Below are 72,089 nucleotides of genomic sequence, written 5' to 3'. Positions count from 1 at the left end.
TTTTGTGCATTACTTTGCTAGCTTGTGAAATGAGTGCAATTGTGCGGTACTTTGAGCAATCTTTAGCATTGCCTTTCTTTGGGATTGGAACGAAAACTGACCTTTTCCAGTCCTGTGGCCACTGCTGAGTTTTCCAAATTTGCTGGCATATTGAGTGCAGCACTTTCACAGCATCATCTTTCAGGATTTGAAATAGCTCAACTGGAATTCCATCTCCTCCAACTAGCTTTGTTCGTAGTCATGCTTCCTAAGGCCCACTTGACTTCACATTCCAGGATGTCAGTTCTAGGTGAGTGATCACACCATCGTAATTATCTGGGTCATGAAGATCTTTTTTGTACAGTTCTTCTATGTATTCTTACCACCTCTTCTTAATATCTTCTGCTTTTTTTAGGTCCATAACATTTCTGTCCTTTATTGAGCCCATCTTTGCATGACATGTTCCCTTGGTATCTAATTTTCTTGAAAAGATCTCTAGTCTTTCCCATTCTGTTGCTTCCCTCTATTTCTTTGCATTGATCACTGGAAGGCTTTCTTATCTCTCCTTGCTATTCTTTGGAATTCTGCATCCAAATGGGTATATCTTTCCTTTTTCTTCTTTGCTTTTTGCTTCTCTTCCTTTCACAGCTGAGTAAGGCCTCCTCAGATAGCCATTTTGCTTTCTTGTATTTCTTTTTCTTGGGGATGGTCTTGATCCCTGTCTCCTGTACAATGTCACAAAGCTCCAGCCATAGTTCATCAGACACTCTATCATATCTATTCCCTTAAAACTATTTCTCACTTCCAGAGGGAGGAGCTAAGATGGCAGAGGAGTAGGATGGGGAGAACACTTTCGCCCCCACAAATTCATCAAAAGAACATTTAAACACCGAGTAAATTCCACAAAACAACTTCTGAAGGCCGGCAGAGGACATCAGGCACCCAGAAAAGCAACCCAAGTCTTCGAAAGGAGGTAAGAAAAAATATAAAAGACAAAAAAAGAGACAAAAGAGGGAGGGATGGAGTTCTGTCCCGGGAAGGGAGTCTTAAAAAGAGAGAAGTTTCCAAACACCAGGAAACCTTCTCACTGCCGAATCTGTGCCGAGCCTTGGAAGCACAGAGGGCAACATAACAGGGAGGAAAAATAAATAAACAATTAAAACCCGCAGATTGCGAGCCCTACGGTAACTCCCCCAGCGGAGAAGCAGCGCAGATGCCTGCACACACCACTAGCAAGCGGGGACTGGGCAGGGAGGTGCGGCGCGGGCTGCATTGCTTAGAGTAAGGATCTCGCCTGAATACTCTGAGCACTATCTGAGCAAAAATAATTTGGGCTAGCATACCAGACTGTGGGATATCTACCACGCGAAAAGCCAGCCCTAACCTAAGACATCACCAGACCCGCGCACGGAACAAAAGACTGAACAGAGATAGCCGGCTGCTGACCATCCGCCTCAGGTGACAGGCAGCCAGAGCCGGAAGGGGGCATTCGCAGCCCCAGAGAGACATTATCTGTAAAACTGTAAGCAGGCTTCTTTGCTAACTAAAACTTCTTGGGGGTCTGTACGGTCAACATCTGCCTGAGAAGGTGCGCCGGTTGTACACCTAGATAACCGAGCGGCGGGGAGGCGATAAGTCTCAGCAATCGCGCGCGCCAAACACCTCATCACCTGAGCTGCTCAGGCCTGGGAAGGGCAAAAAACGCAGGCCCAACCAAGTCTGCACCTCTGAGGAGTACCCGAGTGCCTGAACCTGAGCGGCTTGGACCTGGGAGGTGCAGGCCGCCCAGGGCGGGCCACGGATGGTTCCTGGCAGAGCAACCTAGAGCCTGAGCAGTGTGGGCAGGGAGGCTACACACGCAGTGAGCGGGGGCAGACCCAGTGAGGCTGAGGCACTGCGAGCACACGCCAGTGTTATTTGTTTGCAGCATCCCTCCCTCCCCACAGCGCAACTGAACAAGTGAGCCTAAAAAAAAAAAAAAGTGTCCACCACCGTCCCCTTTGTGTCAGGGCAGAAACCAGACACTAAAGAGACCAGCAAACAGAAGAAGCTATAACAGAGGGAGCTGCCTTGGAAGCTACAGGCAATAGATTAAAACCCTGTGGTTAGTACCAAATACATAGGAAGGGGCCTATAGATCTTGAGAAATATAAGTCGGACCAAGGAACTAGCCAAAAATGAACTGAACCCACAATACTCACAACAAAACCAGAGAAAGTCCTAGATATATTTTTACTATTTTTACGATCTTTCTTTCTTTTTCTTTTAATTTTTTTTAAAAATTTTAAGTCCTCTATTATTCCTTTAATTTTCACTTTTATAACCTATTACTTTGCAAAAAAAAAAAAAAAACCTATTTTTTTAAAGCAAACTTCATATATACATTTTTTATAATTTTTTTGACTTTTTTTTTTTTTCTTTTCTTTAACATTGTATTTATGAAATTCCAAACTCTACTCTAGATTTTTAACTTTAGCTTTTTGGTATTTGTTATCAATTTTGTACCTATAGTTTTTTTTATAATTTCTGTGACTTTTTTTCTTTTTTATCTGTTTCTTTCTCTTCTTTTATACAACATTGTATATCTGAAATTCCAAACTCTACTCTAGATTTTTAATTTATGCTTTTTGGTATTTGTTATCAATTTTGTACCTGTATATTCTTTATAATTTTTGCGACTTTGTTTTTGTTTTTTTTTTTTCTCTCTCTTTCTTTTTCTTCTTCTTTTTTTTAACATTGTATTTTTGAAATTCCAAACTCTACTCTAGATTTTTAACTTTTGCTTTTTGGTATTAGTTATCAATTTTGTACCTATATTTTCTTTATAATTTACGCGACCTTGTTTGTTTTTGTTTGTTCGTTATTTCTCTCTTTCTTTTCCTTCTTCTTTTCTTTAACATCGTATTTTTGAAATTCCAAACTCTACTCTAGATTTTTAATTTTTGCTTTTATGTATTTGTTACCAATTTTGTACCTTTAAGAACCCAATCTTCAGGACCCATTTTTCACTAGGGAGCGAGATTACTGGCTTGACTGCTGTCTCTCCCTTTGGACTCTCCTTTTTCTCCACCAGGTCGCCTGTGTCTCCTCCCTAACCCCTTTCTACTCTACCCAACTCTGTGAATTTCTGTGTGTTCCAGACGGTGGAGAACACTTAGGGAACTGATTACTGGCTGGATCTGTCTCCCTCCTTTTCATTCCCCCCTTTTATCCTCCTGGCCACCTCTGTCTCCTTCCTCCTTCTTCTCTTTTCTGTATAACTCCGTGAACATCTCTGAGCGGTCCAGTTGTGGAGTGCACATAAGGAAGTGATTACTGGCTAGCCCACTCTCTCCTCTATTGATTCCACCTCATCTCATTCGGGTCACCTCTAACTCCCTCCTCCCTCTTCTCTTCTCCATGTAATGCTGTGAACCTTTCTGGGTGACCCTCACAGTAGAGAAACTTTTCATCTTTAACGTAGATGTTTTATCAATAGTGCTGTATAGAAGAAGAAGTTTTGAAACTACTGTAAAAATAAGACCGATAACTGGAAGCAGGAGGCTTAAGTCCAAACCCTGACTCCAGGGAACTCCTGACTCCAAGGAACATTAATTGACAGGACCTCATCAAACGCCTCCATACCTACACTGAAACTAAGCACCACACAAGGGCCAACAAGTTCCAGGGCAAGACATACCATGCAAATTTTCCAGCAACAAAGGAACACAGCCCTGAGCTCCAAGATACAGGCTGCCCAAAGTCACCACAAAACCATAGACATCTCATAACTCATTACTGGACACTTCATTGCACTCCAGAGAGAAGAAATACAGCTCCACCCACCAGAACACCGACACAAGTTTCCCTAACCAGGAAACCTTGACAAGCCACCTGTACAAACCCACACACAGCGAGGAAACGCCACAATAAAGAGAACTCCACAAACTGCCAGAATAGAGAAAGGACACCCCAAACTCAGCAATTTAAACAAGATGAAGAGACAGAGGAATACCCAGCAGATAAAGGAACAGGATAAATGCCCACCAAACCAAACAAAAGAGGAAGAGATAGGGAATCTACCTGATAAAGAATTCTGAATAATGATAGTGAAATTGATCCAAAATCTTGAAATCAAAATGGAATCACAGATAAATAGCCTGGAGACAAGGATTGAGAAGATGCAAGAAAGGTTTAACAAGGACTTAGAAGAAATAAAAGAGTCAATATATAATGAATAATGCAATAAATGAAATTAAAAACACTCTGGAGGCAACAAATAGTATAATAACAGAGGCAGAAGATAGGATTAGTGAATTAGAAGATAGAAAGGTAGAAATAAATGAATCAGAGAGGAAAAAAGAAAAACTAATTAAAAGAAATGAGGACAATCTCAGAGACCTCCAGGACAATATAAAACACTACAACATTCGAATCATAGGGGTCCCAGAAGAAGAAGACAAAAAGAAAGACCATGAGAAAATACTTGAGGAGGTAATAGTTGAAAACTTCCCTAAAATGGGGAAGGAAATAATCACCCAAGTCCAAGAAACCCAGAGAGTCCCAAACAGGATAAACCCAAGGCAAAACACCCCAAGACATATATTAATCAAATTCACAAAGATCAAACACAAAGAACAAATATTAAAAGCAGCAAGGGAAAAACAACAAATAACACACAAGGGAATTCCCATAAGGATAACAGCTGATCTTTCAATAGAAACCCTTCAAGCCAGGAGGGAATGGCAAGACATACTTAAAATGATGAAAGAAAATAACCTACAGCCCAGATTATTGTACCCAGCAAGGATCTCATTCAAATATGAAGGAGAAATCAAAAGCTTTTCAGACAAGCAAAAGCTGAGAGAATTCTGCACCACCAAACCAGCTCTCCAACAAATACTAAAGGATATGCTCTAGACAGGAAACACAAAAACGGTGTATAAATTCGAACCCAAAACAATAAAGTAAATGGCAATGGGATCATACTTATCAGTAATTACCTTAAACATAAATGGGTTGAATGCCCCAACCAAAAGACAAAGACTGGCTGAATGGATACAAAAACAAGACCCCTACCTATGTTGTCTACAAGAGACCCACCTCAAAACAGGGGACACATACAGACTGAAAGTGAAGGGCTGGAAAAAGATTTTCCATGCAAATAGGGACCAAAAGAAAGCAGGAGTAGCAATACTCATATCAGATAAAATAGACTTTAAAACAAAGGCTGTGAAAAGAGACAAAGATGGTCACTACATAATGATCAAAGGATCAATCCAAGAGAAGATATAACAATTATAAATATATATGCACCCAACACAGGAGCACCGCAATATGTAAGACAAATTCTAACAAGAATGAAAGGAGAAATTAACAATAACACAATAATAGTGGGAGACTTTAATACCCCACTCACACCTATGGATAGATCAACTAAACATAAAATTAACAAGGAAACACAAACTTTAAATGATACAATAGACCAGTTAGACCTAATTGATGTCTATAGGACATTTCATCCCAAAACAATGAATTTCACCTTTTTCTCAAGCGCACATGGAACCTTCTCCAGGATAGATCACATCCTGGGCCATAAAGCTAGCCTCGGTAAATTCAAAAAAATAGAAATCATTCCAAGCATCTTTTCTGACCACAATGCAGTAACATTAGATCTCAATTACAGGAGAAAAACTATTAAAAATTCCAACATATGGAGGCTGAACAACACGCTGCTGAATAACCAACAAATCACAGATGAAATCAAAAAAGAAATCAAAATTTGCATAGAAACGAATGAAAATGAAAACACAACAACCCAAAACCTGTGGGACACGGTAAAAGCAGTGCTAAGGGGAAAGTTCATAGCAATACAGGCATACCTCAAGAAACAAGAAAAAAGTCAAATAAATAACCTAACTCTACACCTAAAGCAACTAGAAAAGGAAGAAATGAAGAACCCCAGGGTTAGTAGAAGGAAAGAAATCTTAAAACTTAGAGCAGAAATAAATGCAAAAGAAACAAAAGAGACCATAGCAAAAATCAACGAAGCCAAAAGCTGGTTCTTTGAAAGGATAAATAAAATTGACAAACCATTAGCCAGACTCATCAAGAAACAAAGGGAGAAAAATCAAATCAATAAAATTAGAAATGAAAATGGAGAGATCACAACAGACAACACAGAAATACAAAGGATCATAAGAGACTACTATGAACAATTGTATGCCAATAAAATGGACAACGTGGAAGAAATGGACAAATTCTTAGAAAAGTACAACTTTCCAAAACTGGACCAGGAAGAAATAGAAAATCTTAACAGACCAATCACAAGCACGGAAATTGAAATAATCAATTTCAATCAAATATCTTCCAGCAAACAAAAGCCCAGGTCCAGACGGCTTCACAGCTGAATTCTACCAAAAATTTAGAGAAGAGCTAACACCTATCCTGCTCAAACTCTTCCAGAAAATTGCAGAGGAAGGTAAACTTCCAAACTCATTCTATGAGGCCATCATCACCCTAATACCAAAACCTGACAAAGATCCCACAAAAAAAGAAAACTACAGGCCAATATCACTGATGAACACAGATGCAAAAATCCTTAACAAAATTCTAGCAATCAGAATCCAACAACATATTAAAAAGATCATACACCATGACCAAGTGGGCTTTATCCGAGGGATGCAAGGATTCTTCAATATCCACAAATCAATCAATGTAATACACCACATTAACAAATTGAAAAATAAAAACCATATGATTATCTCAATACATGCCGAGAAAGCCTTTGACAAAATTCGACATTCATTTATGATAAAAACTCTCCAGAAAGCAGGAATAGAAGGAACATACCTCAACATAATAAAAGCTATATATGACAAACCTACAGCAAACATTATCCTCAATGGTGAAAAATTGAAAGCATTTCCTCTAAAGTCAGGAACAAGACAAGGGGGCCCACTTTCACCATTACTATTCAACATAGTTTTGGAAGTTTTGGCCACAGCAATCAGAGCAGAAAAAGAAATAAAAGGAATCCAAATTGGAAAAGAAGTAAAACTCTCACTATTTGCAGATGATATGATCCTCTACATATAAAACCCTAAAGACTCCACCAGAAAATTGCTAGAACTAATCAATGATTATAGTAAAGTTGCAGGATATAAAATCAACACACAGAAATCCCTTGCATTCCTATACACTAATAATGAGAAAACAGAAAGAGAAATTAAGGAAACAATTCCATTCACCATTGCAATGGAAAGAATAAAATACTTAGGAATATGTCTACCTAAAGAAACTAAAGACCTATATAGAGAAAACTATAAAACACTGGTGAAAGAAATCAAAGAGGACACTAACAGATGGAGAAATATACCATGTTCATGGATGGGAAGAATCAATATATTGAAAACGAGTATACTACCCAAAGCAATTTATAGATTCAATGCAATCCCTATCAAGCTACCAACGGTATTCTTCACAGAGCTAGAACAAATAATTTCACAATTTGTATGGAAATACAAAAAACCTCGAATAGCCAAAGCGATCTTGAGAAAGAAGAATGCAACTGGAGGAATCAACCTACCTCACTTCAGGCTCTACTACAAAGCCACAGTTATCAAGACGGTATGGTACTGGCACAAAGACAGAAATATAGATCAATGGAACAAAACAGAAAGCCCAGAGATAAACCCACTCACATATGGACACCTTATCTTTGACAAAGGAGGCAAGAATATACAATGGATTAAAGACAATCTCTTTAACAAGTGGTGCTGGGAAAACTGGTCAACCACTTGTAAAAGAATGAAATTAGAACACTTTCTAACACCATACACAAAAATAAACTCAAAATGGATTAAAGATCTAAACGTAAGGCAGAAACTATAAAACTCCTAGAGGAGAACATTGGCAAAACACTCTCCAACATACATCACAGCAGGATCCTCTATGACCCACCTCCCAGAATATTGGAAATAAAAGCAAAAATAAACAAATGGGACCTAATTAAAATTAAAAGCTTCTGCACAACAAAGGAAACTATTAGCAAGGTGAAAAAGCAGCCTTCAGAATGGGAGAAAATAATAGCAAATGAAGCAACTGACAAACAACTAATCTCAAAAATATACAAGCAACTCCTACAACTCAACTCCAGAAAAATAAATGACCCAATAAAAAAATGGGCCAAAGAACTAAATAGATATTTTTCCAAAGAAGACATACAGATGGCTAACAAACACATGAAAAGATGCTCAACATCACTCATTATCAGAGAAATGCAAATCAAAACCACTATGAGGTACCATTTCACGCCAGTCAAAATGACTGCGATCCAAAAGTCTATAAGTAATAAATGCTGGAGAGGGTGTGGAGAAAAGGGAACCCTCTTACACTGTTGGTGGAAATGCAAACTAGTACAGCCACTGTGGAGAACAGTGTGGAGATTCCTTAAAAAACTGAAAATAGAACTGCCTTATGATCCAGCAATCCCACTGCTGGGCATACACACTGAGGAAACCAGAAGGGAAAGAGACACGTGTACCCCAGTGTTCATCGCAGCGCTGTTTATAATAGCCAGGACATGGAAGCAACCTAGATGTCCATCAGCAGATGAATGGATAAGAAAGCTGTGGTACATATACACAATGGAGTATTACTCAGCCATTAAAAAGAATACATTTGAATCAGTTCTAATGAGGTGGATGAAACTGGAGTCTATTATACAGAGTGAAGTAAGCCAGAAAGAAAAACACCGATACAGTATACTAACGCATATATATGGAATTTAGAAAGATGGTAACAATAACCCTGAGTACGAGACAGCAAAAGAGACACTGATGTATAGAACAGTCTTATGGACTCTGTGGGAGAGGGAGAGTGTGGGAAGATTTGGGAGAATGGCATTGAAACATGTATAATATCATGTATGAAACGAGTTGCCAGTCCAGGTTCGATGCACGATACTGGATGCTTGGGGCTGGTGCACTGGGATGACCCAGAGGGATGGTATGGGGAGGGAGGAGGGTTCAGGATGGGGAACACATGTATACCTGTGGCAGATTCATTTCAATATTTGGCAAAACTAATACAATATTGTAAAGTTTAAAAATAAAATAAAATTAAAAAAAAAAACTATTTCTCACTTCCACTGTATAATCGTTAGGGATTTGATTTAGCTCATATCTGAATGGGCTGGTGATTTTCACTACTTTCTTCAATTTAAGTCTGAATTTGGCAACAAGGAGTTTATGATCTGAGGCACAGTCAGCTCCAAGTCTTGTTTTTGCTGACTGCATAGAGCTTCTCCATCTTTGGCTGCAAAGAATATAATTAGTCTGATTTCGGTGTTGACCATCTGGTGATGTCCATGTGTAGAGTCCTCTCTTGTGTTGTTGGAAGAGGGTGTTTGCTATGAACAGTGTATTCTCTTGGCAAAACTCAATTAGTCTTTGCCCTGCTTCATTCTTTACTCCAAGGCCAAATTTGCCTGTTACTCCAGGTGTTTCTTGACTTCCTACTTTTGCTTTCTGGTCTACTATAATGAAAAGGACAGCTTTTTTAGGTGTTAGTTCTAAAAAGTCTTGTAGATCTTAATTCAGCTCAGTCGTGTCTGACTCTTTGTGACCCCATGAATCGTAGCATGTCAGGCCTCCCTGTCCATCACCAAATCCCGGAGTCCACCCAAAACCATGTCCATCGAGTTGGTGATGCCATCCAGCCATCTCATCCTCTGTCGTCCCCTTCTCCTCCTGCCCCCAATCCCTCCCAGCATCAGAGTCTTTTCCAATGAGTCAACTCTCCGCATGAGGTGGCCAAAGTACTGGAGTTTCAGCTTCAGCATCAGTCCTTCCAAAGGACACCCAGGACTGATCTCCTTTAGGATGGACTGATTGGATCTCCTTGCAGCCCAAGGGACTCTCAAAAGTCTTCTCCAACACCACACTTCAAACGCATCAATTCTTCAGCGCTCAGCTTTCTTCACAGTCCAACTCTCACATCCATATACGACCACTGGAAAAACCATAGCCTTGACCATAGCCTTGACTAGACAGACCTTTGTTGGCAAAATAATGTCTCTGCTTTTGAATATGCTGTCTAGGTTGGTCATAAATTTCCTTCCAAGGAGTAAGTGTCTTTTAATTTCATGGCTGCAATCACCATCTTCAGTGATTTTGGAGCCCAAAAAAATAAAGTCTGACACTGTTTCCACTCTTTCCCCCTCTATTTCCCATGAAGTGATGGGACTGGATGCCATGATCTTAGTTTTATGAATGTTGAGCTTTAAGCCAACTTTTTCACTCTTCTCTTTCACTTTCATCAAGAGGCTTTTTAGTTCTTCATCACTTTCTGCCATAAGGGTGGTGTCATCTGCATATCTGAGGTTATTGATATTTCTCCCGGCAATATTGATTCCAGCTTGTGCTTTGTCCAGCCCAGCATTTCTCATGATGTACTCTGCATATAAGTTAAATAAGTAGGGTGACAATATACAGCCTTGACGTACTCCCTTTTCCTGTTTGGAACCATTCTGTTGTTCCATGTCCAGCTCTAACTGTTGCTTCCTGACCTGCATACAGATTTCTCAAGAGGCAGGTCAGGTGGTCTGGTATTCCCATCTCCTTCCTGGATATGGATGTATATTTCTTTCCCCAAGTTAAGGAAATTTTCAGCCATTTTTTCTTTGAATAAGCTTTCTACCCCTCTTTCTCTTTTCTTTCTTTGGCCCCTTTAGGGTAGATATTGGTGCCCCTTAAGTCTCATAAGCTATCTTCACTCTTTTTTGTTTTTCTTTTTCGTTTGTCTGATAGCATGAATTCCATTTCCCTTATTCAAGTTTTCTGTTCCTTTCTTCTATTTTATCTATCCTTTTCTTAACTCCTCTACTGAATTTTTCAGTTGTTATGAGGTCCTTCAACTTTATGATTTCAGGATGATACTTTTAATTTATTTATATATTTATATTTTGATTTATCTACCTCCTTATTTTGTCTAGTACTTATATTTCTCTACATTGAAATTCTTGTTTTATTCATGCATTGTTGTCTTGACTTCAGTGAGGACATCTTTATGCCCATTATTTTGAACTACTAGGTAAATCACTCCTCTCTATTGATATTGGTTTCAGGATATTTATCTTGATCATTTGTTTGAAACATATTCCTTTGTTTCTTCATTTTCCATGACTCTCTGTGTTGGTTTCTGCATATTAGATAAAACAACCACCTCTACAGAAGTCTGTCAAGACTTGACAGACTTCTGTACTTCTATAGAGCTTGAATCTCATCAGTCAGCTTGATTGGAGCTCTGTTTTCCTCTCAGATCTTTGTAATTGCACAAGTTGGCATCTTTGTTCTAAATAGTTCCTAATATTTAAGGATGTGCCGAGACTCAGCAGTGTCCTAAAGGGGAGGATGGCAGTCAGCACCTAGATGCAGGCTGCATAGAATCCAGACCCTCAAGCAACAGCTGGGGAAGTATGCAGTTAAACCCTTCCAGGGAGAAACTGGGAGATGGGCATTTTGGCATGCTCCCCTTAGGCCGAACCCAGGTGTATAGCCAGGGTTGGAATAGAGTGCTTCTGCACCCACTTAAAAACTGCTTTTTTTGTTGGGCTGTAGTCTTGTGGGACTTGTAAATACAAACATTGTTGGCTGTCAAAGCTATATGGTTTGGGGACTTATCCCTTAGGTCCCTGGGATTTTCCAGGCAAGAGTACTGGAGTGGGTTGCCATTTCTTTCTCCAAAGGATCTTCCCGACCCAGGGATCGAACCCAGGTCTCCTGCATTGTAGGCAGACGCTTTACCATCTGAGCCACCAGGGAAGCCTGATCATACCTTAGGAAGTGGCCATAAAATCTGGGACACCGTATATGTGGACAAGGGACAAAACTATGCCATTCCCTTTCCTGTAGGCTCCCACAACAAAATAGCTTCAATATTATACAAGGTAATGTATTCAGAGATTAAAATAGCCTTTTAACACAAATGCAGCATCTTCACTGTATTGGTCTTCTTTTCTAGCTTCATGCATTATGAATTATGAACTTAACCAAAAAAGTGTGGTATCCAAAAAAACCTAAGTTATCAGTTCTGATATATTTCTTAAATAATATCCTTAGTATTTTATGTGCTTAATTTTAACACTTCTGAAATATTCATTAATATTACAATTTATTCATTAATCCTACTGCTCTATAGGTAATTCTAGTTCAATATTCTGGCAGAAACCAATGCTCTGAAGGCAGGGAGAGAGAGGAGAGAGAAGTGTATTCAGTTTGCCTTATAAAATACTCTGAAGAATCTCTTTAAAGCACACTTATACAATGAGATATCCATATTTAGAATTTCAACAGTTTTATGCTTTTAGTGATTGCTTCAATGCTGATGTTATTAAAATAGAGAAATCACATTAAAATTACCATAATAAAGCATCAACATAATTTATTTATTTCACAAAAGATGTTGGCTGCCATCTCCTGGACTATGTCAGTATTATACTTTTAAAAAGAGCAAACAAATTAGGTCTTCAGGCTTTTTTCATTGTTCAGTCACTCATTCAGGTCCAGCTCTTTGTGACACCCTGGACTGCAGCACGCCAGGCTTTCCCATCTTTCACCATCTCCCGGAGCTTGCTCTAACTCATATCCATTGAGTCAGTGATACCATCCAACCATCTGACATCCCCTTCTCCTCCTGCTTTCAATCTTTCCCAGCATCAGGGTCTTTTCACCTTCAGGCTTTACATGGCTAATATTTCTTCAAGAAGGAAATAAGAGGACTTCCCTGGTGGCACAGTGGATAAGAATCCACCTTGCAATACAGGGGACATGGGTTCGATCCCTGGTCCAGGAAGATTCCACATGCCTCAGAGCAACAAAGCCCATGTGCCACAACTATTAAGCCTGTACTCTAGAGCCCTGGAGCTGCAACTGCTGAGCCCATGCTCTGCAGGTACTACAGCCAGCACACCTAAAGCCTGTGCACCACAACAAGAGAAGCCACCAAAACGAGAAGCAGCACACCACAGCGAAGATTAGCCCCTGGTCTCCACAACTAGAGAAAGCTGGTGCAAAGCAATGAAGATCCAGTGCCACTAAAAGGAAATTTTAAAAAAGAAGGAAATAACAAAAATTGTAAAGAGGTGAGCAGCAAAAAATATTATTTGCATATACATATTTCATTAAAAATCTGGCTTCTAAAATATTTATATGTAGTTAAATTTTCCTAGTTGTGTTCAAAGAGATTTATCCAAACAGAGGTGCACATGTGCACACATGCAACACACACACACACACAAAGTATACATTATCCTAACTTTAAGCTTTATGGATTTTTTTTTTAAACAATACTAGTCACATATTTCCATTCAGTGATTCTTTTATATTCTCATATAGTTGTAACTACAACACTGATCATTTCTCTCCTTAAAATATTGGTTATTAAGATGCCAACGGAGAAGGCAATGGCACCCCACTCCAGTACTCTTGCCTGGAAAATCCATGGACAGAGGAGCCTGGTAGGCTGCAGTCCATGGGGTCGCTAAGAGTCGGACACGACTGAGCGACTTCACTTTCACTTTTCACTTTCATGCATTGGAGAAGGAAATGGCAACCCACTCCAGTGTTCTTGCCTGGAGAATCCCAGGGACTGGGGAGCCTGGTGGGCTGCCGTCTATGGGGTCGCACAGAGACGGACACGACTGAAGTGACTTAGTAGCAGCAGCAGCAAGATGCCCAGGCTAATTAGTTTCCTCTGAAGCTAGTTGATAATTGAATCCTCAAGAGATAATTATTCTTTCTCATTAGGATCAAGTTTATTTTTATTTTATGTACATCATATAGCTGGAATTAATAGGACAAAGAGAAGGATTAATTATTGGTATAAAACTAGAGTACATCTAAATTATACTCACTTTATGGAAGTTAGTGATAAAAACACACACTAATCTTTTCGTTACTTAGTACTTCTGTATGATATCTGTATTTTTAATATTTTATAGATTAGTGATTTTCTAAAAGTTAAGGAGAAAATATTTGAGATGCTTCAATCTCTAAATATGTATATTTAGTTTTACATAGGAAATACTTAAAAGTACAAGACTGAAAATTAAAACCACAATATTAAAACAAAAGCAATTTATCCTTAATTTTAATAGAAATCCTAAGACAACCTGCAAATAAGTAAATGAACATTTTAAAATGATTCTGCCTTTCAAAGTAAAAGTGTTAATGAGCTCAAATATAATCTATTTAGTCTTACTGTGTGTGAGAAAAGTAAAAATGATGGCAATAAGTAAATTTCAGTAATAGGTATGAAAATTAAAGCACATTGTGTCACTTAAAAAATTTGGTTTTCTATTTTTAATGTGTTCTAATAAACAATTTGAAAAGGTAAAAAGAACACCATTTAATTGTGCCTGAGGTAGTGAAAATTGCCCAAGTATTTAAAATGATATAACATTAAAATAATTTTTATTATGTTGTTGAGTATTGCAAGTGCATGTAATTATGAATTATTCACCCTATCACTAGGCAGATCATCTCAGGATTACAGAAAAAGTAAGGAATAATGCATCTCACATGCACATCATTTTGAATTCTGACTCATCTGTTTAAGTAGTAAAATCTACTTTGCTTGATTTCTTAACTAGGCAACAAATTCAAGGGAAATTCTGAATACATGAAAAGTCAAACATACATCAATAGAAATAGAATCCTAACAACTGATATCAAGAGAAGAAAAGTTGTTGATGTCACTGTCTTAAAGTAATAAGCTCATTGTGACACCTGGTGGATATTGTTGAAAAGGCAATTAATAGCAGTTTGGTTCCAACACAGCAGCCACTTGCCTTGCGGCCACTGAGCACTTGAAATGTTGCTAGCCCAAACTGAGATGTGGTATTGAAAGACAATGTTTTTAAAAGGCATGATATCTCCCCCATAATGTTCCATATTGATTACATGGTGAAATGATAATATTCTGGGCATAGTGATTAAATAAAACATATCATTAAAATTTATTTTGAAAGTTAAAATGTTAGTCACTCAGTCTTATCCAACTCTGCAACCCCATGGATTGTAGCCTGTGAGGCTCCTCTGTTCATGGAATTCTCCAGGCAACAATACTGGAGTGGGTAGTCATTCCCTTCTCCAGGGGATTTCCCTCTCCCAGAGATCAAACCCAGGTCTCTTGCATTTCAGGCAGATTCTTTACCATCTGAGTCAAAATTAATTTTATTTGTTTCTATTTACTTTTTCTTATGTGGCTACTAAAAATAAGTCTCTTATGTGGTTCACATTTGTGGCTTACATTATATTTCTACTAAACAATGCTGTGATAGCATCTAAGCCTTATTGTATAAGCTTTACAGAATTTCTCAACTTCTTTGTGAAAATAGGAAATATATTTGTAATTTAAGATCGATATATGTGGTGGGCAGAATTTTAGGATGACTCCCAGTGATCCACAGCCTTGTATAATCCCGACCCGTTGAGTAGAAGCAGGGCCTTCAAATATGGTGGGATAGCATCCCTTTTGTTGGTTACACTATACAGCAAAGCTGAAGGCATTTTTCAGATGTAATGATGGTGACTAATTAGTTGACTGTCAGTTCATCAAAACTGTGCTGTGTGGTGATCTGCCCTAATTAGATGAGCCCTTAAAAGAGGCTCAAAGCAACAGCAGACACCATCGCATTGGTCTAGAAGCAAAGTGATCTCATGTTGTGGAGTCAGGGGAAAGATGGCAGGCAGTGCCCAGGAGCAAAGGGCCTTGGTCCTTCCACTCTAAGAAACTGAATTCTCAGCAACTTTGGCAAATTTGAAAGAAAAGCCAAGCCTCAGATGAGTTGCAGCTCCATCTGACAGCTTTACTGCAGCCTTCTGAGACCCTGAGACAGAGGACCCAGCTGAGCTGTGTCTGGACTCCTGACTCATGGAAGGTGCAAGATATAACTGTGTGTCACTTTAAACTACAAAGCTGATGATCATTTGTTATGTAGCAATGGAAAACTAATACATTATGCCTTTGAGTCTTTTTAGTTTATTTGTTTGTTACATTATTATAGTTCATATTTTTTGTTCTTTTTTCACCTGACATATTCATCACAAGAAGTCAAAATCAGCGGTGAAAACCGTAACTGTATTATAACATACACTTTACTGTAACTTCATTCTAGCAGGTACTTTATCATAGTAAGCGCAATAGAAACAGAAATAAATACAAGGAAATAATAGAAAGGCTAATATAAACTTCTCATTAGAGCTGTGCTGCTATATAAATCATGGTAACTCCAACCCAGAGCTCTTTTAAATTTAAGCAGTGATGCATTTTTTTTATTCATCATTTGGTGCTGTTTTGGCATTTAAGGTCCCTTGACTTCTAATGCTGAAGAGACAAAGGGGTGCTGGTACAGGAAAATTTGGATACGTAGAGAGGTGAAACCAATCCCCTAACCTAAGCTGGGACATTTAAACAGAACTCCTAGCTATATAAAAGTTCATCCATTATCAGAGACCTTTCACTCTGCTGCTTTGAATTCCTGAAATTTATAGCTTACTCTTGACCCAAGTTCCTCAAGTTGAAGATTAGCTCAAAGAACAAGAAAGATTAACTCAAAGACTTGTGCCCTGTGACCTCGCCAATGATTCTAAAGGTGACCACTACCTCCTCCAATCAACTTCCTGTTCATCAAACTCACCATAATTTTTCTATGCTCTTGAGCCTTTGCACATACATTTTGCTTTTCCCGGAATAAATTTTCCATTGCTTCCATGCCTGGGAAAGAGCACTTTTCTTGAGAACTTTTCCCACTATCCTCTGTTGACTTCCTGGGTAGCTTTTGCTTTTTTTTCCCAGTCAGAAGTTTCTTCTATTCAGTGAGTCCAACTGGGAAGACAAGAGTGGTAAGACTATGTGACCATTTTGTGATTTATTATCTACACTGATTTCATCAGAGTCAGTGAGTGAGGCTACTTTAGGTTTGTTTAGTACTCAAAAAGTTCTCAGGCATACAAGCTTGAGTGTATATATTTATATACACACACACATACACACACACACACACAAAGAATCTCCTCCTCTTCCCTTTGTTTCCTCTCTTGACCACTCACCCAGGGATTTCATTAGACCCCTGCTTCCTCCTATTTGCATATTCTAATAATACAGGGAGCTACCTGTCCCCTTGTTATTTCTCCCTAAGGCCTGCTGGTATTAAGCCAATGGGATCTGTTTCCTCACTATCCTTGTATTTTTACTTCCGACTTTTGAAAGAGGCCTTTTTTTTTCTTAATTTTTACTATGTCAACACATTTCCAAAATACTATAAAACCTACCCTTACATCACATTACATTTCTTGTCACCCCAAGATACAGCTCATTGTTCTTGGCACTTTGGTTTCAGAACACATTGCAGACTTCTGTTACAGAATTTACAACATTGTATCATAACTACTTCATGTCTATATCCACCTTTACTAACAATAGGGGCCATACCGTATTTAATCTGGCATCTTTAATCTCCAAAAGGCAACAAATAAAATAAAATCTTTATTTATCTTTATTTTTTATTATAAGCCAAATTAAAATAAAAACACTGCTGCTGCTGCTGCTGCTAAGTCGCTTCAGTCGTGTCCGACTCTGTGCGACCCCAGAGACGGCAGCCCACCAGGCTCCCCCGTCCCTGGGATTCTCCAGGCAAGAACACTGGAGTGGGTTGCCATTTCCTTCTCCAATGAATGAAAGTAAAAAAATAAAAACACTAACTTAGCTTAAATGAAACATTTAAGACAAACTTGTGCTATCACTGATAGTAATTTTCCTATCCTTCTGCTAAAGCAATAAGCTGATGTTTCAGCTAGCTGAACCAGTGGGGACGGGGGAGGAAGTTGGAGGAACAACCATGAGATTGCAACTGCGTCCTTCCCCTCCAGCTCCCACAGTGACTAGATAATTCTCATTATCTAAGATTTCAGAGCCAGAACTTCTTTGACAAGTGCTTTTTAACTTGCTTAAAATGTGACTTCCCTATAGGTGAAGTTGATGTTGTAGATTACAAAAGAAGAAAATAAGAAAAGATGGAAAGCAGGACATAGTTCCTAAGGAGGGGTGGGGGGCAGTGGGGGGGATTAAAACTCTGCTCCACTTTTCCACACTGAAGGTCATGAGTACCCCTCAGGTGTTTTGGTTAGCTTCACTTCTCATTACTGGTGATATTTTGATAATTATAATGTAGAAAGGTTTTGTAAATGAACATTTTGTGACTCTATATTTACCTCAGTTATTATCTCTGTATGAACTGAGCTATTGTTTGAGCCTATCTCAGCCAAGTTTATTGGCAATTGCAGTCTATTTGCCAACATCTTAGAAGCACTTATTTTAAACTAAAGTACAGCCCAATCTTTAAATGCAATCTTGCCTCAGGTTCATAAAGCCAAATCAATAGGATCATTCAAATCCAAGGTTAACTCTTATCTTGGAACCAAGTTCATTTCTATTGATTAAACTTTTATTTTTGTCTTATTATGAAGACCAAAAGGACCTTGGGATGGCTGTAGAAAGAATGCATCAAAAACAATCTATTTATGTCCCTTTGTAATTCTAACTAATTCTTACAATTTTTATTTCCAACTTCATTCTAAATATATATATTTCCTCATATATGATTTCTTTCTGTTTGATGCAAGACTTTTCAAATATCAACTATTATTAGTATATCCTAAAAATATTAGGGAAACAGAGGAATGTAAATGAGTCATATGTATAGCACATGAAACAGTCACACAGATTTCTATAAAACAAGAAACATAAAAGTATGTTTGTGGATGCTTATTTCCCAGAATTAATGTTTTTACATATTTTAATTAACACTAGAACTGTAATTAACACTAGAAACGTATTTGATATTTTTATTCTCTCTACTTTTTTCTTATGGACATTTTGGTATCCTTTTTATTTTGTCCATGATGACAAAATCAAATATACAGGTAATTGTAAAGATAAAAGATTTATGAAACAAAACTAAAGTTTCCTAGAAAAGAAGGAATCCCACCTCAAGATAGTAACAAGATTGCAACACGGACACTTCCTGAGTTTCCAGCTGCCAGCCTGCCCTACAAATTTTAGACGTGCTAGCTCCCAAAATTATATGAGCTAACCCCTCATAATAAACAAATACACATGTATGTGTACGTGAACACACACACACATACACAAGTTTCTTGCAGAATTCTAACTGATATAGTGAGTATATGAGGTGCTTCCCAGGTGACTCAAAAGTAAAAAATCCACCTGCCAATGCAGGAGATGCGGGTCCGATCCCTGGGTTGGGAAGATCCCCTGGAGGAGGAAATGAAAACCCACTCCAGTATTCTTGCCAGGATAACCCCATGGACAGAGGAGCCTGGTGGGCTACAGTCTATAGGGTTGAAGAGTTGCACAGGACTGAGCGACTGAGTGTGCACACACACATAGTGAGTATATACTGTATCTTCAACTACAAACAGCTGTGCAAGAAATGTCAAACTCCATTATTTCTTTAAAATCAAATTAATTCCAGGTTTTCATTCCACAGACCAGGAAGAAATTCAATGTAGGTCCTTTAAAGTTCACAAACATCCTCTCAGCTTTATCGTATTCCCCTTTGATATCTTATTTTTCAAGGCCACTTGGCTCCTTAAGGCAGATGGCTCTGCCCATTCCATGTCAAACCTGAGCACTGGAATATCTGTCAAAGCTGGGAGTCCCATTTCCCTGTCCAGTCTCTCTAGGAGCTCCACACAGTAAATCCACTTGATGTCTTGCCAGGGCCTAAAGATATTGCCAGGGGATGGAGTGTGGATCACCATTAGTTTTGAAGCTCATAAACCTCCAATCAGTCTTGGGGAAGTACTCTTTTCTTGTTCACTTCCCTCAAAGGAACTCAACTCTCTTCTTGGCCCTAAATAGTCTTCAGAAACTGGGGTCTCTCTATAAAAAAAAAAAAAAAAAAAACAGCTCTCTGTAAGCAATATCTGCTTTCTAGCAGGTAATACAAATTCCTTATGAGATGAGGAATCTGTAGCTACATCAATAAATTATCATACTGTTACATTATAATGACCCATCCTGTACTTTGAATGGATCTTCTATTAATTCATGCTTTGATCTTTTGAAAAATATCAGTTCAATGAGTTTTATAGATTTACCAAATGTTTATTATAAAATGATTCTTTTAAAAAAATCACATCTGTTGATATCACCACCCTCATCATCAGAAAGGTTTTTAGATATTATGAAGCTGTCAAGTCCATAATGACCAAGTTTTTCAAAATTCTGAATTTTGCTTGAAAGATTAATTTTATCATTGGCAACAAATGATACCAAAGGTTTTTCTTGAAGTGATAGTCTCACCAGTTGTTTTTCAAGAAACCATTTGCCAAATACCCAAGTCTAAATAATCATAGTTCATTCATTACTCTGTCAAGTAAAAATTCTGTTCCATAAGAAAAGCAACCAATTCAGCTTCCAACCCAATTTCACAAATGCTTTTCTTTGAGATTGCCATTATATTTACATGTGCATCAAAAATAATGACTATAGATAATTCTGATTTTTGTCACACAGAATGCTACAAAGATGTATTTAAGGGCCAAATTTTAACAAAATTAATAGTTTACACTACTTTATCAGGACATTCTTAAATGAAGCTTGCCTTTTTCTATATGTTGTAGTGAAGAATAAAATGACTGCTAGTACCCTTGGGTGCCATTGCTTTGAAAAAATAGAGTCAAAAAGTGCTTACCTATAGCATTTGACATAATTCCTCTTAAAAGCTTTCCTCTCATGGCTGTTTCAACACTTCTCTTTCTGCTTGTTTCCTTTCTATCTCTCTGATAACTTCTTTTTTCCTTCAGTATCTTTGTATTAGTTATGTGCTGCTGCTACTGCTAAGTCGCTTCAGTTGTGTCCAACTCTGTGCGACCCCATAGACAGCAGCCCACCAGGCTTCCCCGTCCCTGGGATTCTCCAGGCAAGAACACTGGAGTGGGTTACCATTTCCTTCTCCAATGCAGCAAAGTGAAAAGTGAAAGGGAAGTCGCTCAGTCATGTCCAACTCTTCGCGACCCCATGGACTGCAGCCCACCAGGCTCCTCCATCCATGGGATTTTCCAGGCAAGAGTGCTGGAGTGGGGTGCCATTGCCTTCTCCCATTAGTTATGTATTACTATGTAAAAACTTTACTACTCTAAAACATAGTGCATCTAAATGGCAAGCATTGCTTCTCAAAGTATCTGATAGTCAAGGAATTCAGGTACAGCTTGGGGTGGGGAAACTGGAACATTCTGGATCAAGGTCTCTGATGAGGTTGCAGTGAAGGCATTGACTGGGGCTGCTGCTGCTGCTAAGTCGCCATTTCCTTCTCCAATGCATGAAAGTGAAAAGGGAAAGGGAAGTCGCTCAGTCGTGTCTGACTCTTAGTGACCCCATGGACTACAGCCTACTAGGCTCCTCCATCCATGGGATTTTCCAGGCAAGAGTACTGGAGTGGGGTGCCATTGGGCTGCAACTATTTAAAGACAAATAGGGCAGGAAGATCCACTTCCAGGAAGATTCACTCACATGACTGTTGGCAAAAGGCTTCAGTTCCTAACTTGTTACATGTGTCTCGGTTCCTCACTATATGGGTCTCTCCATGGGCTGCGTGAGTGTCTTCATGGCAGGAAAGATAGGCACCCCCACCCACCCAATCAAGCAAAGACAGACAGGCAGACAGACAGAAAAGCTGCAGTACCTTTTATGCCCTCATCTATGAAATTGTCAGAGAAGGAAATGGCAACCCAGTTCAGTATTCTCACCTAGAGAATCCTGTGGACAGAGGAGCCTGGTGGGCTGCCGTCTATGGGGTCACACAGAGGCAGACATGAGTGAAGTGACTTAGCATGCACCCATGCATTGGAGAAGGAAATGGCAACCCACTCCAGTGTTCTTGCCTGGAGAATCCCAGGGACAGGGGGGCCTGGTGGGCTGCCGTCTATGGGGTAGCACAGAGTCAGACACGACTGAAGCAGCTTAGCAGCAGCAGCAGCTATAAAACTGTACACTGTTGACAGTGAGCACTAAATTCATCCCAGCACTGGAGAAGAGAAGAATTAGGCTCTACCTCTTAAAGAGTATCTGTTAAATTGTGGACATATTTCCTTACTACCACAGAATACTACATTTCATTCCTTAAATGTTACTGCTACTTAGAGATCTTACCAGTAACTTTTACCATCTCACTTTATTCACTTACCCTGGGTGATCTCAACTACTCACCTGGTTCCAAGTGCCATCTATATTGATGAATATATTCATCTATATTGAATCTCAAACCATTATTTCAGGTTCATTATTTTAGTCCTCATTTTTCTTCCAAAACCCATAGTTATGTTTTCAACTGCCTATTACACATCACCTAGAAAGCCATCTTAGCCTAACCAAAACCAAATATTTGTCTTCCTCTCTCTTTGTTCCCATTCAGCTCTTTCTTTTTTATCTTCAACCCAGTTACCCAAAATAGAAAACATAAAATTATCCTCAATACCTACCTCATATCTTTGATGTAGATTTATCCTCATTGTTTATGCCCCCTAAATAACTCTCAATTTATTTCCTCTCTCCATCAGCACTATCTTTGTACAGGTTGTCACCATTTCTAAGACTACTGCACTAGCCTGATAATTGATCTTTATGTCTAGTCTCTCCTTTTTCTAATTTATCTTTTGTCAGATTTATCGTGGCTAAAATATATATCTAAGATCATATATCTCTATAAAAACCTTGAATGACTCACTAATAACTTCAATTTAAAGCCCAAGTCATTTAAAATGATATATAAGACCCTTTAAAATCTGATCCTAATATATTTTTAGCTTCATCTTTTGTCACTGTCTCAACACATCTTCCCCAAATCATTGCCACTCCCCGGAAATATCATGTACTTTCATATATTCATATATTTGCACATGCTGTCTTCTCTGCTTGGCATACCCACTAGCTCTACTCTGCTTGGTAAATTCCTATATTCCCAGTGCAAACAGCATCTCCTCCAAGCTTCTCTTTCTGACTTCTCTAGGTAAGAAGTCATTTTAATCTACTGTGGTTTCACATCATCCTGCATATACTGACGGCATATCTTTGTCACCGATATGTTGTGGACGTTTTTAGAGCTGTTTCGGTTTCAAATATTCTGTCTTTATTTCCATATAAGAATATGAGTAAATTTATCTGAGTATGCTTCCCAGTTTTAATGCAGAAAATACAATTACTAGTGACATCACTTGTCCCCTCTAGGAATTCCAGAATAACCTATTACAGGAAGAGGCTTTGTTGTCTCTTACAGACTTTTTGAAATCTTTTCTGATTTTATGTTGCAAACCTGCATCTCGAATAAGGCAGAGTGTCATTTAAAGCCCAGAGCACAAGTAAATATTTTATCAATGTTTACATCCTTCTCCACATTGCCCGTTCCCCGTTCACCACAATTCCCAGAACACCATTACAAACCCACTTCCACAGTAAGCCCCAGAGTCAGGAGAACCGAAAGAAAGGAAGCCTGCAAGTGTGTCTGTACATCTAATTAAAGATGTTTATCCTCAGAAGTCTCATCTATAGTTTTTTCCTGTTCTTGTAGAATCTTGGCATTCAGTGACACACATCCTCATTATTGCTAGAAAATTCCCCAGCTGGATCTGGATTCTCATATCTCGGCACAGAGGTTTTTATTAAACTCATCCTCAATAGATAAGATAAATACCAAAGCTAAATACACTCTTGCAAAGAAAGTGGGAAAGAACCCCCAGCTCTCACCTTAGTTCTTGGCCATCACTCACTTTTTGACACAGAGATTGAGATCCTTCTAAGAAGCAGGTTGTGTTAGGCACCATCAAATGGAGCAGCAAACAAGAGAGCCAGGGTCCCTAGTCCCACGAAGCTTACATGCTGGGGTACTACTACTACTACTACTAAGTCACTTCAGTCATGTCCAACTCTGTGCGACCCCATGGACTGCAGCCTACCAGGCTTCTCCATCCACGGGATTCTCCAGGCAAGAACACTGGAGTGGGTTGCCATTTCCTTCTCCAATGCATGAAAGTGAAAAGTGAAAGTGAAGTCGCTCAGTCATGTCCGACTCTTAGCGACCCCATGGACTGCAGCCTACCAGGCTTCTCCGTCCACGGGATTCTCCAGGCAAGAACACTGGAGTGGGTTGCCATTTCCTTCTCCAATGCATGAAAGTGGAAAGTGAAAATGAAGTCGCTCAGTCATGTCTGACTCTTAGCGACCCCATGGACTGCAGCCTACCAGGCTCCTCCATCCATGGGATTTTCTGGGCAACAGTACTGGAGTGGGATGCCATTGCCTTCTCCCACATGCTGGGGTACGAGACAGCCAATTAAGAAATAAAGAAACAAAATCACAAAGTAGTTCCAGATTGTGATAAATGCTATTAAGAAGTGAAGACAGTGATGAGATAAACAGGGACTGAGGGAGGGAGGCCCTTTAGATATAACGGTCAGGGCCGGTCATTAGAGGAAATGGCACTTGAGCTGAGACCTCTGGGATGAAAGCAAGCCAGACATGTGGAGATTTGGGAGATTAATATATTCTATAGAGGGACCCTCATGCGAAGAGTTGACTCATTGGAAAAGACTCTGATGCTGGGAGGGATTGGGGGCAGGAGGAGAAGGGGACGACAGAGGATGAGATGGCTGGATGGCATCACTGACTCGATGGACGTGAGTCTGAGTGAACTCCGGGAGCTGGTGATGGACAGGGAGGCCTGGCGTGCTGCGATTCATGGGTTCGCAAAGAGTCGGACATGACTGAGTGACTGAACTGAACTGAACTGATAGAGGGAACAAGGGTAACCATACCCTAAATATAGTATCTTAATCACCAAAAAACTAACAAAAATTCAGGTTATTAGCAGATGGCAATATCCATATATGTAAGAAATATAGGCCAAGACAGCTTGAAATATCTACTAATTTCAGATGTCTATGTCTTAAATTGGATGTTCAGTATGATTCACCTTAATTCTGATCGAGTAGCCAACTCCAGAATCAAAACTACTCTGCCAACAAGCTCCAATTTGAAAGGCTCTTCTCCTTAAGCATCCCTATCATAGTTGCCTTTGCTTCCTGAGCTGCTTTTACTATATTTGCTTTTTAAATTTTATCCCTCACATTCTTACTCTTTTTTTGTTGTTGTTGTTCTGTACAATTCTCCTCAAAGTTCTCCATTCCCATTGGCACCTATACGTTCCAAAGTCTCTCCTGAGTTTCCAAGTCAAACATCCACATTCCACTGGATTTCTATACACGAATGTCCCACTAGCTTCCCTAATTCAACAGAGCCAAAACTGGATACATCACCCCCTGCACTGCCCAGACACTCCATTCACTCCCATGTAACCTTCTAGCACCATCAGTGATCATTTGCCCATGCTATCAAGCATGAAAATCTTCTGTTTTCTGACTTGTACTCCCTCAGCTCCCATGCATAGTCACCCAATTTCCCAGTTTCACAAACTTAACATTTCTTTGGTGTGAGTTCCCTCAGAAATTAACAGGTCAACAATAAATTCTTTACTTCTTTACACTACGACCTGAAGTTATAGTAATATAAACTAATGATGTGCTTACTACGTGTCAGACAATCTGAATGAGTCACATGCACTATGTCATTTCATCCTTCAAATAGCTCTGTGAGCTATGAACAGTATGATTATTTCTCTTGTATATGTAAAGAAACCAAAGCTTAGAAGTGGTCAGCAATTTGCCTTAAGTCCCCTATGGAAGTGGAAGGGCTAAGATTTAACCTACACTTTTCTGACTCTAAAATCTGATCTTTTAAACATGTCATAAAAGTAAAAAATTAGCTTTCATAACAGGAAAATTAAGCAATTAACTTCACAGTTTTTCTAGGAACAAATTTACCACTTCAAAGACTTTTAAAATTCTGGGATAACAGGCACTAAATCTAGCTATGAAGGTGACATGGTGTTTGATTAATTAAATCAGTTATTCTGAAATGTGTTCAGTAGCAGACATCTGAAAATTGTGGTGTTATTTGGGTAATATGCAAATAAAAAATGATATGTTGAATTTCACTTAAAGCCTACACATGTTCCTAACAGAAAATAAGACTATATTTTACATAAATAGCTCCACATTATGTGGAATGTACATGAAACACTTTCAGTTACATGAAATATTTTGCCCATCCATTACTACTTGTTTCTTCCTTGTACATGCATTTTATGACCCAATAACTAAGAATGCTAGCAGCCTACTAATTTTTAAGAACAAATGTGAAGGAGAAATTTTGAAATTGAGGGGAAAAAAGACTTTCTTCAATAGCCCAAGCAAAAGATGTGGCCCTAAGGTAAAGAAGTGAGATAGGAAGAGCATAATTTAAAAGATTAAGAGGTAGAATCAATAGGACTTGACTGGTTTGGAGGTTGAAGAAGGACTCAAAGATGACTCATCAAAGTTTCTATGTATGATAGATGGAAGGTAGATAGTTTTTGTTTGAAGTTGTATACATAAAACCAGAGTCATTCCCATTTATCCAGTTTTTCTTTCCATGGTTTTAGTCAATTTGGTCCAAAAATATTAAATGGAAAATGCCAGAAATGAACCACAGTTAAGTCCCCTCCATACAAATAAATTTTGTTCCAAGAATGTGTCTGTAAGTCCAATTTGTTTGTAAGTCCAACAAAGTTAGCCTAGTCACCCAACTAACACTTGGCTATATAGTACTGTACTGAAATAGGCTTATAATACCTTCACACAAATAATATATAGGAAACAAACACAAAAAATAAAAACATTTTTAATCTTACAATATAGTATCTTGAAAAGTACAGTAGTACACTACAAGAGGGCTTCCCTGGTGGCTCAGTGGTGAAGAATCCACCTGCAACTGCAGGAGATGCGGGACACTCTGATTTGACCCATGGGTGGGGAAGATCCCCTGGAGTAGGAAATGGCAACCCACTCCAGTATACTTGCCTGGAAAATCCTATGGACAGAGGAGCCTCGTTGTCTACAATCCAAGGGGTCGCAAAGAGTTGGACACGACTGAGCACACAGAACACAGTACAAGAGCTGGCACACAGGGGTGCCAGTGGCACTGGTGGCAGTGGGTGACCAGGCAAGAAGAGTGACTGACTGGAGGAGGGAGAAGGGGTGGGAGCTGGTAGAACTGAAGGATCGTCAGCAATAGGAGATGGAGGGCAAGCTGCAATTCCACTCATGCCTGACCATGATGGCACAGGTTCTGGTTCCTTGCTGGATTCAATTCTATCTACCCTCTTTAAAAAATGATCCAGTAATGTTTGGGTAGTAGCTCTTTTTTTCATAAATGACATGGCAGCACTGGACTGCATTCTGAACCCCTGTGCACCATTCTATGTTTGGGTCCTCTGCCTCAAAAGCTAACAGTGTCTCCTCAAATAAAGAAAATCCCCCTGCCATCTGCCATCTCACGAATCTCTGTTCTTCAGTTACTTCTTCTTCCTCTTGTCTCTCTTTGTCCTTTCTCTGGGCCTCCAATTCCTGGCAATTCTTAGCAGTACCAGCTACATCACCGCTGCTTTTATGCTTGCTTCTCTACACCCTGGGCTTAAAATAAAGATACAGTACTACTGTACTCTATACAGGACAGTAAAGGACACAAAAGCACAACCACTTGTAGAGGACGCATGCATGTGACAATGTACACCAGACACTTGAACTAACTTACGTGATTGGACACGATAGCACGTGTGCATCTTTAAAAAGTCACAACTTGAAGCTTCGTATGTAAGGGAAAATTTCTATGCATGAGACTTACTGTATTTGTAAGTATTAAACTGAATGACATTCTGAGTAGCTGTTCTGAGTAGCATGATGAAATCTTGCACTATCTCCCTACATTTCCCCCAGAACTTGAATTATCCATTTGTCCAGTGTATCTGTACTATGCATAATACTTGCCCATTAGCAACACATAGGAAAAAAATAAAAAACATAGTCTATATAGGGTTTGGTACCACCTGCAGTTTTAGGCATACACTGGGGATATTGGAATATTCATATGCCCCATGGATAAGGGGAGACTACAGTATTTATGAAAAGCTCTAAGGCAGTGGAGAGTAATAGGGGTGTGGAAGTCAAAGAGTGGAAAAGCTGACCTAAAATGGGGAGCATAAACTAGTAGAAGATAAAAAGCAGACATTACCGGGCTGAGGAAAGCATGGAATCCCTTGTATTAGCTTCAAAAAGGCACAAGAAATCATCAGAAAGCTCTTAGTAGGGAAATAACATGATTGATGAGAATCAAGGGAAATGGTTTTAGCTTCAATGAAGCAAAAAAAATATTTGGAAATTGTACATCTTGATTTCTTGACAAATGCCATAATAACTATTATCATAATGGCACCAAGAAATATTTCAAACAGAAACAGATAAGTCACCCATGTAAGTCACTCATTTAAGAAAATGTTATGTCAGTGTAGCTGAAGTGAAGGTTTATGAATTGAAACTCACACTGACAAGTTAAAAGAGATTTTACATGCGTTACTGAAATAATGGCAAATCCTTTATAATAGTTTATTATTTTGGAGAAGGAAAAAATGTTTTAAAGGAAACTGCCAACATGTCAGAAGCATTTTGAAGCATCCAATATTTAAATCAAAATACTTTCTAATATATACTGCCTCAAGCCACAAAGTAGATCAGCAACTTACAGGACCAGTCAAATTAATCCTGTCTTAATGAAAAGAATTTAGATAAAACTAGTAGTCTGGCCTCTGCTCACCATAATAGCGACACCCACAGCATTCTTTGGTCCTTTATCAGTTAGGGTCTGTACTGGCATGCTGTGATAACAAAATATCACAGTCTTGGTGGCTTAAACAACTGAAATTTATATTCATATAGTTTTGAAGGCTAAAAGTTCAAGATCAAAGTATCATCAGGTTTGGTTTTTTCTGAGGCCTCCCACCTTGGCTTGCAGATGGCTACTTTCTTGCTGTGTCTTCATGTGGTATTTCATTTTTGCACATGCATACCTAATGTCTGTGTGTGTCCAAATTTCCTTTTCTTAAAAGGACACCCATGAGATTGTATTAGAGCTCAAACTGAGAGCCTCATTTTAACTTAATCATCTATTTAAAGGCCTTACCTGCAAATACAGTCACATTCTGAGGTTCTAAAGATCAGTGTTTCAACATATAAATTTGGAAAGGCAGGTATAATTCATCCCATGAAAGAGTCTTTAGGTGCAAACAACTAAAACCAAGCCAAATTTAAGTTTTAAAAAAATTATTGGAAATGTTGCCCACAGAATCTAAGGAATCTAGCAATCTTAGGATATCCAGAATTTTGGGAAACCTGGAGAATTCAGGTTAGGAAAACAAAAGAGCAAGAGATAATAGCAATGGATGTAATTAAAGTATAGAGCAGATGCTGCCACCAGCCTATCACCACTGGATTTGTAATAAAATGTATTCTTCTAATGCTCTGAAGGACTCCAGAACTATTTCTGAGTCTTGTCTCATTTCTTTGAGATTAAAAGCTTAGGCATGGTAGGGAGGTGGCAGGAAGAATCTGTTGATCAAATTCTAAATTATGTAACTAGAATCTTGTTCTGTGGGATAAGAGAAAAAGAAGAAACTTGCCCCTTTAGTTTCTAAAGTGGGAATTTTAATATAATGGGTAACTTGCTCGCGCTCTCTCTCTCTCTCTCTCTCACACACACACACACACAGCACCAAGGACCTTTGGTTTTGTTTGTTTGGGATCTTGAGTCTCTATTCTTTTCTCTTCCCCTCCCTGGTGAGCAGGAAGAGGTTATATCATCAGGCAAGGGTATGTGTAAGGATCAAGGCAGTAACACTCTTCATTCCTCCTTCTGCAGTTTCAAAAGAGTGGAGTTGCTGAGATGAGGGTGTGTGCAGCATCTTAGGTGGTCCTGTCTCCTTAATCTTGATGAGTCTCTGGTGCCTTTAATCTTACCTCAGTTGGTTCTGTTGCTGCTTCTCCTTTGATTAGGAATTGTTCTGCCCTTCAGGCTTTTCTAGGGCTTCCCTGGTGGCTCAGAGATCAAAGTGTCTGCCTGCAATGCGGGAGACCTGGGTTCGATCCCTGGGTTGGGAAGATCCCCTGGAGAAGGAAATGGCAACCCACTCCAGTATTCTTGCCTGGAGAATCCCATGGACGGAGGAGCCTGGTGGGCTACAGTCCACGGGGTCGCAAAAGAGTCGGACACAACAGAACAAGCGACTTAAATTTAGGCTTCTCTGGTGGCCCAGATGGTAAAGAATCTGCCTGCAATGGACTACAGTCCATAGGGTCACAAAGAGTCAGACATGATTGAGCGACTTTCACTTCTTCCACCCTTTGGAACTTGGAGACGGTCATAGAGGCTGGAGTCATGCCTACAAGGAATGGCAGAAAAAAAGGCCTTCATGTCCAGGAGTCCCATAAGGCCCTGCTCAGCATCACCAGGTCAGGAAGATCCCCTGGAAAAGGAAATGGCAACCCATTCCAGTATTCTTGCCTGGAAAAATCCCATGGACAGAGGAGCCTGGCAGCCTACAGTCCATGGGGTTGCAAAGAGTAGGACAGAACTTAGTGACTAAACAACAATTTTGATTTGTATAAATATTAATAGGCCCCATTTATTCATCTACTTTTGTTTTATCAGTGATATGTATTTAGACTTTGAAGTGGAAGCTGTGTGACTGAGATTGGGACTTGAACCCATGGTCTTTTAGATGAAATCACTCATCTGGTTTCAGAACGTAATGAAGCTCAGATGTCTCATTTCAGAAAGAGTTCAGTGAGAGACAAAGAGATAGGTAAAAAGTGGATTTACCTAGAGAGAAATACATTCGACAGGAGTGCAGAAGTGGGCCATATCAGAGAGTGGCTCAGAAATACTGCATGGTTAGTTTTTTATGGGCTGGGTAATTTCATAGGCAAATGAGTGGGAGGATTATTTGGGGGAAAAGCATTAGCTGGTCAGCCGCGTGGGACTCTTTGCGGGCCCCATGGACTGTAACCTGCTAGGCTCCTCAGTCCATGGATTTTCCCAGGAAATACTGGAGTGGGTTGCCATTTCCTTCTCCAGGGGATCTTCCAGACCCAGGGATTGAAGCCAGGCCTTCTGCATTGCAGGCAGACTAATCTTTACCATTTGAGCCACCAGGGAAGACCATTTGTGGGAAGGAGCAGGGATTTCACAGAATTGGGCCAACACCCACTTTTGGTCTTTGATGGATTTAGCAAGCTGATTTGTTACCATTGAGTTAGCCACCATCTTGGCCGTATTGGGTTCTAATCAGTTTCTGGCACAAGTCATCCAGCTATGGCATTCTTTCAAAGTTTGTGGCCTGCCTCCTCCTGCCCCCATTTGAAGTTTAACTGCCAAAGTTGGAATTTCTAGCTCGGCCTTTATCAGAATCATGAATATGTTTCTTCTTTTCTGTGCTTCACTTTAAAATTCTAACAGTAGCAACTTCTATCTTAATGTCACTGTGATAACCAAATGAAATAGTGTGTATGCTCTGCCAACTAGTTTCTGGATTCAGTTCAGTTCAGTCACTCAGTCGTATCCAACTCTTTGTGACCCCCATGGACTGAGCACACCAGGCTTCCCTGTCTTTCACCAACTCCTAGAGCTTGCTCAAATTCATGTCCATCGAGTCTGTCACTGTTTCTGGATTACCAAGTATTTAAATGATATCCGGTCCCATCACTTTATGGCAAATAGATGGGGAACCAGTGGCAGACTTTATTTTGGGGGGCTTCAAAATCACTGCAGATGGTGACTGCAGCCATGAAATTAAAACACACTTGCTCCTTGAAAGAAAAGCTATGACAAACCTAAACAGCATATTAAAAAGCAGAGACGTTACTTTACCAACAAAGGTCCATCTAGTTGAAGATATGGTTTTTTCCAGTAGTCATATATGGGTGTGAGAGTTGGACTATAAAGAAAGCTGAGCTCCGAAGAATTGATGCTTTTGAACTGTGGTGTTGGAGAAGACTCTTGCGAGTCCCTTGGACTGCAAGGAGATCCAACCAGTCCGTCCTAAAGGAAATTAGTCCTGAATATTCATTGGAAGGACTTATGTTGAGGCTAAAACTCCAATACTTTGGCCAGCTGATATGAAGAACTGACCCACCTGATGCTGGGAAAGACTGAAGGCAGGAGGAGAAAGGGACAACAGAGGATGAGATGGTTGGATGGTATCACTGACTCAACGGACATGAGTTTGAGTAAATTATTGGAGTTGGTGATGGACAGGGAGGCCTGGCATGCTGCAGTCCATGGGGTCCCAAAGAGTCAGACACGGCTGAGCGACTGAACTGAACTGAAGCATTTAAAGAAAGTTGTTGACATGTGCCCTCCACCCTCAAACTAGGTTTGGTAACCTCTCATTACAAAGATTTTAGGAATCATCTAGGCACTTTCCTAAAGCCTGAAATTAACTTGATAAACCTAATACACCAAAGGAGTTCACGGTTAGGCACTCCTCAAATAAAAGAAAACCTTCTCCATTTCTTCATAAACCTCCACAATAATCTGAGTGCACGCCGCACTCGCCAGTAAGCTGGCCCTTCTCCACCTGGAAACGAGAAGAAGGTAACTCCGTACCCTGGCCCTCCAACCAGCCCTGAGTTGCTTGTGATGCTCGGCAGTCATCCAGAATCGGAGAAGGCAATGGCACCCCACTCCAGTACTCTTGCCTGGAAAATCCCATGGACGGAGGAGCCTGGTAGGCTGCAGTCCATGGGGTCGCTAAGGGTCGGACACGACTGGAGTGACAGCAGCAGCAGCAGTCATCCAGAATGGAGATAATACAGATGACAGCTAATCCAGCCGGCAAGAAGAGCCTCCACCCGAGACGAAGCTGGGCAAAAGTCGCACATCGTCAGCGAAACAGACTGTGTAGGGACAACACAAACGCAGTGGGTTCCAATCTGTTCCCCCCAACTATCACCGAGCCTGCGGCAATCTAGCAAAGGCCAGGCGACTGAGCAACTTGACGTGTAACGCGCATTTTCCCACGTCTCGTCTCCGCCCCCTCCTGGCCCGCCGATGTAAAAACGCAGGCGCAGATTCGCTTCCGGGTTCCGCTCCTCACTACCCACCATGCTCTGCAGCACCAACCTGTCGCAAAGGCCGCATTCCGGCGGCGCGTGAGCGAGTAGCTTTACGTGCGGTGCGGCGGCAACGGCGGCGCGCGTCTTCCTCCTCTTCCTACCGCGGGGCCAGAGTCCCTGAGGGAGTCCAGCTGCGCTGAAGTCTGGCCGGCGCGACCTGTCTCCGCAATGCCCCCCAAGAAACAGGCTCAGGCCGGGGGCAGCAAAAAGGCGGAGCAGAAAAAGAAGGAGAAGATTATCGAAGTGAGTACCTAGTCCCCTCCCCCACTCACGCCGCGAGTTCTCAGGAAAGCAGCCTCCCGGTTCCCCGGTCCCCGACTACTCCTGTTCGCGTCTTCCGGGCCCACGTGCCCCTTGCTTTGGCTCTGTGTGCCCACAGCCCCTTCTCCAGCCTCCTGCTGACGCTCGCTGCCTCTCATCGCTATAGTGACGCCGCGGGCGCCCCCGCACTCAGCCTTTGCTTCTCCGCCCCACACAGCCGCCTTCACCGACTCCCGTACGAAACGACCCCCACCCCCACCCCAGTGCCCTCACAGGGTTGTGTCCTCTAGTCACCGAAATTGAAGACGTTTCTAGGCTTGTGTTAAAAAAGAAAAATACGCTGAACTGTCTGGGACCACACTTTTTCTGGAAGGTCGACTTATTACGAGCCTTTGTGTTCCGTGTTTCTTTACCCATCACCTAGGAGTAGTGGTTACTTCCTTCAAGCCAACAGATTACTTCTTCGTGACAGTTTTCGATCCACTTCTAAACTGTTTGAGGTCACATGAAGAGAGGAGATTTCTTTCATATCGTGTCACACCGTCTTGTACATGACGCTTGACACATAGGTTCTGGATTAAATTAAACCGAAGGACGTTTTAAGGGAGATGAGGTTTCTTGTCACTGGCTGTGTTGTGTTTATCTGAATTTGTTATATATTTATGTAAATTCATTTAGTTCACTGATTCTGTTGCCTTTTAATGGCAGAGCGACGCTATTGACGTTCTTAAATGTTTTATATTTGTAGTCCAACGACTGTATCAGTGAATTTCCTTAAGAGAGTGAACCGTGTTTGAGATAACATAAACGTATCGTATGGACTTCTCTGGTGACTCAGTGGTAAAGAACCCGCCTGCCAATGCAGAAGACGCGGATTCAATCCCTGCCTCAGGAAGATCCCCTGGAGAAGGAAATGGCAACCCACTCCAGTATTCTTGTCTGGGAAATCCCATGGGCAGAGGGCTGGCGGGCTACAGTCCATGGGGTCGCAAGAGTCCGACGCGATTTAGCTACTAAACAACAAGGTATTTCTTCCCGTATTCCTGCTATTAATCACTCCCAATTAAACAGTTCCTCGTGTGCGTTAGAAGTAGTTGGAAAAGCCATGACCATTTTCCTACATGAGATGTATCTGAATAATTAATGGAGAGCCGTTTCTGGAATAGTTAACTTTTCATTAGAACACGAAAAACATATTGGGTGTTTTGAAATGAGATATTTATTTGTAAATGATTATTTTAATAGTATTTGTAGCCTTGAAAAATAACAGCAGTGAAAGCCCTCAGGGTTTCATTGTATAAACCTAATCAGAACTTGTGTCTGTCAAAATTTCACAAAATTTTTAGTGTGTTGATTGGATTTAACTAACATGCTTACTTAGAATTCTAGTAGCTTTGGCCAGGTTCCAGCTCTGAAGCAGAACATATATTCTTACCGCCAATTTGTGCTATTTAAGAACTGTCATGAAGTAGCATAACTAGAGATTTGAAAACAGTCATTGTCACCTTCACATGTGTCTGCTGTACCTTTTTGAGCAATCTGGACTCTTGACACTTGGTAAATCTCTGGGGATGGTTACCTGATGGCATTTGGTGCTATGTAAACCAAGGGCATTTTAGGGATGGTATTTCACTTGTTAGCTTCCTTTACTGAGGTTGAATTAACACATTCAACCATGATGCAAAGTGAAACTCACATATAGACATGGAATTAAGTATTACATGACAGTTTAAGTATACTGTATGCATTATTGAGTTTTATCTGTGTACAGTTTTTATTTTTAAATAAGTATTTTGTTTTAAGCAGTTGTATTTGAAAATTGTAGTATTCCCATAACTAAAAATGATAGCTATGGATTTATTCATCTTGTAACAAGGTTATTTTTAAGGTAAAGAGAAGAGGACTTTAGTTTCATTAATGAAGACTTCAAAGAAAAATGGAAAATAGATAGCTGTATTCTTTAGCCAAAAATATTAGAATAGTGGGATTAAGTCTTTCTGCCCACATTTAATATATGATGAGTGATTTTTTTTTTAATAGTAGATTTTTTTTTAATGGTAGTGTGCTGCTTAGATGTTTACTACCACCAGAGAGGGACCACAGTATTGTAAATTGTAGGTATAAGTTTTATCATTTTTTTGCAAAACTAGATTTGTAGAGAATACTATGTTATTCAGCCTGGTTAGGAAACAGTATATTCCATTTCATCCAGAAAAGCACTTCTTTCATTTTTTGGTACAATTTGCATAATCTGAATACTGCTAATAGAAAGGCTTTTTATTTATTACCAAAGCCTTTAAAAGTTAAGATGAAGTAAAATATATATATTTTTTTAACACATACTACACATTTTAAATTTAATTTTATATACAACTGCTAAAGGTTACTTTCCATTGACAGTTATTACAAAATATTGACTATATTCCCCATGTTGTACAGTACATCCTTGAGCTTATCTCACACAATATTTTGTACCTCAAATTCCTCCACCCCTATATTGTCCCCCCATAACCGCTAGTCTGCTTTTTTTATAATCTTTTTTTTTTTTGTATTTTTAGAGTCCACATATAAGTGAGTTGTCTTTCTCTGTCTTATTTCACTTAGTATAATATTCTTCAGGTCCACCCATGTTGCTATAAATGGCAACAGTTGATTCTTTTTTGTGGCTGTGTATTTCACACTATTTATACCACATCTTCCTTATCTATTAATCTGCAATGGACATGTAGGTTGCTTCCACACCTTGGTAATTGTAAACAATGCTGCTGTGAACACTGGGTTGCATGTATCTTTTCAAATTAGTGATTTAGTTTGGTTTGTTCCTAGGTGTATACCCAGGAGAGTAATTGCTGAGTCATATAATCTGTTTTTAGTGACAGTAAAGTATACTTTGCAACAAACTTACAGTGAACATGTGGCAGTTGAAATCTGGTTCATACTGATAATTGAATTTTATTACCATAATTTTTGTTGAAAAAGTATTGTCTATATTTGACACGTGAAAGGTTAACATTTCAGAGTCTGGTTAATTTTGGAAAGTTTATAGGCATATGACCAGAAATTTCTAAATTCACCAAAAATTGAAAGTTAAATAGAACATATGCTTTTAAGCAGCACTTTTGAAGAGATTTTAAAATAAGTGGTTGCACTACCCACCTGTCCCCTCTTCTATACCTCTGTTGCTTCCACTGCCACCGTCTTAGACACCCATTGTAGAACAACAGCATACATAGGTTTTGAGAACTTTAAGAAGTAAAAAGAGGCCTGAGAGGCAGCATAATTTAATGAAAGAAGCACCAGCTCGAGGCCAAATAGACCTGGGTTTGAGTCCCATATTTTGCATTAAAATTTCAAACTAGGCAAGTTACCTGACCTATCTAAACCACAATTTCTCATTAGCAAAATGGAGCTAATTCCAATTCCAGAACTGTGGGTTAAATGAGATGACATGTGAAGTACCTGACACATATGTTCAATTAATAACAGCTGTTGTTAATTCATTACTATAAAAAGAACTAGATAGGGAAATTAATCAGACTGACCAGTGTTTATACAGTGCTTACTTTCTGTCACTTAAAATAATTAACTTATAATGTCTGCATTTTTTTCTTTCCCTGTTTAAACTCCCCCAAATTTCGTGAATTCATTTGCATTTATAAGTATTTGCTTCCCTGGTGGCTCAGATAGTAAAGAATCTGCTTGCAGTGCGGGAGACCTGGGTTTGATCCCTGGATTGGGAAGATCCCCTTGAAGAAGGGAGTGGCTACCCACTCCAGTATTCTGGCCTGGAGAATTCTATGGACAGAGGACCCTGGTTGGCTAACAGTCCTTGGGGTCACAAAGAGTCAGACAGGACTAAGTGACTTTCGCTTTCTTTATGAAATGAGTATATCAGAAAGGGTTATGGTTCTGTTAAGCATTCATACAGTTGTCTCAAATGGCATATACTACTTGCTTTCTTTGGCTAAAATTTAATAAACTGAAATCAACTTTGGGAAATGGAAGGTTTGTTAATGGAAAGGGGGAGATAATCTGGGTTAGGGCAGGCAAATAAAGGATGTCCGGCTAAGGCCTTGTAGTAGCAAAGAAGTAGTAATTGAGACTTAGAGGGGCAGGATCTAGGTGTGTAAAGGATGGAGAAAGAAGTGATTCTTGTTGCCAGTGAAAAACTTCAGCTAAGGTCAACTGTTTATTACCTGAAGCTGGATTAACCAGAAGCAAAATATCCATTGCATAGATGGACAGAAAAAAAAATACTCAGAGGGCATGTGGGGATGCAACTAATGAGGTAGAACAGTGCTGGCCTTTGTTCACACTGGTGAACAAAAGGAGGACTCCAGTTATCTTTGAGCACTGCTTATTATTGACCTGCCCTCACACCCTCTTCCTTTTTTCAAATATCTTAATTTAAGATGTAGAGGCTGGTCTGTAAAAGAAGTAGGATTACTTAAGGGTAAGAAGAAGGGGGAGAAAGTGTCAGTTTTAAGTCAGGTTTGGAGTTCACTAAATATTAAGGCTTTTGAAGCCTCTGGGAGCCATCCTTTTAGAATTACTGCCTGATCTCTAAACTCCTTTGTATTTTATTTCCCATGCCTGAAACACACATTGTTCCTTCCTTATCACCTTACCTTTGGGACCTTATTAATCTAATGAGAACCACTATTTCCCTAGGGTTGAGTGTAACCACTTGTCTTCCCATCTACTATCCCTCAACCCTTAAATCCAGGTTAATCTTGAAATAAGGGTCTCTCCTATATTCAAGAAGGGAGAGGGAGGCTTTAAGTATTCCAAATTGTAAACTATCCTGTTTTCAAGAGGTACTGTTGGTCTATCAGGTCCACAGTGTAGTATTCAGAAAACTTTGTTTACCAACCGACCCTGTAACTTAACTGGTTCTGTGGGAAATAGTTTTTCATGGTGGAAAGAACAAGAACTTTGCTTAGACTCAAATAATACCTGAACCAGACACAGATACCAGTGGTTGGTGGAAAGAAAGGAAGAGAAGCAAGCCATCTACAAGTGATAAATTTTACACAGCTCCTTTAATTCCCTCACTGAAGTAAGTATTATTAACCTTTTTTGCATTTGAAGAAAGAGAAACAGGTTAAATAACTTGCCCAAGGTTGTTATTAAGGCAGCAAGTGGCAGAGTTAGGATTTTGGTTCCCGAGTCCTTCCTGTTAACCACTGTGCTCCACCTCCTTGTAATAAGTCTTTTGACTTACACTGCAGTCCTGAGATGCTACTAAGTTGAGATCCAATCTACAAACAAGAAAACTGGCCAGTTCTGTTTGGTACTGGAGCTTAGGCACTCTAACTCCAGAGCTTATACTCTATAAATCATTACACTGTACAGCCTGCCCCTTATTAGCAGTGTTACTTCAGAAGAATTGAGTTTCAGTATTCACATTTACAGAATGAGATAATATGATCTTTAAGAGGATTCAATAAAGTTATATATTCAGGAGTTTATATTTAGTGAATGCTAGATTTAAATAAGTGTCCTTTATCTCTGGAAAAAACAATAATTTCCAAGTTCTAATTAGAGACTTTCAAAATACAACTCATTCATTATCTCTTTAGACTGGTTAATTATGTGCTAACGCAGTGTAATTAAACCTGAAAAACTGTTTTTCTTCTGGGATCTGGAGCCTATACACCTCTACCAGAAGCTCTTGTCATGAATACTTACTTTCTAGCTGGCCAGCACCCCTTAGAGGACTTTTTTCTTTCCTAAATCTTCATATATCAGTACCTATCTTTCTGTTTAGCCTTGCTTAATTCTTAGTTTGCTTCTCCTCTGTATTAATACAGGAAGCATGAACTGAACCCTAAACAGGCTCTCCTCTGGCGAGGCATGTGTAGATGGTGTTGCACTTTCATGCTAGTAATACTTTAATCTGAGGTTTTCCATCCCTTCATGAGACCTCATTTTTTTGTAAAAGGAAAGTACTTTATGGCATTTCATACCTGGTTGCTGTATGCAGTCATCTCTCCATATGTCACTTTACTGTTAACCATTTTTTTCTTCTAATTGGATTATGTATTAAACTCTAAAAAACAAGGGAAGCCAACCATATTTAAAAAAAAAAATACAGAGAATATCAGCTTGTATATGCCACCTACTACCTTTTTTTATATGCATAGGCTGTAGGAAATTCATGTAGAATTTTGTAATATAATGTAATGTTAAAGCATAGGCATTTAAGTAGGGAAACTGAAGTTTCGCTATATGGATGAATATAGATGAGATGAGCAAAGAGCTGTTTCCCAATGAGATATAATCTTTTAGAACTAAAATCCTCTTGAACTTTGTGATCTTGAGAGCATTGAAAGATATGTTTTATTAATTTTTTCCACTTCCAGTTTGTTCACATACGTATATAAGTATTCTCTACCTATAATAACTTTCTTCTCCCTACCCTGTCCCTTCCCTTAGAAATAATATCTAAAATAAAGGCTTTAAAATAGCCACTTAATTTTTTTCAGATTGAATGCCTCTCAAAAGATCTCAGGTGAATTTAAGACCTTTTTGCCTCTTTCTTCCTTTTGGAAACTCACTTATAAACAAGAGTATGAAAGAAATCCAAACTCTGACTTGAAATTAGGAGACATCTATAATTTTGAACCTCAGCATATGAAAACTGATAGTGGATGGATGATGAATTGGTTAACTGATCTTGTAGAACAGAGCAGTTGGGCCTGAGTGCCCACCTAGGAGTGTGCCATTGAGAAGTAAGTGGATTTGCTCTGCAAATTTTTGCAGAAACTCAACTATGGCAAGTACTAGGTAATGCAGAAGGCAAGTGATTGAAAATTGAGGGTTTAAAGTACAGAAGTAGCTGATAGTTTTTATTTATTACCCCTGCAAGAAAGAGGGTGGAGGTTATAAATCAGGAGGCCTCTCTGCTTCTGTAACTAGGCACAAATGATATGGGAGGCATGGTTAAAATGTGAGCCTGAAAAGAGCCACTAAGATGTATATGTAGTAAACTAAAAGACACCTTATCCTACCTGCTCTCTTTTACAGTCCTCTAGCCAGGCTTGTTGCTGTCCTCGCTGAAAGATCTTTCTCAAGAGAAAGAGAAAAGACAGGAGAAAAGACTTTCAGATACCAGTGTTTGGTGGTTTCCTGATAGGCTTTTCACCTTGGGGTGAAGCTCACTCAGTCTAGCCTCCGGTATTACTTTCCTAGGGTTCTCATACAAATTACCACAAATTGGGTAACTTGAAAAAACAGAAATTTATTCTCTCACAGATACGGGGGCTAGAAATCTGAAATCTGGTACAGGCAGGACAGTGCTCCCCCTGAAGACTCGAGCAAAGAATCTTCCCTTGCCTATTCGCAGTTTCTGGTGGCTTCCAGCTGTCTTTGGCGTTCCTTGGCCTGGAAGCTGTATCACTGGAATCTCTCTGCCTCTTTCTGCACATTGCCTTCTCTCTAAACCAGTTTACCCTTTTCTTCTCTTATATAGATACTAGTCATTGGATATGTAATCCAGTGTGTCTTCGTCTTAATTTATTATAGCTACAAAGACCTTTTTCCAAATAAAGTCACATTCTGAGGTCTGGGTAGACATGAATCTGAGGGGGACACTCCTCATCCAACTGCAGCATAAGTAGTCAGAGACTATCATTTAGTACATATAATGTGCATTCCACAAGTGATAGCTGCTATTGTATTAATAGCTTTCCCAAAGTACTATTTGATAATATTCCAAATTTAAAGTGTTGCTTTTTATTTAGGAATACTTCAATTTTAATATTCCCATTTTAGCAACAGCTAGTAATGCATGCATTTTAAATTTGAGTTCTCTAATTGTTTAGAGAGGATAGTTCTATTACCCAAGAAACCAATTCAGAACTTAATGTATCTGCTTATGCAGTATTCCCCAAAATGTGTTAGTAGTAAGTTCATAATCCCTCATTTTTTGCTGAGAAAAATGCTTTCTGAGGTAAAGTAAGATTTAGAAGATTTAGGATGGCTGCCTCCTTTCTGGGTAAAGGTTTTCAGATATCCTGTGCTTAAGAATTAGAAACCCTGTTGAATAAGCATTTTCCTAAACTTATTTGATTGTTGAACTAATTATCCTGCTGTAACAACTCTGCATATCCTGTAATACTGATACTCTAAAACAATTCAGAAAAAGCATCATAAACTAACAAGTTTAATGATAGTTATAAGAATGTATTGAATCCTAATGTATCGTTAATATAAATTGCTAACATATTTCAATACTGTTTCTCCTTTAGGACAAAACTTTTGGTCTGAAGAATAAGAAAGGAGCAAAGCAACAGAAGTTTATCAAGGCTGTCACTCATCAAGTTAAATTTGGTCAACAGAATCCACGTCAGGTAAGTAACTTAAATTTCTGCATTTTCTTCATATGGATGTAATACAACATTGTTGCAGATAAAAAATGTTTGGTGCTAAAATTGTGTTTCAAAACAGAATCCTACTCTGTAAACTTACCTGCATCTTGTCTTGGTTACTCAGCAATATCTTCTAGATATTCTTTCAAACCATTTGTATATAGCTCTAATTTATTCTAATGGCTGCATACTCTTCTATGATGTGGATGTACTATATCCATTTTTTCACTCTTTATAAGTAATCACTTTGTTTCCAGCTTTCTGACTTTAAGTACAATTCTACAAGAAATTCTCTTGTACAGGTGTTTTTACGTGCATTTGTGCTTTTTATTTATGTAGCATAAATTATCTGGTGACACATTTCTAAATAAGGGAAATGAACTTCTAATTTTAAGAAGTTTGTCTGATCATTCTCCATAGAGATTGTAATACTTCACATTTTCATTTGTAGTGCATGAGTTATACATACTAAAGCTCTTTTTAATGTTTTCCAATCTGATTAAGTATAAAGTGATACCTCATTTTTCTTTTCCTTATTCCTAGTGAGTTTGAAAATTTTCTTAAGCTTTTTGACTGTTTGAGTCTGTACTTCTCTGACTTTTCTATTCAAATCCTTTGCTTTTTTGGTTTTTTGTCTTTTCATTGACAACTTGTGAGAGAGATATAGATAATTTGTGATGTTTCTGTTACATTTTTCTGTGCAACAGTTTTTAGTTTTTGTACTGTCAGATATGTCTAGCTTTTCTTTTATATGGTTGAAGAGGTCTCCCCTGCCACTAGATTATGTGTTTATCCTAGATTTTCTTTCTGACTATTTAGTCTATAATTTATCATATAAATTCATTTTGCATGATAATTTCCTTTCAAATAAATAGCTAGCATCGTTTATCACACTGAATTGAAACATCCCTATTGACATATAGGAAGGTCTCATATATATTCAGATCTATTTCTAGATTCTCTTTTCTGTCTTTCCCTAAACCAGTACCGCATCGATTTTGATTCTAGTGGCCTAGTAACATATTCTGTTAGCTGATAAGGCAAGTCCTTTCCTTTAAGATGTTACTCCTTTTCTGTTTTTCTTGGCTGTTCTTAGGCATTTATTTTTCCAGATGAATTTTGGAATTATTTTTATCAATTGGCAACTCATTCAAAAAACTTTAAACACATTTTCTTCAAATCTCTGTATTCTCCTTTCTTTTTTTAAAATGAAGATCTTTCGCTTTGAGTTTAGGATTTTACGGACACAGACATTTTTTACTTTTTTCACCACCATATCTCCTTTTCCTTAATTTGGAAACACTTTTTTTTCATCTGAAAATACCAGAATATATATTCATAAGATGCTTAACTTCTATCACTGATTCTGTCTACAGATTAGTACTTCCAACACTTTTCTTTCTCTTATACATGGTTTGACTCAAGAGCCAAAAGCTTAATCCTGTACATTGCTGACTTAGTAGCCTGGTCTAATAAAAACGTATGCTCAGGCTTTGGAATCAGATCTGCTTGAGTATATGCATCCCTCTATCTTATTTGTTTTATGATCTTAAATTTGTCCTCCAACTCTCTGCGACCCCATGGACTGTAGCCCACCAGGCTCCTCCATCCATGGGATTCTCCAGGCAAGAATACTGGAGTGGGGTGCCATTTCCTTCTCCAGGTATTTAATGACACTGGTCTTCAGTTTATAGTACAGTGAAAGGTCAATTACCCTTGCAGGGTTTCTGTGATAGTTAAATGAGAAGATAATGTAAATCTTCTGGCATAATGTAAGGATTCATTTCAAACATGTTTCCTCTTCCTATTTTTTCTTCCAGTGGGAAGTATATTGACTGATAATTTAAAATTTCATCAACCCGAGAAAGCCATAAAATGTTTTGTGGACTTGAGAGTACTTTCAGTAATACATTTTTTATAATCTCTTGGGGAACTGGCCTTTTATCTGTGAACTTGAGGTATCTAACCACCATACTTAACACTGGAAATGAGCAGCAGTCTTACTGGTAAAGCCAGGCAAAAGATCCTCGCCGCCCCCCCCCCCAACCCACCCCCACCAAACCCTGTGCTGCAGAGGATGACCCTACTTTGTGTCTCTTCTAGACCTGTTTCTCCCCATACCAGCTCAGGGCCTCAAAGTCCCTTACCCCGAGTCCATCTTAGGATATGCTGACTGCCTGTGTGGCTGAAGTAGTCACAGCGAGGGTATGTGCTGGGAGTATGGGCAGAGTCTGGATCCAGACCATATCCTCCGCTGCTCCTTCTGTCTCCCCACACACATGTGGTGGGATGAAACTCGGGGTAGAAAGAGGAGCAGCCAGAGATTGATTCTTGCTTTACTGCCGTGCTCCATGTGCAACTTGATGAAATCTGAGTGTTTTAAATTTGAACCTGCTCTTCCATGCCACAAGGTATGTTTGTCAAGTAGGGGTACAAACTATACTTTACTTAACAATAGTTTGATTTCTGACATAAATACTTGTAAAAATGGTTCTGGTCCCCATAAACGTCTGATACAAAGAATGCTTTTATTAAAAAATAAAGTGACTCAAATTTTTATTTTTAGAAAACTTTTCTCATTGTTCTGTTTAAACACATCTGACCACATCATCAAAGCCAGGATTTAGAATGTCTTTAAGCCTCTTATAATACTTGGCCAGTTCTTTCCTAAAATTTCCTTTCCCTTTAATACTTTTTTGTCCTGGATTTCTACTTATTTCTTTGATGTTTCTTTGTTCCTTTAACAGGCTTTTTAGGTTCTTTTGGCTTGTTTAATATTGATATTATTCAGGGTACTGTTCTCTGCTCTTATACTTTTTTATGGTGCCAAGGCATAATCTCATACACACCCAAAGTTTATTATCTGTAAGCAGCTATTTCTAAAATCTTTATCTCAAAGCAGACTTCTGTCCAGGAATCAAGATCCATGTCCAGCTGCCTTCTAAATAATTCCACCTTTCTGCCCTGTCAGCATCTCATACCAAGTATGTCTAAAACTGAGCTCATCTCCACCTCCTGCCATGAAACCTGTTCCTCCTGTATTCCCAGTCTTGTTTAGCATCACTAACCATACAAATGATAATCCTAGACTCCTCCCTCTCCCTGATACCTCATGTCCAGTCAGTCACTTAGTCCTAACAGTTTTATCCTTAACAGCTTTCTTCCACCTTTTCTCCATCCTTGCTACTAATGCCTGTTTTAAGCGCCTATGCTTTCTTGGCTACAGCAATTGCATTAGCCTCCTAATTTTCCTTGCCTTCATTCGTGGACCCCTTACAGTCCACTCTTCATAAAGTTGTTGTTGTGATCTTTATGAAATACAGTCTGATTGTGTCACTGGCTTACTTTAAACTCTTGAATCTCACCCTGTCCACCTGTTGATACAGTCAACATTTTTCATTGATGTCTATCATACCTGATTCATCTTTGCATTGATTGGAGCTTCTGTTTCTGCATTTCTTGCTTATTGAAAGAATTCATCCATAAAGTATTAGCTCAGTCTAATTTTCTTAGGCATATAAGCATTCTTTGTTTCCAGAGCACCGTGTATTATATTATAGTTGCTGACATGTCTGTCTTCCCACTAGATTCTGAGCTTCTTTAAATAAGCATCTTTGTCTTTTCATCTTTGTATTCCCTGTCATCTAACATAGGACCTGACATATAAATGTTTGGATGAAACCTCTAATCATATTAGGTATGTAAATTGTGTGCCTGGAACTACGTCATATGTCATGTTTGTTTTGTTTGGTTTGGTCTCCCACATTGACCTAGCCCAGTGTTTTTCCCAAGGGTACTTACAGGTGTTTGGGTTGGTGCAGTTCTTTATTTGTGTGGGACTGTGCATTTTAGGATTTTTATATCTCTGATCTTCAAAATGCACCTACTTATTTCTGGGGAGTAGGTTGTTGTCACAAGAAGAAATTCCCAGGTGAGAACCATTTGCTAAAAATGCTGGGCATGTATCATATGCTTAATAAATGCTATCGCTGTAAGCTTTTAAATACGCTCTTAACTCGGCATGGTACCATGTATAGGTTTTTTTATAAGAGTCAGTTGCTCTACAAGATTCAGCAATTTCATTTACTAGTTTGACACACCATTTAATATACACTGGAAGGCCATGGTAACATTGATATTACGAAGTAAGAACTATATACATGTAATATGTGATTGTCTTTGTTATGTCAGTGATATAGATATTAGTGTGTAGTGAAAATAGTTTTATTATATTACATCAAATTTATATATCATACCTGGTAATATTATAGGTAGCACAAAGTGAAGCTGAAAAGAAGTTGAAGAAAGATGACAAGAAGAAAGAATTGCAAGAGCTAAATGAGTTGTTCAAACCTGTAGTTGCTGCTCAAAAAATAAGTAAAGGTAAACTTTAAATTTCAAAAGTGTTTTTACCAATGTAATTCATATTTGAAAACTCTTAAATGTTTTCATCAGTTGTATATGCTGTGAAAATAATAACTCTGTCAAAATTATCTATGTCGATTCTTATTCCTTTTATATGTGCATGGCTGTGTCATACAACTGTTAAATCCAGCCATTAGCCCCCCACCCCACATAAGGGAAAACTAAGGATTTTGGCAGTCTACTAGTTGATTTATAACCTCTGATCTTTGGTAGTAAACAAAACAAACCTGTGGTTATAAAAACTACAAATCCCAAACTCTTGGCACTGCAAGTACATTTATATTTATATTTCTCTTTTGCCTCTTACCTCATTGACTCCAACTAGACAAGTAACTATAGAATAACATATGCGCTTACTTGGTTTCCTACCCCCTTGCTCTCTTTTTTGGTAAGAATAAAGGAATCAAATACAGATATAATATGCTATAGAAAGAACCTCAAAGAAATGTCTTAATATTCACCTATATGTGTGGTATTTCCTTTCACACCAGTGAACAGAAAATAACAAATTAACCAAAAGTAATTGTATCTTATAAAGAAGCTGTACTTTGTTATCTGGCAGTTTTTAATGTAAATACCATGTGCTATTTGACTTAGGTGCAGATCCCAAATCCGTAGTATGTGCATTCTTCAAGCAAGGACAGTGTACTAAAGGAGATAAGTGTAAGTTCTCTCATGACTTGACTCTGGAGAGAAAATGTGAAAAGCGAAGCGTTTACATTGATGCAAGAGATGAAGAACTTGAGAAAGGTATTTTTTTTAAAGATATATTCTTAAATATGATTTGTTGTTACTAAAATATTTAATAGCTTGAAGACCATTTCAGTCTTAGTAGGACTGTGTTTGTCCTGAAGAATAGTTTGTTGTTTTTTGTAAAATCTGAATTTATCATATTATGGCCTTTGATTAAGTAAATGAAGATATTTAAAAACCAGTGGCTTGTTTTGTATTTGTCTTTCACACTTTGTTCTAGTACTACCTTCTCATTTGCCTGAATTACTTAGATTTGGTGAAAATCTCACAACACCGTTTATTCTTACCTTTGGTGTCTTAAAGGAAATGTGTTAGGTCATGAGTTTTATAATACGGCTTTCTTGTGTAAGGATATATGCAAAGTATTTTGGGGACAGTAAACAAAATTAACAGTATTTATTCTCCACATCACTCTCTATTTAGATACTATGGATAATTGGGATGAGAAAAAACTGGAAGAAGTTGTGAACAAGAAGCACGGTGAGGCGGAAAAGAAAAAACCAAAAACTCAAATAGTATGTCCTTTTCTTGAATTGAGTTGCTTTGGTATTTATCATTAGGGAGAGTTATGTGGCAAGATATTTCTGGTATTTTCTACTAGATTATTATTTAAGTTACTGGACCTTTTCATAAAGATAAGGTGATCAGGCTTTGTGTTTGGAATATACAAGTGTCAGTTATACATAATTCTTGGTCAAAAGTGACTTGAAAATCATGCGACTAAAGTTCTTCAAATGCTATTTTCTGAGATGGTTTTACTTTCTCAAACATGGATGAATACACGTTTTCATATAAGAATTCTTAACTTTTTGTACAAAACAAATGGAGAACTGTTAAACTACCGTGTCTAATTCATAACTTACTCTGTTTTAATGGTAGGGAGACATTTACTCATAAAGGTAAAAATATTATTACGTATGAATTGCAAAATGAGTTTTTGGTGCATAATGGATCTAGTATTATTCCAGGAAATGTACTTTTACAAATCAGAGCCTTATTTCTCAGATGCTACATTCATGTCCACATACTCGTTCTGTAGAGTATTTACAAGTGAAAAACCTTTCTGTGAGAAAAATTCGGAATATTGTTTTTACTTATCTCTTGTAGCCTTTTAGGAAAAGAATATTGCTTATTAGTTAATTTTTCCTTCTTATTTGTAAAGTGCATTACCTAAAGCTTCAGTACAATTGCATCTTGCACCCATTCATGCATTGCTCCCTTATATAAAATTGACTATAATTTCAGATAATTGAAATAATGTTTGTATCTTTACTACATGTGGTTAGTTTTTAGAAAAGATCAAAACAAAACAAAGTTACTGGTTTTATCTTCTTGTAACCATTTTTAATTTCTCATATTTAAAAAACACTCTTTGGATCCCATTTACAAAGACTAAATGGCAGCAAATCCTTTTGTATAATTCAGTTTAGAGCATTGTCAAAAATAAATATTTTATACAAATCCTCTCTAAAGGAAAGTTACCATTGTATTATATATTTTAAGATTAATGCATATTTACATTTCTGTACACAAGGTATTCTGTACCTAAGTGGTTAGCTTAAAAAAGATGTGAATTGAATGTACCTGTTCCATATACCTAAGCATTTACCTTGGAAACGGGCCACACTGAGCCACTACTTGTGTATTAATAATCCTGTCTCTCTAGGTCTGCAAGCATTTCCTTGAAGCTATTGAAAACAACAAATACGGCTGGTTTTGGGTGTGTCCTGGAGGGGGTGATATTTGCATGTATCGTCATGCACTGCCTCCTGGATTTGTCTTGAAAAAAGATAAAAAGAAAGAAGAGAAAGAAGATGAAATTTCATTAGAAGATCTAATTGAAAGAGAGGTAACTGGTATCTTTTTCCTACCATAAAACTCTAAAGCAGTACTGTGAAATTCTAATATTTACCACTTGGGGGCAACAATAGCATGTTGTTATGAAAGGGAAAAAATAATACGAATTTTTCTCAAAGCTTCCTTACTTTTTATTTGATTACTCTTACATGTCAAAAATGTAAACCTAGCCATAATCATATTAATTTTAGGATTGTGAAACAGTTTTTTTAAGTGCTAGCCACTGGCTTATCAAATAAATTGTTTTTATAAGATTCATATACTGGTACATCAATTCATGAAAATGCTTAGTCAGTATTCAGAATGACTGAACTTGAAGTTTTAGATGTTTTCCTTGATGTCTTTATTTTTTCACCATTTTACCTAGTTATTTATTGGTTATTTTAACATGTGAAAGGAGCCACTACAGCTTTTCAAGTATGTTTCATCACTCTTGGACTCAAGGACTCTTCATCTGCTCATCTCTGGTTCAACACAAGAATTTTTATCCTTTGAGCTAGCAGATAGGTTTACTGAGTCAACAGATAAGGCTCCTGGCTGCTGCTAAGTCGCTTCAGTCGTGTCTGACTCTGTGTGACCCCATAGACAGCAGCCTACGGGGCTCCCCCATCCCTGGGATTCTCCAGGCAAGAACACTGGAGTGGGTTGCCATTTCCTTCTCCAATGCATGAAAGTGAAGTCGCTCAGTCGTGTCCGATTCTTAGCAACCCCATGGACTGTGGCCCACCAGGCTCCTCCGTCCATGGGATTTTCCAAGCAGGAGTGCTGGAGTTGGGTGCCATTGACAGTGACGTGAAAATGTTGAGATTATTGGAAATATTAGATTTAGGGTTGTGTGCTTCAAACGGTATCCATTTTGTCTTGCTATGGCTGGTCTAAATATGTTTTTGTAAATGTCTAACTTTGAAGTTATATACATTTTTTCTTGAAAGGATGTATCATTTGGTGTCTCACACAGGAGACAATATATTGTGATTAAAAAATGTAGACTTGGAGTCAGATATATTTGGAGTTTGTATCCTAGTTCTGCTACATTCTAGCTAAAACCTCATCTTTGAGAATCACAAATGAAACTTGGATATATTGCTGCTTTTTCCTATTTCTTGTTTTCAGCAATTGACTTTAACACTATTTCTCATGACAAGTTTTACTCACCTTCGATTTTGAAAAGACATCTAGCTCAGAATAATATATTTATAATGTTTGGAAATGTTTGTATCTGTGGACAATCATTTTGCTCCTTGCCATGTAAAGTAAAGATAAAGCAGTTAACTCCAGATTTAATGTCTTCTTAACAGTCATAGCAAGGACTTAATTGAACTAAGAGAAAATGATTAGATATTATCATAGATAACTTTAGGGAGAGAAAATTAACTTTTTTATCTTTGCAGCGTTCTGCCCTAGGTCCAAATGTTACCAAAATCACTCTAGAATCTTTTCTTGCATGGAAGAAAAGAAAAAGACAAGAAAAGATTGATAAACTTGAGCAAGATATAGAAAGAAGGAAAGCAGACTTCAAAGCTGGGAAAGCATTAGTGGTATGTCCCAAATTCGTGATTAGGTTTTCTATTCTCTCTTTCATTTTATAATTTCTATATTATGGAAGATTTTATCTCTATTTAATTATGTAAATGTCTAAAGTCAATGACCAGCAGAGATTTCCCTGGCAGTCCAGCAGTGAAGACTCCACACTTCCACTGCCAGGGGCATGGGTTCAATCCCTGATGGAGGAACTAAAATCCCACATGCTGTGTGGGACTGCCAAAAAAAGAAAGGCTTTTTAAAAATAAAACTAGTGACTAAGAAATGTTTGAAGTTTGTCCTGAGTTGATATATGTGTGTATTTGAATAGATCAGTGGTCGTGAGGTGTTTGAATTTCGTCCTGAACTGGTTGATGATGATGATGAGGAAGCAGATGATACCCGTTACACCCAGGGAACAGGTGGTGATGAGGTAAGAAGGACGCCTTGGCACTTCATTTTCTCATGTTGATTGAGAGAAACAGTAGAGAGTGACAACAGAGCAGTACAGTTAGGAGTACTAACTTGGAGGCCTTGGTTCAAATCCCTACTCTACCCTGGGAAATTAGCTACACTCTAGGCCTCCACTCTCATCCATAATACTGCCATAATGATAATCCCTCCGGTCACAAAGTACTTCTGAGAATTAAGTGAGTTAGTACGTTCATATTTGTTTATACTTCTTTATACAACTTGGGACAGTGCCTAATATAGTGTTAAATGCTTGAGTGTATTAGCTGTAAAATGTTCTACTCTCCCTCTCAAAAAAAGGTTTTTGTTTAATACTTTATAGTAAAAAAGATCATGAGACAGAGACACTAAAAAGTACAGAGAAGGGAGCAGAAGACAGCAGAATCATTGGTGATAGATAAACTTAGTATTATTAATATTTTAATTATTAACTGTATTGATTAATAAAATAGCAAATACCTTTTGATTTTTCATATGATTATCATAAAATTCTGACTTCTGCCTTTGAGTTAAAAGATTAAAATATATTGTATATGTAAAACTGTGATGTCAGGAAGAAGCGTCAAGTATGACATTTCTATTCCTTTCTCAAAAAGTGTATAAAAGAAGTAAATTTCGGCAACAGTCATTTGTTTTCATTTGGCACTATTAATTTTCTGTCATTAAGATAAATGCCAGAGGTAAAGGGCAAGTAATGTATGAAAACTATTTTTATTAGTAACATTCCTTTTCTGTGTGTTTTTAAAGGTTGATGATTCAGTGAGTGTAAATGACATAGATTTAAGCCTGTACATCCCAAGAGATGTAGATGAGACAGGTATTACTGTAGCCAGTCTTGAAAGATTCAGCACATATACTTCAGAAAAGGATGGTAAGTATGCTGAATTTCCGTGTAATTCTACAAACTAAGAAACTGTCTAAAGGAAGTTAGACCAGTCTTGGCAAACTTAGATGTCTGCAGATAGCAGACCAGTAACATAAATGTATGATCTGGCTGAATATAAAAGTAGTAAATAGTGGAGGCTGTGGAAATGGGTGGCTGGTTGGATATTGAAGCCATTAACTGAATGAAATTAATTAACTTGAATGAAAATGAGTTTGGACATTTAGCTAATGAGTTCAGTTTGGGAGCACACGAATATGAGATATTTTGGTTATCAAAAGTGGCATTGTCTAGGATGCTGTGTAGACATTCCCAGGAGGAAAAGGTTTGAAAGTCATCTGCATTCATAGCTAAAAGTGAATGATTTCACCCAGACACCATACATAGGATAAGAATGTTCTAGAACAGACTGCTGAAAACATTAATGTTTTAGAAGAGTAGAAAGGAAAAAGCTTGGGAAAGTTGCTGAGAAGAACAGAATTTCAGGAAGATTAAGTTGGATGAGAATTAGAAATAATTACGACTAGGGAAAGAATTCTAAGAATAGAGTACACAGTTTTCATTGGGACTACAGTGGTATAAGGAATGAGGAGAAAAAGTGAATATAAATCACTCACTTTTAAGAACTTTTAGAGGGAAACATGGTCATGAGAGAAGGGTCTTTTAGAGTATGGGAAATCGAAATATTATCTGTTGGCCAGAGAAAAAGGATCTGAAAAAGACAGAAAAATTGAAGATGAAACAGTGCTAGATATAGAATCAAGATCTGGAACTGTAAGTAGTTAACTTCAATTAAGAATAAGAATGGAAGGGAGGCTGATTTACGTATATTTGGAAATAAAAGATTGCTAATACAATTTATATCTAATTATGTCTTGAGTGAGAATTAAAAGTTTGGCACAGTTGCTGTGAAAGAAAAGAGTAGACAAAAGTTGAGGCGGGGGGGCGGGGGGGGGGGGGAGCTAAACCTTATTTTTACACTGAAGGAATACAAGTTATAACTAGAAAAACTGCCCTGCCCTCCTGAGATTTGAGAATGCTGTCAGACTATTGTCTTAATGCCAATTGCAAACTAATTTGCTCCTTTTAGAAGTAGGGCTTTGGTGGTAATAGGTACAATTGCAAGTACCTCAGAGGTTTTAATTCCTAAGAATTTGTCATCAGAGATGTATGAAATAACTTTAAGCTATTGAGAATTCTCTTCTGTTCATTATTGGTGTCATTGAACAAGAAAGGGAAGCATTTTTGTTTTGACAGTCATGATAACTATAGCCTGAAAGAAGTAGCTGCACAGCCCCAGGGTTTTTTCCCCCACAATTTGATGACAAGGTAAAATGTTCCTGTATTTACACCATTACAACTCATGTGACTTAACTACTGTTTGTAAAACCAAAAACTCAGTAGCTGCTTGGATCATGAACATTTTCTAGATCACATGATCATTTATCAAAATACATGGAAGTTGACTTTAAAAACCTAATTGTTGGGTCATGTAGAAAATACAGAGTTGTATAAGATAAATCTTGCCCTCAGATGTATGAACCATTGAACAACCAGCTGTCTTCAGTGAAAGACATATTTTATAGTAGGTTTAGAAAAGTGATACAGATAAGCTCAAAAAAAGAAAAATCCGTTCTTATTAGAGTAATCTTAAGGAAGGCTTTCACGGAAAAAGGGAAAGAACTGTATCAGTCTGTAACTATTCCTGATAGACTAGTGTTTTCTTTTTCTAGGCCTTACTGATTTTAATTTTTATTTTTAGAAAACAAATTAAGTGAAGCTTCCGGAGGTAGGGCTGAAAATGGTGAGAGAAGTGATTTGGAAGAGGACAACGAAGGGGAAGGACAGGAAAATGGAGCCATCGATGCTGTTCCTGTTGATGAAAATCTGTTTACTGGGGAAGATTTGGATGAACTAGAAGAAGAATTAAACACGCTTGATTTAGAAGAATGACACCAAACAAGTCACTGAAAAAATTGAGCCAGCTCAGCAGGAGTTGAAATTGACTACATTAATTTTTTTCCACCTAAAACTCTTCAACAGGATGTTTGTTTCCCATGCTGAGTCTGGAGGGCTTAGTTCCTCCAAAAAAGGAATATTCTCCCTACATCTTGTTTTCTGACTTTGGCTACATCTCATAGTAAGTTCAGAGTAGTTCATGCTAAATTAAAGATAAATGGTCATTGCAGGAAATGATTGATTATTGTAATTGTCCACTCAAGTAGGAAGTGTAAACTACTTTTCCAGCTTTTGATTTTCATTGGGCATGTGTTGTTACAAGGACAACATAAATTTAAATTACCCTTTATTTAATGCAATTTTTAATGAGTGATTCTATTTCCTTTGTATTTATATGTTTAAAAGACTGCCTAAGATATGAGCCTGTACTTCATCAAGGAAACTGCATATGCAGGTTCAGTATTGTATATCTTTGGACAATTAGATGGTCATTTAAAATGAGACTTCATTAATCTGACAGGATCGCTGCAATGCCCGTGTTAAACTGTTTGAAACTACTCCGTTTTCTTTTTTTGCCAATAAAGTTGTAAATAAAAACAGTGATACAATAAATTCCAAATACAGAACTTTTTTTTTTTTTCTTTTTAATGTTTTTCTATGAAAGTCTTCTGACTATTTCTAGCTTGAGAATTTTTACTAAATATCTATTAGAATTAACTATCACAAAAGACACACTTAAAGTATTCTCTTAATACCGATTACAAGATTGAGTGCTGACAGCACTACTATGAGTTTAGTAACACAAATACTTAGCCTCAAAAAGAGGCTATAGATGGTGTTATGTGAAAGGGTAATTACTGAATTGATAGATCATCAACCTAATTAAGTATCGCCTACATGCATATGCGCTAGCAGTGCAGGTAAAGCAGTTGTACCAAATACTACTTAAGCAGCATTGTGGAGATCCAGTGTGTTACAGTAGTGTGCGATGAAGTTTGATTACCTTGTTTAAAAGAGTGTAAAGAAATCCACCAAAAAAGTGAGCTGGGGGCCTTTGACATTGATAAATTTTCAAATATGAATACAGTGCTGCTTTTGTTATTTGCTAACCTAATGGATTTTAAGGCAATTAAGATAATAAAGTAAAAGGTCAGGTGACCTAGGCCCTAATTATATGATTTTTAAATCTCTGAACCTTAGTTTCTTTGTCTGCATAAAGAAGTTAAAGTGGTTCTGAATTGTGAAAGCTAAGAAAACATGATTGTGAATCTTATCAGCGATAACATCAAAGTTGATAGAGAAATTGAGTTCTTGACAGTTCAGTACTATTAAGGTTTAGATTATCAGGAGCCAAGTTTCCCATCTGCAGTGGAAATATACTTTCTATGAAAGGTTTATTTCATTCTTTTTATTAAAAAGCTCTAAATACTTTAATAATGAAGCATTTCAATTTGAAGTATTATTTCTTGACAGCAAGCATTTGATTTTGAAAACCAGTTTTCTTTAATCAGTGAGTTAAAAGGAAAATGCTATAGTGTGAAAGTAATTTTCATTACCCACGATTCTTTACATATAGGACAGCCTTCATCTAATTTGCCTGTGTCTTCTATTAGGGAAAAAAAAATGCTCAGAGAATGCAAAAAAAAAAAAATTAATCTGAAAAAAATCAGAATGCAAAATTAAATCATATACAGGCGTACCTCAGATATTTTGAGTGTTCAGTTCAGACAACTGCAGTACAGCAAAATATTCCACTAAAGCAAGTCACACAAATTTTTTTCCTGTTGCATAAAAAAATTTTATTTACACTAGACTGAAGTCTGTTAAGTGTGCAGTACCATTATGTCTATAGAACAGTGTACGTTCCTTCCTTAAAGATATTGCTAAGAAAAAAGGCCAACCATCATTTCATTCTTCAGGAAGTCACTGTATTAATATAAAAAAATCACTTACCACAGATCATTAAAACAAATATTATAATAATGCAAAAGTTGACAATGTTACAAGAATTATCAAAGCATGACAGAGACACAAAGCAAGCAAATGCTATTGGAAAAATGGCTCCGATAGACTTGTTGAGCAAAGTACAGTTTAAAAATGCAGATGCTGAATGTTTATCAAATTGAAGGCCTGTGGCTTCCCTGCATCAAGCAGGTCTATCAGTGTTATTTTTCCACATGTTATTCTTAATGTTTGTTTTTGTTTTTTAAGATGTAATACTATTATACACTTAATAACTTAATAAGCTGCAGTGTAAACTTTTATTTGTACTGAAAGTGAAAGTGTTAGTTGCTCAGTCGTGTCCAACTCTTTGCAATCCCATAGACTAGCCCACCAGGCTCCTCTGTCCATGGAATTCTCCAGGCAGGGATACTGGAGTGGGTTGCCATTTCCTTCTCCCACAGATCTTCCCGACCCCCAGGGATTGAATCTGGGTCTCCCCACATTGCAGGCAGATTATGGTCTCAGCCACCAGGGAAGCCCTATATGTACTGGGAAACCAGTAAATTTGTGTGACTCACTTTATTGTAATAAGCACTTTTCTTGCATATTGATGTAATATTGCATATATGTAATATGTGGTGATCTGGAACTGAACCTGCAGTCTCTCCAAGGTGTTCCTGTATTGTTGACAGTGCAGTTACGCTGTCTGGTACAACAAATCTGACATTGGCACTTGTTTTTCAAGACCATTTACACATAACTTTAGGGTTTTTTTTCCCACACATTGCTCTTCTGTATAATTTCCATTGTTAACATAGTAGGTCTCTGTCGTCTAATTTGAATTATTTGATGACTTAGCTTCATTTTTAAAGATTTGTGATTTAGGAACTTACAATGTAAGCCCTTCACAGAGAACTGTGACTTTAGCCTTATTTCCCTTTAGTTTGTTAATGAGATCATTTTCCCAAACCTAAGGTCTTTTTATTTTCTTTAACATCTAGGGGGTTTCGTCAGTCAACACTTTTTATCCTGTACTCAATAATTGTTACTATCATGATCCCATGTTTGCGAAAATGTTTCTAATGCAAGCTAATTAAATTATAATATTAACTTCTTTTTGCACAGATAACATATAATACTATAGACCTACCATGCATGGATGGACTGATGCAAAATTGTGTAATTGTTATTTTTTTTTAATATTTGAATTATGCCATTCTGACCATTAAATGGTTTAGAATGTGAAAAAAAGGAATCTACAGCATCACATTTACATGTAGCAGATCATAAAGCATTGCATCCATCCTCAGGTTTTAGCATAAAAGGGAGTTTGTGACAGAAATTATTACAGATAATTAATAGTATTGAATGAGTTCTATTCATATTCTGTGTAGTGAACTTTGTATAAAGAGCTTTCAGGATCACAGGCTAAAAACTGGTCTTTATATATTAAAGTGGAGATCTGAGATTCTGATACACATGCAGATATCTATCTGATATCTATACAGATACATATATATATACTGTTAATGTTAAAGCTTCCAGGTATGTACACATTGTTCATACTGTATGAACTTAGGTACATGTAGCAATGAATGTATTACTACAAGGAATACCATGTGAGAGGTAGTAGGTGGACTACCAAAATCTTGTGTTTTGGGTTTTTGTCTTTTTTTCAGATGCATATCCCATTGGTAATAGTATTTTCTGAATAGGGATAATACCTTGTTTCTCAATTAATAAAAACTACAAAGATAACTTTAAACTAGAATTTAGTACCATCCACAAAATAAACTAGAATTTAGTACCATCCACAAAATTTCATGGCCTCCCTGGTGGCTCAGATGGGAAAGCATCTGCCTGCAATGTGGAAGACCTGGGTTCATTCCCTGGGGTGGGAAGATCCCCTGGAGAAGGAAATGGCAACCCACTCCAGTATTCTTGCCTAGAAAATTCCATGGACAGAGGAGCCTGGTAGGCTACAGTCCATGGGGTGGCAGAGAGTTGGACATGACTGAGCCACTTCACAAAATTTCATAGTATCTTTAGAAATAAATCTGAATACAGCTGAGTGTACATGCACACACACAAACCTGAATGGCATTAGTACAAAATGCATTTCCAAATACCGCCCCCCATTTTAATGTATGTTTACCCTTTCACTGTTCGTTGCTTTCCGTTAATAGGCAATTTATTCATTCAATTAATAGGTTTTTGTGCCTTTTCACAAATACGATACTTCTCCTATGCACTGTAGAATGACTTAGCTCAAGACTTTGTGCCTGATTTGAGTATACATTTTAGAAGAGGAAGGTCACAGCTATGTAAGGCTATGAAATAGCAAGTACAGAGCTGTTAATAGAAATGGCTTTTCTATCAGACTATAGGCAAACTTTTCAGTCATTTTGTATTTACATTTCATTGAGTATTTAGATTTTTTTAAATAAAAATGTCTTTTGTGAAAGTATTGTGATGAACATTTTTCAGGCAAAGGTGGTTATTTTATACTTGGTACCCAGAGACATATATTGGTTTTGAAACAAATATATGTAAAATTAAGTGGTACTTAGGGACTTAAGCACTAGGACTTAATTTTGTTAGCCCTGTCTAGTTGGCTTTGTGCTATAATTCAGAAGACAGTTAATACCTGACCACTTTTTTTGACACTTAATCTTGAGAAAAGGGTATGCAAATGTTTTCAAAGGAGCATATATATATACCAGTTTCAATTTTACATGTGCAGTTGTGTCTCTTTTTACCTATGAATCCTTAAAACTGCACTTAATCTTACCTAATTTTTAGAGAACTGTATTTCAGTGACAAAGATCAGTACTACTTTTACATATTTTAAGAATTTTATGATGCTGTTACTGTGTTTATTTGGTAGTTATTTGAGTAACCTGTTTATAACTTTACAGCATGTATAGAAATGTATCAAAGAATGTGTAATTGAAAGGTGTATAATACACTAATTGTGTGGATCACCTCATGATTATGCATTATTGCATATATTGTATGTGTGTGTGCATGCATGCATGCAGACTCAATCATGTCCAACTCTTTGCGACCCCACAGACAGCCTGCCAGTCTCCTCTGTCCATGGAATTTTCCAGGCAAGAGTACTGATGCTATGCTATGCTATGCTATGCTATGCTATGCTAAGTCACTTCAGTCATGTCTGACTCTGTGTGACCCCATAGACAGCAGCCCACCAGGCTCCCCCGTCCCTGGGATTCTCCAGGCAAGAACACTGGAGTGGGTTGCCATTTCCTTCTCCAATACATGAAAGTGAAAAGTGAAAGTGAAGTCGCTCAGTCGTGTCCAACTCTCAGCGACCCCATGGACTGCAGCCTACCAGGCTCCTCCGTCCATGGAATTTTCCAGGCACGAGTACTGGAGTGGGGTGCCATTGCCTTCTCCAAAGAGTACTGAAGGGGTTGCCATTTCCTTCTCCATAGGATAGGCCCGACCTGGGGATCGAACATGCATCCCTTACATCTCCTGCATTGGTAGGCGGGTTCTTTACCAACTGAGCCACCGGGGAAGCTCATATTGTGTATATTTTAGTTAAGAAATGTGGGAGAAGTAGAATCCATTGCACTCGTAGGAATATTCATCCTTGAATTTTTACTCGTTATTGAATAGATAATGAAATTTAAGACTATAGTAACTAAATCCTTTTGATAATTTTTCAAATTAACATGATTGAGAAGTTTTTCTGTAGATTTCTGTAGATAATCATAACTAAACCAGCTCTCACTGATTCAACTGTATATCAGCTGATTGACCACATGGTTTGTTCACTCCATGGACCTCTTTTGTCTGATAATACTATTCCTACACCTCTTGCACTGGTTACCCATCATAAGAAAGAAAAGTGAAGTTGCTCAGTCATGTCCGACTCTTTGTGACCCTGTGGACTGTAGCCTACGAGGTTCCTCCGTCCATGGGATTTTCCAGGTAAGAATACTGGAGTGGGTTGCCGTTTCCTTCTCCAGGAGATCTTCCCGACCCAAGGATTGAACCCAGGTCTCCCGCATTGTAGGCAAATGCTTTACCATCTGAGCCACCAGGGAAGTCTAAAGAGAACACCAGTCATAAAGGAAAAGTAAATATTAGCTTATTTTCTACTCCAAACTTATCTTTCAGCTCTGTGGTGAGTGGGGTGGGGGCAGTCATTAATAGCTCCAACTTGTTTATCTCCAATTTAAAACTGGGACTAAAAAGAATTATATCTACTTTGAACTATTAATTACAATTTTTAAATTACTTGATTGGTCTTTTTAACTTTTTCTCCAGAACAGTCTTCTAGTGGGAAGGGTAAATTCTCAACTATCTAATATGTAGCCTTCAAGAACCATTTGATGTATGGAATGGCTTATATACAGGAGACCCCATTCATCCCTTGATACCCACCTCACTCCTTTTCTTCCCAGGAAGATTTCTGGCAGCAAAGAATTATTTTAAATTATTAATCATTCAACATTGGAGGTAACTAAAAAGATTACTTAATTTGTAGGTTTACTACAGAAGTAGTTTCTGATTGATGATATTTATAAAAAACTATGAAGGATGAAAGTTGATACCCTTATTTATTTAAAAAAAAATATATTAGAAGTGACAGAAGTATGAACACAGATGAGTTGTCTTATCAGAAGGAAAGTTAAGTGGACCAATTGGATGTCAGGTTTTTGTCAACAAACAGGCTACTAACAAGTTTATTCCAGCACTTATATTTTTATATTTGATTTAAATGCATACATAAATATGATTCACCATAAGTGCCTGTAGAACCGAGAATAAGCCCTTCTGTGAGAACTAGAACTGTATTTTGGACACTGGAACAATTAATTTGTTGTGCAATGGCTTTCTTGTGGGAGAATTTTGCCAGCATTTTAAATGAACTATTTAAATGAGCTTATTAAGTGACTTAAGTTAAATTTAAAGATGTTAAATCAGTCAAATTTCAAAGAGATAAATTGATAGAAGCATCTCTATTAATTCCTCTATTCAGATAAATTGTCTTTCACAGATTTTTACTGAATTATTTAAACAGCTTCATTGAGAAGGCATAATTAATACAATAAATTTATACATGATTAAAGTGTAAAATTTAATGTTTGACAGATATATATACCTGTGAAGCCATAATCACAAAATACAATATGCGTGTTCATCTCCACTGAAAGATTCCTCATGCCCTTTTGTAATTTTTCCCTCCCCAAGCAAATACTCATAACTAAGTTAATTTACATTTTTTAAGATTTTATATGAATGGAATCATACAATATGCAATAGTACTCTTTTTTTCTGTTTGCTTTCATGCAGCATAATTATTTGGAGATGTATCCATGTTTCAGATACTAGTAGTGCATTCTTTTCTGTTAGTCAGTGGTGTTCTTTTGTATGTATATTAACACTGTTTATCCATTCACCTGTTGATGACATTGGAGGCTGTTCCCAGTTTGTAACTATCATTTTAAAAAGTTACTATGAACTTTCACATACAAGTCTTTGTATGAACATATAATTCATTTCTTTTAGGTAAATGCATGTGGAATGTGTGGTTCATATGTTTAATTTCTTAAGGAATTTCCATGATGTTTTCAAAGTGATTGCATCATTTTACATTCCCATGGCAGTTTGAGTTCTGCTTGTTCCACATCCTTACTAGCACTTGATGTGATCAGTTTATTTTAGATCTCATTCATTTTGGCTTAATGTTTTTATGTAGTCCAAAGTATGAATAAAAGTTCTTTTTTTTGTTTTGTTTTTTTTTTTGCATTTGGTGAACACTGTAATCATTCTAGCACCACTTATTGGAAGGGTTATTATCTCTCTTGCTATCAGTGCCATACTTTCTTGATGACTGTAGCTTTATACTAGTAAAGCCTGAAATTAGGTAGAATAAGTTCTCCAACTTTGTTCATCTTTTACAAAGTTATTTGTATTTTCATGTGCATTTTAGAATGAGACTGTTGATTTTTTCCCATAATGATGCTGGAATTTTGACTGGGCTTGCATTAAATCCGTAGATCAGGGAGTTGCCTGATGGCCTAGTGGTTAGGATTCCAGGCGTCCACTGCCGTGGCCCACATGCAGTCTCTGGTTGGAGAACTGAGGTCGCACAAGCAGTGCAGCACAGACCAAAAAAACCATAGGTCATATTTGAAAAGAATGTGCATCTCAGTATTGAGTCTTCTGATTCATGAATCTGGTGTCTCTCTCAATTTATTTAGGTCTTTTTGAATTTCAGCAGGTTTGTAGTTTTTACTATACAGGTTTCAGACATCTTTTGTGGTATTTAGTATTTGTCATACTAAAGTATTTCATATTTCTTAATGCTGTTGTAAATGAAACTTTTAAAATTTCAATTTATAATTGCTCATCCCTACCAGATAGAAATATAATTTTTGCATTTTGATTGTATTCTGCAGCCTTGCTAAACTCATTCTACTTTTTTTTAAATAGATTTAGCAGTCTTCTACATAGATGATCATTTGATAACCATCTGTGAATAAAGATAGTTTTCTTCCTTTTTAATCTGGATACATTTTCTTTTTTTTTCTTTTTTTCCATTATTTCATGAGTCAGCAAACCTGTTCTTATAAATAAGGTTTTATTCAAACATATTTATATATCCATTATCTCTCCTGCTTTCATGCTACAGTAGCAGGTTCAGTAGTTGCCATAAAGACCAAATGGCCTCACAAAGCCTGACTTACCATCTGTTTCTATTTTTAAAAAACGTGAAATTGAAGAAATGCTTCCTTATTGTCCTGGCTAGGACCTTTAATTAAGGTATTAAATAAAAATGGTAAGAACAAACATTCTTGGCTTTTCATATTATTAGATAAAAACATTCAATCTTTCATCATTAAGTAATGATGTTCAGTCAGTTCAGTTCAGTCGCTCAGTCGTGTCCAACTCTTTGCGACCCCATGAACTGCAGCACGCCAGGCCTACCTGTCCATCACCATCTCCCGGAGTTCACCCAAACTCATGTCCGTCGAGTCAGTGATGCCATCCAGCCATCTCATCCTCTGTTGTCGCCTTCTCCTGCCCCCAATCCCTCCCAGCATCAGGGTCTTTTCCAGTGAGTCAACTCTTCACGAGGTGGCCAAAGTACTGGACTTTCAGCTTTAGCATCATTCCTTCCAAAGAAATCCCAGGGCTGATCTCCTTCAGAATGGATTGGTTGGATCTCCTTGGAGTCCAAGGGACTCTCAAGGGTCTTCTCCAACACCACAGTTCAAAAGCATCAATTCTTCAGCACTCAGCTTTCTTCACAGTCCAACTCTTACATCCATACGTGACCACTGGAAAAACCATAGCCTTGACTAGTTCTGCTTTTTAATATGCTATCTAGGTTGGTCATAACTTTCCTTCCAAAGAGTAAGCGTCTTTTAATTTCATGGCTGTAATCACCATCTGCAGTGATTTTGGAGCCCCAAAAAATAAAGTCTGCCACTGTTTCCCCATCTATTTCCCATGAAGTGATGGGACTGTATGCCATGATCTTAGTTTTCTGAATGTTGAGCTTTAAGCCAACTTTTTCACTCTCCTCTTTTACTTTCATCAAGAGCCTTTTTAGTTCCTCTTCACTTTCTGCCATAAGGGTGGTGTCATCTGCATATCTGAGGTTATTGATATTTCTGCTGGCAATCTTGATTCCAGCTTGTGCTTCCAGTCGAGCGTTTCTCATGATGTACTCTGCATTTAAGTTAAGCAAGGTGACAGTATACAGCCTTGACGTACTCCTTTTCCTATTTGGAACCAGTCTGTTGTTCCATGTCCAGTTCTAACTGTTGCCTCCTGACCTGCGTACAGATTTCTCAAGAGGCAGGTCAGGTGGTCTGGTATTCCCATCTCTTTCAGAATTTTCCACAGTTTATTGTAATCCACACAGTCAAAGGCTTTGGCATAGTCAATAAAGCTGAAATAGATGTTTTTTGGGGACTCTTGATTTTTGATGATCCAGCGGATGTTGGCAATTTGATCTCTGGTTCCTCTGCCTTTTCTAAACCAGCTTGAACATCTGGAAGTTCACAGTTCACGTATTGCTGAAGCCTGGCTTGCAGAATTTTGAGCATTACTTTATTAGCGTGTGAGATGAGTGCAATTGTGCGGTAGTTTGAGCATTCTTTAGCATTGCCTTTCTTTGGAACTGGAATGAAAACTGACCTTTTCCAGTCCTGTGGCCACTGCTGAGTTTTTCAAATTTGCTGGCATATTAAGTGCATCACTTTCACATCATCATCTTTCAGGATTTGAAATAGTTCCATTGGAATTCTTTCACCTCCACTAGCTCTGTTCATAGTGATGCTTTCTAAGGCCCACTTGACTTCACATTCCAGGATGTCTGGCTAGGTGTAGGTTTTTCATATAATACTTATAAAAGATTGAGCAAGTTCCCTTTTAGGGGGTGAGTGGTGTTTGTTTTGTTTTAATCAAGATTGAATGTTGGTTGTGTCAAGTATTTCTCTGTATCTATTGAAGTGACCATATGGCTTTTAAATTTTTTAAATATAGTGGCTCAGTCTGTAAAGAATCTGCCTGCATTGCAAGACACTTGGGTTCAATCCCTGGGTCAGGAACATCCCCTGGAGAAGGAAATGGCAACCACTTCAGTATTCTTGCCTGGAAAAATCTCATGGACAAAGGAGCCTGATGGGAGGTTGCAAGAATTGGATATGACTTAGCTAAAAAACCACCAACATGGTGAAACTAACTTTGAATTTCTATAATACACCCTACTTGACTCCGAAATATGATAAAATTTTATTTAAAATACTTATGTCTCTGTTCATCACTGATGAGTTGGTCTGTAGTTTTCTTGTAATGTCTTTGAGTTTGGATCAGGGTAATACTGTCAGAGAATGTGTTGGAATGTATTTCTTTCTCTTCAATTTTCTAGAAGATATGTGTTCAATATTATATCTTCCTTGAAATTCACCAGGGAAACCATCTGAACCTATAGTTACCTTTATTAAGGGAAGATCTTTTTATTACAAATTCCAATTATTTTTTCTTGTATGAGCTTTGTTAGTGTGTATGCTTTGAGGAATTTGTCCATATCATGTTTTCATTGTATTAGCATAAAGTTTTTCATAGTTTCCTTTATTATCCTTTTAGTATACTACTGCAGAATGTGAAGCAGTATTAGCTCTCATTCTTAATGTTAACAGTTTGTGTCTTCTCTTTTCCCTGATAAGTCTTGCTAGAGACTTACCAACTTGATTGAGAGAAATAGCTTTTGATTTCTTTGATTTTTTTTTCTGTGTAATTCTGTTTTCTGTTTCACTGATTTTTTTACTCTGATCTTTATTATTTTTTTCTTCTGCTTGCTTCAGGTTTAATTTGCTGTTAGTTTCTTAACATGGCAACTGAGGTTATTAATCTGATACTTTTCTTTCTTTTTTTTTTTTTTTTGACTGCACCACACGTTTTGCAGGATCTCAGTTCCCTGACCGAGGATTGAACCATGGCCACTGCATTGGAAACCTGGAGTCCTAACCACTAGGCTACAAGGGAACTCCCAGATTTGATATTTTTTAAATCTAGTGATTGAGTCCTATAAATTTCCCTCTGATTACTGTTTTAGCTACACCTCATCTCATGTTTTGCTTCTCTTGTGGCTCAGCTGGTAAAGAATCCACCTGCAATGCAGGAGACCCGGGTTCGATCCCTGGGTTGGGAAAATACCCTGGAGAAGGGAAAGACTACCCACTCCAGTATTCTGATCTGGAAAGTTCCATGGTTTGTATAGTCTGTGGGGTTGCAAATACTCCTACACAACTGAACAACTTTCACTCTTCACTTTCATGTTTTGATATGATATATCCCATAACTTTTTCCTTTTTAATTCAGATCAAAATACTTTATAATTGCCCTTTGACCATGTTATTGACTCTTAATTCTATTGTGGTCAGAGAACATACTTTCTATGACTTGGATTCTTTTTAAATTATTGGGACTTGTTTTATGGCTTAGAGTATAGTTCACCTTGGTGAATGTCCCATGTACATTTCTGTTGTTTGTTCTTTACATGTTTATTAGGTCATGTTGATCAGTAGTGTTTTTCAGTCATTCTGTATCCTTTTGACATATTTTTCCCTCCTTTCCACTTAACCTATTTGTGTCTTTATTTAAAGGGTTTCTTTTAGGCAGCATATAGTTGGGTCTTGCTTTTTTATCCAATCTTATGTCTCTATCTTTTCACTGGAGTGCTTAGACCATTTACATATAATAATTGGATTCACAAGAGTGGGTTAAAGTCTATAGTCTTACTATTTTCTATTTGTTCTATTTCTTTGTGTCCCTTTTTAATTTTTACTACCTTTGGGGGAGATTGAATATTTCATATGATTTCCCTTTTTTCCATTCACTTACTAGTCATAATCTTTGTTAGTTTTGATTGACTGAATTTTCTTCTCCTTATGGGTTGTATTTTCCTGCCTTTTTTTTCCCTGATAATTTTTGGTTGGATGATAGACATTTTGAATTTGTTGAGTGCTGGTATTTTCGCATTTCTCTAAATATTCCTAAGCTTTGTTTTGTATTCACTTAAGTTACTTGGGAAGATTTGCTGCTGCTGCTGCTAAGTCACCTCAGTCGTGTCCGACTCTCTGTGACCCCATAGGCGGCAGCCCACCAGACTGCCCCATCCCTGGGATTCTCCAGGCACGAACACTGGAGTGGGTTGCCATTTCCTTCTCCAATGCATGAGAGTGAAAAGTCAAAGTGAAGTCACTCAGTCGTGTCCGACTCTTAGCGGCCACATGGACTGCAGCCTACCAGGCTCCTCCGTCCATGGGATTTTCCAGGAAAGAGTACTGGAGTGGGGTGCCATCCAGGTCTAATTTTCTACAAGTGAGGCAAAGCCTTTCTGAGTATTGTGCCAGATGCCCCATTAATTTATGAGATTTTCCTGTCTGATAGTTGAGAACAGGAACTGTTGTAGCCTGTGTGAGCTTAAAGTATTAATTCTCTCTAAAACTGTCAAGTGTGCATTTTTGTTTGTTTGTTTGTTTGTTTGTTTCTCCAGCCTTAGGTAGTTTCCATGCATGGGCTGGTCATTAGTACTCAGTTGAAGACCCAAGAAGGGACCCTTGGTGTGGTGTGTGGCTCTCATCTCTGAAACTTTGCCTTGTAAATCCTAGCTGCCTGGGCTTCCCTAGACTCCTTCTGGGTTTCCTCTTCCTATCCTATAACTAGAAACTCCAGGCAGTAAGCTTGGAAAAGTCATGGGGGTCACTTTCTTTTCCCATCTCTCAGAAATCATTGCCTATTGTCTAATATTTGCATCTTGAAAACCATTTTTTATTATTCTTTTTAATTTATTTTAGTTGGAGGCTAATTATAATGTTGTGGTAGTTTTTGCCATACATTCACATGAATCAGCCATGGGTGTACATGTGTTCCCCATCCTGACCCTCCCTCCCACCTCCCTCCCCATCCCATCCCTCAGGATCATCCCAGTGCACCATCCCTGAGCACCCTGTCTCATGCATCAAACCTGGGCTGGCGATCTATTTCATATATGATAATATACATGTTTCAATGCTATTCCCTCAAATCATCCCACCCTTGCCTTCTCCCACAGAGTCCAAAAGTCTGTTCTTTACATCTGTGTCTCTTTTGCTATCTCACATATAGGGTCATCATTACTATCTTTCTAAATTCCATATATATGTGTTAGTATACTGTATTAGTATTTTTCTTTCTGACTTACTTCACTCTGTATAATAGGCTCCAGTTTCACCCACCTCATTAGAACTGATTCAAATGCATTCTTTTTAATAGCTGAGTAATATTCCAGTGTGTACATGTACCACAGCTTTCTTATCCATTCATCTGCCTATGGACATCTAGGTTGCTTCCATGTCCTGGCTATTATAAACAGTGCTGCAATGAACACTGGGATACACATGTCTCTTTCAATTGTGGTTTCCTCGGTGTGTATGCCCAGCAGTGGGATTGCTGGGTCATATGGCAGTTCTATTTCCAGTATTTTAAGGAATCTGCACACTGTTCTCCATAGTGGCTGTACTAGTTTGCATTCCCACCAGCAATGTAAGAGGGTTCCCTTTTCTCCACACCGTCTCCAGCATTTATTGCTTGTAGACTTTTGATAGCAGCCTTTCTGACTGATGTGAGATGGTACCTCATTGTGGTTTTGATTTGCATTTCTCTGATAATGAGTGATGTTGAGCATCTTTTCATGTGTTTGTTAGCCATTTGTATGTCTTCTTTGGAGAAATGTCGATTTAGTTCTTTGGCCCATTTTTTGATTAGGTGGCTTTTTTTTTTTTTTTCTGGAATTGGGCTGCAGGAGTTGCTTGTATATTTTTGAGAATAATTCTTTGTCAGTTGCTTCATTTGCTATTATTTTCTCCCATTCTGAAGGCTGTCTTTTCACCTTGCTTATAGTTTCCTTCTTTGTGCAAAAGCTTTTAAGTTTAATTAGGTCCCATTTGTTTATTTTTGCTTTTATTTCCATTACTCTGGGAGGTGGGTCATAGAGGATCCTGCTCTGATTTATGTCAGAGAGTGTTTTTCCTATGTTTTCCTCTAGGAGTTTTATAGTTTCTGGTTTTACATTTAGACCTTTGACCCATTTTGAGATTATTTTTGTGTATGGTGTTAGAAAGTGTTCTAGTTTCATTCTTTTACAAGTGGTTGACCAGATTTCCCAGCACCACTTGTTAAAGAGATTGTCTTTTCTCCATTGTATATTCTTGCCTCCTTTGTCAAAGATAAGGTGTCCATAGGTGCGTGGATTTATCTCTGGGATTTCTATTTTGTTCCATTGATCTATGTTTCTGTCTTTGTGCCAGTACCATACTGTCTTGATAACTGTAGCTTTGTAGTATAGTCTGAAGTCAGGCAGGTTGATTCCTCCAGTTCCCTTCTTCTTTCTCAAGATAGCTTTGGCTATTCGAGGTTTTTTGTGTTTCCATACAAATTGTGAAATTATTTGTTCTAGTTCTGTGAAACATATCGTTGGTAGCTTGATAGAGATCGCATTGAATCTATAGATTGCTTTGGGTAGTATACTCATTTTCACTGTATTGATTCTTCCGATCCATGAACATGGTATATTTCTCCATCTATTTGTGTCCTCTTTGATTTCTTTCATCAGTGTTTTATAGTTTTCTATATATAGGTCTTTTGTTTATTTAGGTAGGGTTATTCCTAAGTATTTTATTCTTTTCTTTGCAATGGTGAATGGAATTATTTCCTTAATTTCTCTTTCTGTTTTCTCACTGTTATTGTGTAAGGATGCAAGGGATTTCTGTGTATTAATTTTGTATCCTGCAACTTTACTATATTCATTGACTAGCTCTAGTAATTTTCTGGTGGAGTCTTTAGGGGAAAACCATTTTTTATACACTACATATGATTTTTTGTTTCAAGCAGGGGTATATCTGATTCATTGTGTCATTTTGGCCAGAAGTGGAAGTAAAATCTAAATTTAGACATGCACTTTTTCTTTAATACAGGAAATTTTTGAATGAAACTTGACTTTCTCTACACAATTTGGTAAGAATGTGGGTGTTCACAAAGTACCAAACCCCTAATTAATTCTTCCCCATATTTCCTGTGTTTACTTTGGATAGCTTATGTTTTTTAGTCAGTACTACTCATAAAAATCTATTTGACAGTAATAGCTTTGCTAATACTGCTGCTGCTGCTAAGTCACTTCAGTCATGTCCGACTCTGTGCGACCCCATAGACGGCAGCCCACCAGGCCCCGCCATCCCTAGGATTCTCCAGGCAAGAACACTGGAGTGGGCTGCCATTTCCTTCTCCAATGCGTGAAAGTGAAAAGTGAAAGGGAAGTCGCTCAGTCGTGTCCGACTCTTTGCGACCCCATAGACTGCAGCCAACCAGGCTCCTCCATCTGTGGATTTTCAGGCAAGAGTACTGGAGTTGGGTGCCATTGCCTTCTCTGTTGCTAATACTAAGAATGTTCATATTCAAAAAATTGTTATTTTTCCCTTAAAATTCTTTTTTTAATGATTAAGCATTGCAGTATATATTCTTTGTATGAGAATATAGTATAAAGTATTAAAATCTCATGAAAATTATTTTTTGAATGTGAAAATAACTCAGGTGTAATATAAATGGGTGTCACAAACTTCAGGGGAAAGAACTTCAGAAGTCTACTGAGTGGCTGAGAAAATGCTCTTTTACATAGTTCTTGAGTTCACTGTTGAGATATATCTGTATTTAAAGTGATTTTATGAAACATGGAAGATCTCTCAAAATTACTGCTTTCTCTTTCCCGGATATTTTTATGTAAAACCCACAATAACTATAGAACTTTATAGAAGTGGATGACCTAAGAGAAAATACAAATATATCTTTATGTCTTCTTTTCATTTCCTTATGCTTAAAAACTGTTGCTTTAAATTGGATCTTTTGGTATACAAAAGAATTCTTTGGACACATTTGACCACTTTGATTTTCTTGTTTCATTTACTTGCCCATATGTTGATGAGGCAAACTGAAGTTAATAGCACCCTAAAATTGAGGAAAACACTTGAAGTGATAATAACCTGTTCAAGATCTCAGCTTTAAAACGTGAGCTTAGAAATTCAGGGAACATAGAAAATAACAGTTTATTTTGCCTTATCCTCTGAACGTATCATTGACATAATTATTTAGCTGTATGATCATCCTAGGATGTTCAGCATCTGCATAGATTGTTTACTATACATATTAACTTGCCAAAAATGGTTTGCAGAATTTTTCTAATGACATGAATATTGCAGTTCATTTTCAAAAAAGCAAAGATAAAACCATTAATAATGTCAAACAGGGTATTGTCTAGAGAAATTCTAGCCAGTCATTTAGTTACTGTTTACAATTTATTACTGAATGTGCTTTACCATCAGGAACAAGCTTCCCATGGTGGTTGTATTAAAAATTAGCAGTTTTACACTGAGAGGCCCAGTGCCAACCTGGAAAAATTGGTTGCATTGATGAGTAATAAACTGCATGTTGTAGATTCCCATACTGCTTTAATTCATTTCACAGTATTGGCAAAGAATCTGAATTTTAACTGGAAACACACAGTTCTCTTCCAAGCAGGTATTAAAAACACATTGTCTACTTTTCAGAGAATCATAATAGAGTTTCTGCCCTTTGTCATTTTGACAGTAGTTTAAGGTTTGAAATGTATTGAAATTTCTTGAAAATATTAATTATCCTGCTCTATTTTCTCCTTCATAAAGTTAATATGATTCCAGTGCAATGTACCATTTGTTTTTAGATATACAAAGAAATACGTGGCCTACTTTAAAACTGTTTTTCCTCCAAAAAATGAATTTTTAAAATGAATGAAAAGATAGTTAAATAATTGCAAAGCCACTGTTTTCAGTTAGACTTGTAGATTATGTATACTCTTGATACTGAAACATTGAAGTTTCTTTTAAAGGAGACAAGCTTAAAAGTAGGCCAGTATTCCTGTGGTTTAATTTCAACTTTCTGGACGGTTAAATAGAATTTTGTACTTAAAATATTTTCATATGGCTTTGTTTTAAGAGCAAAAAAAAATGAATTTGCCTTACAAAATGTAAAAGTTTTAAATGCACTTTTTTTCCTCACTTGTCAAAGCAACCTTAAAATTAAACTCAAATGTCCTTATATATATGTTTATCAACTCCATATAGTAATTTTAAAGTGTACATGGTCTTTCCTAGGTAAAATTTATATCTCCCTGTAAGTGAAACAGTAAATCCTGGGCTTTCATATATGGACACTAAGCAATTTGTCAATATAGCATATAGTTCTGAATGCACTAATAATACAAAGCTTAATTTTGTTCTTTAGTCTTGATGTATTCACTGATAATGGTGAGAGAGACTTCAGCTTGGCAATCTACAGCAAGTTAGTTAGGAAAAGATAACATTATTCATACACATATGCTGAGAAAATGAGTGACAGAATGTTAGGTACTTGAGTGGCCAGTGTCACTGCTCTGTTTATCTTGTATCAATCACTCTAGTCCTGAGCTAGAAGTACATTTATAACATAACACTCAGAAGTTCACATTCAAAAGAAAAATGTTAGGGATTTCCCTGGTGGTCCAGTGGTTAAGACTCTGCACTTCCATTGGAGGGGCCCCGGGTTCAAGCCCTGGTTGGGGAACTAAGATCCCACAAGCCACATAGCACGGCCAAAATATATAGTCAAAAGGAAAAAGTTGATAAAAGTTTTTAAATGAAATGATAACAAGCAGGAAACAGTTTGTGAAGTCGCCATTTGGTTTCCTGATCAGCTACTTTCAAACTCAACATTCTGCATCTGCAGTTGGTAATTTTGACTGAGTTCAAGATGATCAAGAATTATAGAACTGTTAACCTCATTTAGTATTTACAAGATGAGAGTTGTAACTATGTACTCCTTGACATCCTCCAGGCCTCTTTGCCACCTTTGATTACTCTCTTATTTCTTGGCAGTGTCATTCGCTTTATGATTTCAGTTATCATTTCC

General features: G+C 37.8%; 1 protein-coding gene and 1 non-coding gene across 2 annotated transcripts; both read left to right on the top strand.

The window, feature by feature from the left end:
• Positions 1-33,157: 33,157 nt before the first annotated feature.
• On the top strand, positions 33,158-54,254 carry ZC3H15 (zinc finger CCCH-type containing 15). The gene is made up of 10 exons (XM_055571989.1): positions 33,158-33,383; positions 41,654-41,755; positions 46,045-46,156; positions 46,796-46,948; positions 47,375-47,466; positions 48,618-48,800; positions 50,200-50,346; positions 50,661-50,762; positions 51,548-51,671; positions 53,446-54,254. Exons 1-10 carry the CDS (start codon positions 33,309-33,311, stop codon positions 53,634-53,636), a joined length of 1,281 nt encoding a protein of 426 aa, XP_055427964.1. The 5' UTR covers positions 33,158-33,308; the 3' UTR covers positions 53,637-54,254.
• Positions 54,255-71,671: 17,417 nt separating this feature from the next.
• TRNAG-UCC (transfer RNA glycine (anticodon UCC)) lies at positions 71,672-71,744 on the top strand. Its single transcript has one exon. It is a non-coding gene; the product is annotated as a tRNA-Gly (tRNA).
• Positions 71,745-72,089: the final 345 nt, after the last annotated feature.

Source organism: Bubalus kerabau, chromosome 3, assembly GCF_029407905.1.
Source record: "Bubalus kerabau isolate K-KA32 ecotype Philippines breed swamp buffalo chromosome 3, PCC_UOA_SB_1v2, whole genome shotgun sequence".
Classification (NCBI taxonomy): domain Eukaryota; kingdom Metazoa; phylum Chordata; class Mammalia; order Artiodactyla; family Bovidae; genus Bubalus; species Bubalus kerabau.
This window is presented reverse-complemented; position numbering and strand designations above follow the sequence as displayed.

Bases quoted from the DNA above. Each gene is read 5' to 3' on its own strand.
- ZC3H15 (XM_055571989.1), top strand. From the start codon at position 33,309: ATGCCCCCCAAGAAACAGGCTCAGGCCGGGGGCAGCAAAAAGGCGGAG. The intron at 46,157-46,795 runs GTAAACTTTAAA...TATTTGACTTAG, and splicing joins TGCTCAAAAAATAAGTAAAG to GTGCAGATCCCAAATCCGTA. The intron at 48,801-50,199 runs GTAACTGGTATC...TTATCTTTGCAG, and splicing joins AAGATCTAATTGAAAGAGAG to CGTTCTGCCCTAGGTCCAAA.